The following is a 67,097-nucleotide window of genomic DNA, read 5'->3' on the forward strand; positions in this document are numbered from 1 at the left end:
TTATCATTATATCATTATTTAATAGATATGTAATATTTACTGCATTTTAAGTACCACGAGTGAGCTTGCTCGATAAAATCATCTGTGAGCGTGAAACTCATGCGGGTTACACTTGCAGTAGGCACTGTTGTTTACATACAAGCACTATTATGGCTGGCAAAGCAGTTTCCCCCTATATCGCCATGGCAACATTGGTTCTGTTGCTGCAGTGTTGCGCAATAAACAGTATGACCATCAAAGAGAGCTTTGTTTTCCCTTCCACCTTCTCATGCGCTACACATCAACGCTATAGTCCAATTTTCTGATAACTGCAGAGCACTCTTGTCATATAGAGGATCTTTGTACTGCACTATTGTTTGTGTTATATAGGTTCTTAAAGACAGCCGAGCACCTCTGTTATGACTAGGATCATTTTACTCAGTTTTTTTTTTTTTTTGCAGTAGGTTTATTTAAAACAGTACTCCTGTCACATAGATGATCTTTGACTGTGTAATCAAACGGATTATGTATTAAGCATGGCATTATTTGTGACTATATTAGCATTTGGGGATGAGTCAAACGATAGTGAAGCAATGATGCATCATGAAACACATGGTGTGATACTTCAATGCACGCGTGTCACTTTAAGAACAAAAAACACGTGATATTACACGTGTGTTATTTGCGGAAAACTGTTCGACTCACGAGTGACCGCTCAGACTGAATAATTTCGGAAGAGTGACGCGGCATGTTTGATATTGGTTTTCGTCGCCATCATTGATCTAAATCAGGTGTCCAACTCATTTTTATTGAGGGCCACATTGCAATTATGGCTGCCACATGTAAGAGTGAATATGTTGCATATACAGTATAAAAAAGCCTTTTTACACAATTTGCAAAGGCAACTGTTTTTGATCTTTTTTTTTTACAAATTGATGAATAACTTGCTTCAGAATCGTAAGCCAAGATCTTAAGCAGACATTTAAGTTTAGCAAAAGTGTTTGAGATGATATTAAAGTGTAAAACAGGGGTGTCCAAACTTTTGGCTAAAAAATGTTGTCGAGTGCCGAAAGCCAACTGCATGTATGTGTGTACATGTTATATTAATGTAATGAATATTTAATATAATTGGATATTAAGAGTGTGTGAAAAGTTTGACTCCTATCTTGTTTACTTTCGTGACGACCACCCTAAAGTTTTGTAATCAATCAGAAATATTAAGCGGCCAAAATGTGCCAAACAGGGATAAGTGTGGAGAGAGTGTTTTGCATTTTTCCCATCAGGCATTGTAAGGGATTTAAATTGGTGTAATTGTTTTATTTATTATGTTGCATGGACGTTTTTATAATATCCGCAAAGTTCAGTGAGTAGGTTGTGTTGATGTGTGACCATTTGTGTTGGTTGCATTTTGTCGTTTTTTTTGCGCCATGACTAGGGAAGGTTGTTTGGATTGGGTCATATACGTAAAAGTAAATGCTGTGTTATTTTTCACTCTATTCATGGTCATTGACCTAATTTACTCATGGGGGCAGATAAGCATTCAGATGTTTAAAATTTAAATAAGAAACACCTCGTGGGCCAGGTCCCTGTCTCGCGGGCCAAATTGAAGACGCCGGCAGGCAGCAGTTTGGACACCCCTAGTGTAGAATATAAGCATTTGCTTGTGTAACATTTTTCCGTCAAAATTGAAAGAACAAACACATTTAGCCAGAATTTCGCAGGCCACTTAAATCATGTGGTGGACCATGTATAATGACGTGGTCGGTCGACTAAAGGATGTGGTGGACTACACTAAAATGATGTGGCGGGCCACTGAAATTATGTGGCGGCCCATGTAAAATGTTATGGACGGACACATAAAATGATATGACGGGCCACTTTAAAATGATGTGGCTTGCCACGTAAAAATTATGGGATGGGCCACTTTTAAATAAAGTGATGGTGCACAGTAAAATGATGTGGCGAGACGCAATAAAATGATGTGGCTTAATCATGTAAACAAAGATGTGACTGGTCACATAAATTATGTGGTGACCACATAAATTGATGTGGATGGCCACTTTAAAATGACGTGTCGGGCGACTTGAATAATGTGGTGGATCACATTAAATGATGTGGAAGACCACTTTAAATGATGTGGTTTGTCACTTTAAAATGATGTGGCTTGCCACAATGGAATGATGTAGCTTGCCACATAAAAACTATATGACGGACCACTTTAAAATAATGTGGCAGTCCACAATAAAATTATGTGGCGAGACACAATAAAATGAAGTGGCGGACCACATTAAAAAGATGTGGTTGGTCACATGAATTATGTGGTCGATCACATAAAATTACATGGAGGGCCACTTTAAAATGATGTTGCGTGCTGCATAAATTATGTGGTGGATCACATTAAATGATGTGGAGAATCACTTTAAATTATGTGGCTTGTCAGTTTAAAATAATGTGGCTTGCCACATTAGAATGATGTGGCTTGCCACATAAAAATTGTATGACGGACCACTTTAAAATAAAGTGGCGATCCACAATAAAATGATGTGGCGAGACACAATAAAATTATGTGGCGGACCACATTAAAAAGATATGGCTGGTCACATAAATTATGTTAAAATGATGTGGCAGGCTACTTAAATGATGTGGTCGACCACTTTAAAATGATGTGGAGAGCCACTGAAATGATGTGGCGGGCCATTTAAAATGTTGTGGAGGGCCACTTCAAATGACATGGCGGACCACATAAAATGATATGGCGGGCCACTTTAGAATTATGTGGCTCGCCACATAAAAATTATGGGAAGGGCCACTTTAAAATAAAGTGAGGGTCCACAGTAAAGTGATGTGGCGAGACACAATAAAATGACGTGGCGTATTATGTTAAAAAGATGTGGCTGGTCACATAAATTATGTGGTGACCACATAAAATAACATAGAGGGCCACTTTAAAATGATGTTGCGTGCTGCATAAATGATGTGGCGGATCATATTAAATGATGTGGAGGCTTGCCACATAAAAATTATATGACGGACCATTTTAAAATAAAGTGGTGGTCCACAATAGAATGACGTGGCGAGACACAATAAAATTATGTGGCGGACCACATTAAAAAGATATGGCTGGTCACATAAATTATGTGGTGACCACATAGAATGACGGGGAGGGCCACCTTAAAATGATGTTGCGGGCCACATTCAATTATGTGGATCATCACTTTAAATGATGTGGCTAGTCACATAAATTATGAGGTGGATCACATAGGATGATAGACGGCCACATTAAAATGATGTGGCAGGCCACTTAAATGATGTGGTGGACTACATTAAAATGACGAGGAGAGCCACTGAAATGATGTGGCGGACCACTTTAAAATAAAGTGGCGGTCCGCAATAAAATTATGTGGCGAGACACAATAAAATTATGTGGCGGACCACATTAAAAAGATCTGGCTAGTCACATAAATTACGTGGTCAATCACATAAAATGACAGACAGCCACATTAAAATTAAGTGGCAGGCCACTTAAATTATGTGGTGGACCACATTAAAATGACGTGGAGAGCCACTGAAATGATGTGGCGGACCACTTTAAAATTATGTGGCGAGACACAATAAAATGACGTGGAGGTCCACAATAAAATTATGTGGCAGACCATGTTAAAAATATCTGGCTAGTCACATGAATTATGTGGTCGATCATATAAAATGACTAATGGCCACATTGAAATGATGTGGCAGGCCACTTAAATGATGTGGTGGACCACATAAAAATGATGGGAGGGGTCACTTTAAAACAAAGTGGCGGTCCACAATAAAATCATGTGGTTAGGCCAGATTTGGCCCCCAGGCCTTGAGTTTGACACCTGTGATCTAAATTGAACTAATTCAAAAGACAACTTCTAAAGTGTGGGATTGGTTTCATAGATTTTATGGCGACAAATAATTTAAAAGTTCTTCTTTTCCTGTTTGCTATTTGGCTCATTGCCCGGAGTTGCACTTTCCATATTCCTATATATTTGTGCAGAATATACATGTTTGTGCTACCTATCAATCTTACTTGCTGTTCTCATATAGTGCCTTTTTAATCCAGCAGATGGCCCCATTTTGAAACTCCAACACAGTATCAGCCGGTTCATACAGCCAGTGAGTGTGCCAAACACTCACTACTGTGCCCATCACAACCATTTGGTGGAGGAAGTGGTATGTGAACACGACACGGCCTTCACTGACATTACACAGATAAGAATAATAGTGGGACTAGCAGAGACCCCCGTGACCCCACAGAATGACCCCTGCAGTGCGTGTGATGCCTGTGACAGCCCAGCAGAGAGATAATGAAAGTGGAAGAACATACAGATACAAAGTGATGAATGCATGTTCCGGGAAAGTAAACAAAGACCTTTGAAGGACAGACAGAACATAGACAAAAGGAGGCTGCTGAAGATGTTACGTAACATGCACGTATTGTCTGGTTACACACAATGAGCAGAGCAAACAATGCATAACATGTGCCGGGTAGGAAATGACAATAGGTTCAAATATGTGAACAATGTCCCCGATGATGAGGATCAGCACTATAGAAAAAGGAGGGATGGATGTAGTGTACATGTGCGTTATGGATATGGGAACAGGAAGCAGATTTTGTGTGCAGCAAGTCAGCTGTGAGGCACCATAATCATGGCATGTTGTGTTCTCAGAATCCCCTGTATGGGCTACAACACACTCTCTGACGTCAGAGGTGTGTGTGTGTGTGTGTGTGTGTGTGTGTGTGTGTGTGTGTGTGTGTGTGTGTGTGTGTGTGTGTGTGTGTGTGTGTGCATCTGCCCACGCATGGCTAAAGTGGAGGAGAGGGTGGGTGAGGAGGGCTGGAGGGAAAGCGAGGAGGCGGAAGATGGGTTTTATGCTGTGATGTAATTTCATGGATTTTGTACATATATATATATATTTATATACCCAGTGACGTAGCAATTCAACAGAACCCTGCACAGCATTGCCCCCTGCTGGCTAATGCAGGAACACCAAGTATCAAGTGTTTTCTGCCAGGTATTGTTTACATGAGCAGAGTCGTGTACTATTGTTCAACAAACGAACAAATAACACCCAAAAAATATTTAATATACGTTGAAATGAGCTTTTACTAGTAAATATGACAGCTATAGGGTGTCTTTTTTTTTAAAACAGCACCATCTAGTGGTTTCAAGTGCATATTACGTTCAGCAGCTGCTTGTTTTGAAGAAGATTGAGGTTTTTTTAATGCATGATGAAATAAAATGCTGCTAAATTAAAAACTAATTTAAAATGCAAAACATGTATCAAATAAATCAAAAAAATTATATTATAGTCTATGTACACCAGGGGTGTCAAACGTACGGCGCGCGGGGCTGAACAGGTTTTATCCGGCCCGCGGGATGAGTTTGCTAAATATAAAAATGAGTCGACATTTTTGAATGAAAGAAACAGCTGTTCTAAATGTGTCCACTAGATGTCGCAATAGCAATTATTTGTATCTTTGTAGATTATGCTACATATGTAAAAAAAACCAAAAAAAACCCCACGTTAGTGCACCAGTCGAGGAAAATGAGCAAACTACATAAATAACAGCCTGTAATTTGATTTTTATATAATTTTTTTATCGTCATATATTGAAAATTAACACCAATGAGTTGACTAATGAAAATCATTATCACAGATTGTATTCAGAAAGTATAAATAACGACGAATAAAAATAGAATACTTTTAACCGCAACATGTAAGTGTGAAAAAACAAAACAAAACAACAACATTATGATTTGTACATTTTCAGAATGTGCTTGTTCTATTTTTAAACAAAGAAAACTGAAGTTGTCTTTATTTTTAAGTTATCGTGCCGTGATTTTACCAGTCCGGCCCTCTTGGGAGTAGATCATTCTCCATGTGGCCCCGATCTAGAATGAGTTTGCCACCCCTGATGTACACTATATAAATCATGAATTAAAGTCACAAAATTAACAATATTATTATTTATTTTGTATGGAGAAATATAATTTGTCTCACATCTTACATTTAACTTTATAAACATGTTTCCTTCTCTTTCAAGTTTAAGACTCAACTGTAAACCAACAAAAAAATAAAAAGATTATAAGAAAAGTTGTTACAATATTACTCTGACAATAGTAGATTTTATTCGTTGTACCATTTTACCCTTGCATGTCTTGACCATTTTGTAAATTATAATACACAATATTACCTAAGGAAGAAAGTTATAGAAACGTCAAAATGGTCCCCACTGTTAAAAAAAAAGAACAAGTAATGAGATTTTACGGTAAAATACTGTCAGCTCAGTGTTTTAGTGTAAAAACAAGTGTTTTTTAAAATGTTTCCATTAACTTTAATACAAACAATGACCATACATGTTTCCTATAATAAAAAGCAATTCAGCCACCAAAATGTAACCGTAAAATTCAATTAACAATAATTCTGCATAAAAAACACCTGAATTATTTTTTTTACTGTAGAAGCTACAGTTTTTTTTTCTTACAGTGTATGTATGTATGTATGTGTGTATGTATGGTAGAACGTTTTCTCCCCCACCAATTACTGTACTGTATATCTATACTGTGTCCATAAAGCTGCCTGCCAGTCATTCATGTTGCATATATTGGTGCTTTTAGATCTGTCTGCTGCGTTCGACACCGCCGACCAGGCCACCTTAATTACTCGTCTTGAGAACTGTGTGGGCATTAAGGGCGCCGCCCTCAACTGCTTCCGGTCGTACCTAACTGACAGGAGTTTTTGTGTAAAAATAGACAGTTTTATGTCTATCACATGGGGTCCCCCAGGGCTCAATCCTTGCCCCAATTTTATTTGCGCTTTACCTTCTCCCCCTTGGTTCTGTTTTCAGGAAGTACGGTATTGCATTTCATTTTTATGCCGATGATTGCCAGATCTACTTTCCCATGGCACAAAACAACACGGTTCAACGTCTCATTGACTGCCTGCACGACATCAAAGCCTGGCTTTCAGTCAACTTCCTGAGCCTAAATGAAGACAAAACAGAAGTTATGTTGTTCGGTCCAAGTCGCTCTCCCGCCCCCAACGTTGACCTCGGCACTATGTCCCCGTATCTCAGTGACTGTGTCACAAACCTGGGGGTAAAGTTCGACTCAGATTTTAAGTTCGAAAAACAAATCAGCAGCGTCGTACAAAAAAGTTTTTATCAACTATGCCTAATAGCGAAAGTGAAACCGTTTCTATCAGGACATGATCTCGAGAAATTAATCCACGCCTTTATCTCGACTCGTCTAGACTACTGCAATGCCCTGTATGTAGGCATTAACCAGGCCTCCCTCGCCCGCCTGCAGCTCGTGCAGAACTCTGCTGCTCGTCTGCTAACACAGACCCGCAGGCGTGAGCACATCACCCCTACACTAGCGTCCCTTCACTGGCTCCCTGTGTGTTACCGAATCAATTTTAAACTCCTTCTATTTGTTTTTAAATGTCTAAACAACCTCGCTCCAACATATCTCTCCGACCTCCTTCAGCCTTACTGCCCCACCCGATCCCTAAGATCAGCCGATCAGCTGCTATTGACGGTCCCTGACACAAGGCTGAAGCTTAGAGGTGACAGAGCTTTCGCCGCTGCTGCTCCAAAGCTCTGGATTGACCTACCTCTGAGTGTTAGACAGGCTTCCTCTCTTCCTGTTTTTAAATGTCTCTTAAAAACATACTTTTATTCCATGGCTTTTAACACTGAGTGATCTTTATCCTGCTATGGCGTCCCATAAATGCACCTGCTGTGAACCTGTTTTTTATGTTTTATTTATTTACTTATTTATTTTTTTATCATGCTCTGTTTATGTTGTGTTTGCTCGGTTCTCTTATTATCTTTTAACCTGCCCATTATACAGCACTTTGGCTACCCCTGTGGTAAATTTTAAATGTGCTTTATAAATAAAGTTGATATGATTTGATTTGATATAACAATAAAACACTGCCCAAATGCACACAAAAATATCATGTACAGCGATCCAATGTATATGCATAAACATGCACGTATCTTATTATAAAGAGAAGGACAACACCAAGTTGATTTTGGTGAGTTTAATAGATTGTTAAAAATAAGGCTATGATGTTCATTTCAAAAACACTGACCAGGAGGAAAACTGTTATGGCATCCAGAAATGTTTTTTTTACAGATGGAAACACACAAAGTGCATACACGATAGGAAATAAAAAAATTTAAAAAAATCAGCCACCCACAAACAAACGGGCGGACATATGTGTTTTGCTTTCAAACTCTTCCACATACACACCAACATTGCAGTGTGGTCTTAAAAACATGCATAGCTTTAGAACATCAAACTCTTTAGTTACTCTCAGCAAAATTTGATCCGGTGGCTTGCCAAAAACGATTTATTTTAATGCTTTAAAATGAACAATCATGTAAACTCATTGTTACCAATAAAAAGCCTGGTTTCATAAAAAGTTACATTCTGAACCAAGGTAGGCTCTTATACAAAGCAAATAAATACTGGAATGGTAAGAAGACAAAATGACCAAGTAGTCTCTTGAAATACTTGCAAAATTTAAAAGACGGATTCAGGAAAAAAAAAAAAAAACACAACAAAAAAATCCTCAATAGATAATGTTGACACACTCAAATATTACACATGGCCAAAACGTCCTATTCAAACTTTACTTGATTATAGTAGTCGTTCTACTTCCTTTTCAGGGCCCACGCATTATTGGCACATAAGAGCTGTAGTTTGGGTTATTGTTCTTCTAATCAATCCAAAGATTCTAAAAGTGGGAGGCACAGCAGCTTGAGAAAAATAAAGCAAATCTTATTTTTCAATCCTGTGAAACAAACCTCAGTGGGTGAGCTTAAGAAAACATATTTTTTAGTTCCAATCAGGGTTGTCCCGATACAGCTTTTTTCACTTCCGATGGCACGTTGGTTAATGGCCAATACCTGTTTTGATCCAATACGATATCAGCAGGAAATGTACGTACTTTATTTTGCCGTGGGAAATTGCTACAAAAGGTTAGATCAAGTGAAATTACTCAGAGAACAATGGTATGTATGAAAAACACTAACCAATGTATTCTTAAAATGGACTACCGTATTTTTCGGACTATAAGTCGCACTTTTTTTCATAGTTTGGTGCGACTTATACTCAGGAGCGACTTATGTGTGAAATTATTAACACATTACCGTAAAATATCAAATAATATAATAATACTCTTTTGTAAAGTAAATCTGAACAGCCGATATGGGCATCTACATCTGCTATATGATTTGCCTGAGAAGCTGGGCAGGACATTATAAAAAAAAAAAAAAAAAAAATATCAAATAATATTATTTAGCTCATTCACGTAAGAGACTAGACGTATAAGATTTCATGGGATTTAGCGATTAGGAGTGACAGATTGTTTGGTAAACGTATAGCATGTTCTATATGTTATAGTTATTTGAATGACTCTTACCATAATATGTTTAGTTAACATACCAGGCACGTTCTCAGTTGGTTATTTATGCGTCATATAACGTACACTTATTCAGCCTGTTGTTCACTATTCTTTATTTATTTTAAATTGCCTTTCAAATGTCTATTCTTGGTGTTGGGTTTTATCAAATAAATTTCCCCAAAAAATGCAACTTATACTCCAGTGCGACTTATATATGTTTTTTTCCTTTTTATAGTCCTTCTTTCGACTTATACTCCGAAAAATACGGTAGAATGGACTCATGCTGTCTTTAAATTGAAGAGGAGTGGTAATTGTTTTTTTGGTGACACCTATTGGCCACAATAGTCCATGAAGCTAAGCTCATGAATAAATTGATTGATGCGGACACGTTTGTTACTAGATACTTTGTATGTGTAAGTAATATGCAACTATGACTACTTGATATATTGACAAATGTGGTGTTTTAGACAACATCCATCCATTTTCTACCGCTTGTCCCTTTTTTGGAGTCGCAGGGGGGGTAATATTGTTCAATTAAGGACACATTTTGTACGTCTAACTTAAGTGCTATTGTGTGCTTAGCTGTCGTGTAGCTGCTCCCTCCTAATAGCCTATAACCTAAATGACTTGACTAAAGTACAAGAGCAATCTTGTGTGTTTATTGGAGGACATTTAGATGTTAACTGGCGGTCTAGTTTTGGACAAAAACGTGCTTTAGGACTGCTTGTATCGCAAAGTTCCATATCCAGTAATGATCTTTTTGCTGATATCGAACAGATATCATTATCGTATCGGAACACCCCTTGTTCAGGAAACACCAGAAAATATCATCCAGTAATACAGTTTTTTGGGGGTTTGGAGGAAGCCCCAACTGTATTTTATTTTCTGTGGGTCCGGTTTACTAATGTATGTCACCCATTATCTATGAAAACTCATCTAATCTAACATGATAAAGTGTCGATGAAACAAGAAGAGGAAGCACTGAAATCCTCTCACACAAATGGAAACAACTTAGACTTGCAGAGCAGACTCACACACGCACACACAAACAAAATCCCACGCACACACACGGGAATGTCTTGAACGCTGGTTCACCAATAAAAGTTGACCAGTGAACAAATCTAAAGAATGACGAAATAAAACTCAAAATTAAGTTCACTTCATGTGCACCAAGGCCTGGGCGATTGGGACTAAAAATAAAATCTTACCGATTTACGTTTTTCCCGATTTTTTTCCCCCTACTTTTTAAAGAAACCATCAAATGACAGAGATAATTCAAAACAAGATTTTCTTTTATTTGATCAAAACTAGTAGTTTGAAATGACACTGCATCTTACTCTTAGCAAAATTCTGATTTGTGTAATGTTTTTTTTAGACTAGACATAAATTGTAATTTTTATGGAATTATTTTTTAAAAACTAAATCATGAGCAATACTTTGGTCTTGAATAAAATAGTTATGTTAACAAAAATGTTACATCGCACATTGCATGCAAATAAATAATCTCCAACATTGCGATCAGTGAAGTACAAACTTAAAATTACTGTCTTGAATAAAATACTTCTGTAAATAAAAATATAGTATTATACGATGTATGCAAATAAATAATCAATAAAACATTTAGAAGACTATATAATAGTTTTCGTAATAAAGGCAGGATTTTTCATTCAAACATCTAGGCCAGGGATGTCAAACTCATTTTAGATCGGGGGCCACATGGAGAAAAATCTACTTCCAAGTGGGCCAGACTGGTAAAATCACGGCACAATAACTTAAAAATAAAGACAGCTTCAGATTGTTTTCTTTGTTTAAAAATACAACAAGCACATTCTGGAAATGTACAAATCATAATGTTGTTGGGGTTTTTTTTACACTTACATGTTGCGGTTAATAGTATTCTATCTTTATTTGTCGTTATTTATACTTCCTGAATAAATTATGTGACAATGTTCATCAGTCTACTCATTGGTGTTAATTTTCAATCTATCAAGATAAACAATATCAAAATGAAATTACAGGATGTTATTTATGTAATTTGCTCATTTTCCTCAAGTGTTTTTTGTTTTTTTACATATGTAGCATCATCTACAAAGATACAAATAATTGCTATTGTGACATTGAGTGGACACATTTATAGCAGAAGTTTCTTTCATTAAAAAATTTCGGCTCATTTTTATACTTAGCTAACTCATCCCGCGGGCCGGATAAAGCCTGTTCGTGGCCCACGGGCCCTACGTTTGACACCCCTGATCTAGGCGATGTGCAGAGTCACTGCTTTAGTGATCGCTCTACGCATTGTGCTTCTTCCTCATCATACATACCTGGTGGAAACGTTTCCATCAAAATAAGATGCATTTTTAGCCCGTAGTATGTTTGTTCATGCAGTATTCTTTGCCTTGTAAGGAGTTGTATTTCCCGCACTCGACTGGAGGCTTCGGTTTCAGATGCAAAAATACGTTTGTTTGGATCCTCTCTTTTTGAAACAAACTTTGCAGCGTACAGTCACTTGTTCTACGCCTGTTGCCGCCAAACCAAAGCAGTGACAACGCTTGTCTTTTCTTTGGAACTAAAGTCTCGCGTTAGCATAAGCTATGTTTTGCTAGTGCCGCTAAGGAAGTAAGGGGATGGCGCAAACTACGGAAGGTGCTGAGGGGCAAAAAGTAGGTCGGAGCAAGAAGAGGAAAAAATCTATGTTTGGTTTTTAAATCGTCTGCAATTGTAAAAACCTCGAATATATCGACAAAATCGACTTATCGCCCAGGCCTACGTGCACGACTCACAGTTTGTATACACTCATCTGTGCATCAACTGGGGACACAATTTTGTTGAGCACCTAATTGGAAATATAACTGCTGATTGTTGTATCTTTTATAAATATTTTTAGATTACACACATACTAAATAGCGCCAGTTGCAGATAAGTACTGCACCTGCTCAGTGGCATTGTGATAGAGATGGGTAGGTCGTGAGTTCAAACCCTGGCCGAGTCATACCAAAGACTATAAAAATGGGACCCATTACCTCCCTGCTTGGCACTCAGCATCAAGGGTTGGAATTGGGGGTTAGATCACCAAAAATGATTCCCGGGCGCAGCCGCCGCTGCTGCTCACTGCTCCCTTCACCTCCCAGGGGGTGAACAAGGGGATGGGTCAAATGCAGAGGTTAATTTCACCACACCTAGTGTGTGTGTGACAATCATTGGTACTTTAACTTTAACTTCCCATCCATCCATCCATTTTCTACCGCTTATTCCCTTCGGGGTCGTGGGGGCGCTGGAGCCTATCTCAGCTACAAACGGGCGGAAGGCGGGGTACACCCTGGACAAGTCGCCACCTCATCGCAGGGCCATAACTTTAACTTAGTTTCTTCAAATGTATTAGTATGTCCATCCCTAGTTTTAATGATCTATCTCAGGAAAATAATTTTAATTATTTTCTTGATAGATATATTGTACGGCGGAACTCACAAATTAAGTACATTTTCAGAACGCAGCACACTTTGGTCCTATCGTCAACAGGCGGAGAAGGCGCCAAGATCGCATTACGGTACCAAATTGTACCACTTTAAAATGGGAAGAACACGACATGCCTAAACTCTACGTCCTGCAGTGAACTGAGATGATCGCACACACACACACACACATGCACACGCGCACACCTGAGCTCTGACACTGAGACGTGTGGTATACAAACGTTAAAGTTTTGTCATGTGTAAATATGAAATAATACCTTAGATAATCCCTTTTTTTCTTCCATGTCTGCAAAAAATGCCTCAAGCGTCCTCCAGCGTGAAATGGCGTCGTCCTTTAAAATTGTCCACACTACTCGCCACAGTGTCTCCAAACTCCTGGACGCAAACATCCCTAATTCCTTTAGGAACATACTGTACAAAAACGCTAATTATAAAATAAATGTTTTTTGTTTTTTTTTATAAAGTAGTGAAGGAAATATTTAAAAAACTGAAGTCGCGCATGCCGGGGGCTAAAGTGGTGGTCCATGTGTGGCAGTGGTTCAATCAACAGAGGTCGCCACCTGCCAGACGATAAGGTGGCTCCGCTCAGCCTTGGTTGGCGCCGACTGCTGGCCGGACGTGGGTTCGGACACGCCGTCCAGCTCTCCGCTTTCGTCACCTGAAGAGTCAGATGGCAAAAAGCTAAAAACGTCCATTTGTCGCAGACAAGAGGATGGTGCTGCTGCTAACAAACCGCAGTTGCCATAAATGGGCCCATTAAGCCGGAATATGCTTGGCCTGTCAGGCGGAGATGAGGGGCGCAGACTTGACGCGCCGTCACGCTTTGACGGTCAGAGTGAGAGGTCTGCATGCGTCACTTGCTCCCCACACGCCAATGTTTCAGATTAGCTTTGCTTTTCAGTCGGATGAATGCATTGAAAGGCATTCAGTGCACAGAGAAGCACATAATGTTTGTCACTTACCTTAGCTCTTTCACCAGATGCTTGCTGTGTTTGCACCTTATTAACTTACCTTCTATTTATTTGGAGCCATACAATATATGGTATAGGTTTAGGTCCTAATATTAGAATTCAATTAAACAATGTAGAATACATCTCCCACAATAATATACTATAGTATATATTATAATTTTTTGTGAGTACCTCTCACATTTGAATCAATACGGTACCAATTCCCGGTACCTGGGAATCGATATCGGTACTCAACACTACCAATTTTCTATACTGTTGTATGTGTTAGTAAATGTTAATTGTTAAAGCTTTTTTTTTTTAATTATACAACAATTACTACTAAACTCTGTTGTCCAGCTGTTATTTATTTTCTTACACTTCTGTGAATTATTTGCAAGTACTGCACTGTAATACATGGTAAATTCCAATACATTAAATGGCAGTAGTATATAGACTACAGCAGAGCTGTGTATAGAGAGTGAGGCCAACTTGGTTTCAAAGTTAGCCTCAAAATGGCACCCTGTTGTTACGTGAGGTGCTTTTGACCAATCAGAGAGAGTTTAAACAGAGGATCTCCTAAATCTCTATCTCTATACACAGCTCTGGACTAGTTGCCATAGTCAGGAAGTAGTCTTTGCCATTAAGGTAAATGTGCCAGTATTTTGTTTTGTTGAGCCCTACAAGTGGTTATACTGTAAGTGTTGCACTTATTACACACCAGCTGTTTGATTGTAACATGCATCGTTGTTCTAGTACCAAATTTGAAGGCGTTGAAATCGCCTTGTAAAATCGCTAATGGTAATCAGTAGCATGTGTTTGGTAAATCCCTTATTAATTAGCATCGAGCTACGACATTTAGCCTTGCTGTACTTTTGAGCGTCTTGCTTAGTTTGTATGTAAAATTGTAAAATTACCTAGAGGCAATTTGGCCGAGTGTGCTCTGAGTGCTTGATTGCTTGTTTACCGGCCAAGTGTTTGAGCCAATGAGAGTCTGCAACCGGACATGATATGCAACAAAGGTATCGCAATATGACACCATTTGATTTAATGTGCATCGGACTTCAGTCCGAGCCTATAAACGTACCAAATTCGGGACCCATCAAAAATTATATTACCATATTTTTCGGACTATAATTCACAGTTTTTTTCATAGTTTGGCCGGGGGTGCAACTTATACTCAGGAGCGACTTATGTGTGAAATTATTGGGGCGGTATAGCTCGGTTGGTAGAGCGGCCGTGCCAGCAACTTGAGGGTTCCAGGTTCGATCCCCGCTTCTACCATCCTAGTCACTGCCGTTGTGTCCTTGGGCAAGACACTTTACCCACCTGCTCCCAGTGCCACCCACACTGGTTTAAATGTAACTTAGATATTGGGTTTCACTATGTAAAGCGCTTTGAGTCAATAGAGAAAAGTGCTATGTATATATAATTCACTTTACATTAACACATTACCGTAAAATATCAAATAATATTATTTAGCTCATTCACGTAAGAGACTAGACGTATAAGATTTCATGGGATTTAGCGATTAGGAGTGACAGATTGTTTGGTAAACGTATATCATGTTCTATATGTTATAGTTATTTGAATGACTCTTACCATAATATGTTACGTTAACATACCAGGCATGTTCTCAGTTGGTTATTTATGCGTCATATAACGTACACTTATTCAGCCTGTTGTTCACTATTCTTTATTTATTTCAAATTGCCTTTCGAATGTCTATTCTTGGTGTTGGGTTATATCAAACACATTTCCCCCAAAAATGCGACTTATACTCCAGTGCGACTTATATATGTTTTTTTTCCTTCTTTATTATGCATTTTCGGCCGGTGCGACTTATAGTCCGAAAAATACGGTACTAGTTTCCGTATTGGAAGTATGCAGCCTAACATCTAGCATGGCTTGATTTAGACCGTTTAGAAGTACTTTTAGTAAACCCTACTGGGAACAAGACATGTGTTTTTGTCTGTAGCTTTAATGCAAGCAAGATTTTTTTTTAAATGTGTGGTGAAGCCTGCTGTTTATTTTATTTCACAAAGTTGTCTTCTTTGAAGTGGTGGGCATATTATACATGGGGCAGGATGCATATTACTGTCACTTTCACTTAATAGAGGACTTAACTGCACCAGCTTGAATATAGTTTTGCCACTGTGTTTAGCGTGCTAAAAAAAAATTATTTATGTTACGAATAATAATGAAGTATGGATACAAAACACGTGCATGCAGTCGTCATTGTGCTCACCCATTCTGAAGTCAATGTAGCCTTCTCCTCCACTCATCACCAAGTACGTTTTGGGCTCCGTGGGGTTTGTGTCTGAGGATTCCGACGGAGGGTCATCAGAGCCTGAATCAGCAGTACCTGGAGGTGGCATTGCCTGGCCTGAAAGAAATATGATGCGAGGTGATGACATATTACTAACTTTGTCTAGGCATTTTTCCACAGCTGGCGTGACAGCCACTACAAATTTCAATTGGCTGTCTGAAATTGCAATCTATTTTAGTCTTCTCATCACTTGGCGCTCACCTGGCACAGTGACAAAAAACTTGACGGCATCTCGATGTCCGTGGAAGCAGAGCTGGGCGTGAGCCATGGAACAGTACGGAACAAAGGTAGCTGGCAGGACGCCATCTGCTCCGTCGTCACTGTATACCCGTATGGCACTGCCAGGCCGATTTGGAGCATTTCCAAATGTCTTGTTAGCTGTAGGATGACAGGAAACTTGTAAAACTACACATTTTTAATCGATTGTGGTGCATGCATTAAGTGAAATGAAAGTGGTGGGACAAAAGCAGACCTAAACATTATTGAAGGTCTATTTGAAGCACTCAACAAGCTTGATTCTTTATCAGTCGGGTTTTTCTTCTCTTTAAACAAATGAGATTGTGCTGTTTTGAGATAAACATCCAAAGACACTAAATTTGATGGTTAAGCAGACAGTGGCTGCAAGCTCTTGTATCCATGGCAACCCATCATCTTTTATTCAGGGAGCCTCAGGTGTGACAGTTGTTGCATATAGACTAGTCCTCGACACGATGTATGCTTGATGAGACTTAGAGAAAAGCAGAAATACGGTTTCATTACAGTATATCTTCTCCAATGGACAATTGCACATAAATTAAACTTAGATATACATTAAAGCAGTCAGTGTACAGCAGTATGGATGTACGATCCAATGAAAATCTATTATTGTGTAAATAGCTACAAAAGAATAGTGTGTCTAGTATATAGTCAAACATGGTGGCGGTAGCATCTTGGTCTTGGGCAGGGGTCGGCAACCCGCGGTTCTAGAGCATGCTGGAGCTTTTTCAAAAATGTATGAAAATGGAAAAAGCTGGGGGGAAATGTTTTATTTTTTTGTTTTAATATGGTTTCTGTAGGAGGACAAACATGACACAAACCTCTCTAATTGTTAGAAATCCCACTGTTTATATTAAACATGTTTCAATGATAAGAGTATTTGGAAAGCGCCATTTTGTCCTACTAATTTTGGCGGTCCTTGAACTCACTGTAATTTGTTTGCATGTACGACTTTCTCCGACGCTGCCACAGAAATACATGTTTTATGCCACCACTCCTTTGTCTCATTCTTTCCACCAAACTTTGTATGCTGTGCGTGAATGCACAAAGGTGAGCTTTGTTGATGTTATTGACTTGTTGGAGTTTTAATCAGGCATATTTGGTCAGTGCATGACTGCAAGCTAATCGATGCTAACATGCTATTTAGGCTAGCTTTAAGTACATATTGTATGTATGTTAAAAATAAACTCAAACCAATACCGCATCATTATGCCTTGTTTGAGTATATTTGAGCAAATTTAACTTCCTTTACTTATTTCCTCTGTGTATATAATTTATATTTGCATGTCTCAAAACTAGGGTTGCAAAATTCTGGGAATATTCAAAGTTGGACACTTTCCACGGGAATTAACGGGAATATATGGGAATTAACGGGAATTAATGGGAAATTAATGGGAATGAACATTGAATGCAACATGCTAGATCTTGCAGCATGATTATTAGCTAAAACAACCTGATTTAATGCAAATTCAGTAGAATGGACAGTGCATTCTTCCATCACATGCACAGATAATTATCAGCATGCTACACACTACAGCAGGGCTATTGAGGCCACACTAGTATTTGAGCCCAAGAACTTCATCCCGTCATGTAAGTTTTGATGATATTACTGGGGTAAATATATTTGATGTATGGTATTTAAGTTTAATAGAGGTGTAATTGCTTGTTACTGTATGACTGTTGACTACTCCAGCAGACTTCCACTCAAGCTAGCTAGCTGTTCCTGTACTTGTTAAATGATTTTGGGGCCAATATCTCTAGCTAGCTAGGTTTATGTACCACCACAGTCTCATAATGAACCGAAAATATTTATCCGTTTGCCGTGATGCTAATTTTCTCTATGTTAAATCCCATTAATTTATGCTAACAACGTTAGCGATGCGAATTTACCTTTTTTGTGATCTGTAAAGTTCAACCAGAAAATACTAAATCAAAACGTGTAGTTTCCTCTGCCTTCTGTTCTGCTAGCCATTCTGTTGTCATACAAGAATGTAGGTATAGTTTGATTTAGCATGCTGATTGAGTGTCCATTTATTCATCTAGCCTATTTCTATTCATTTGTCCATCAGTAAAATATTTTTAAAGACTACTCCAATTGTTTAGCTGACTATTTATATCTGTGTGTGGCATGCATTAGTGTTTTACGAGAATAAATAAATACAAACAGAATAATGCCACGTACACCATCCGATGTGTGGAGATATTTTACCCCAACCAATGTAGGCGGAAAGGCTGTGTACATTTGCAAATACTGTGCAAAAAGCTACGTCAAAAATGGCACAAAGATGCAGCAGCATATAGACGAGTGCTCAATAATATATAATTATTGTAATTCCCCATTAATTCCCGTATATTCTCATTAGTTCCCAAGGACGGTGTCCAACTTTGAATAATCAAAAAATGGTCAATATTTCCAAACTTCCCGAGCTTAACTTCCCGCGGTAAATTTCCGGAAACTTTCCACACTTTTGTAACCCTACTCAAGACATAGTATCGGTTTGTAATATTGACTGCATTTCTGATAGTTGTTTGTGTACCATGTTGTTATAGAGCACAGCAAACCTTACCAGCTTGCAACGATTGTAATAAGATCATTATAACAAGACAGCCTGCCGTTTACTTTAACTTGGACACACACACCTATGCCATTCTAAGGAGTTCCAGTAGTTATCTCACCCTCTAAGAAAGCCTCCGTTTTACTAATGTTTTCAGATGTTGTAAAAATATGTAAAATAAATATTAAAAAGTCAACATTTCAGTAAACTGAGATTTGTGTTAGCCTGTGACAATTAGTCATTTTGATAGTAGCTAACATAGACACTTACATCATGTGTTGCCTTCATTAAAAGACCTGTATAAGGCGTTTAATTTTTGCCGCTCCAGACAATTTTTTTAGTATTTTTGGTCCAATATGGTTCTTTTAACATTTTGGGTTGCCGACCCTTGGTCTAGGGCTACATGAGTGCTGCCTGGTTCATTGAGGGAATTCCAACATCTACTGTGACATTATGAAGCAGAACATGATGGTAGTTTTCCAACATTAAAACAAGCCCAAATACACCGTGGCAAGTGCCTTGCTCAGGAAGCTGAAGGTGCAGATACATTGGCCAAGTGTTCTTTTTGGTATGTCAAATTTGGACATATTCATTATGAGGTGTACTCACTTGCCGGATATTTAGACAAAGTCTGAACGTTAAGTTACTTTCAGAGGAAACTATATCTGCACTGCTTTCCAGAATACTCATATCTATGGTATTGTTCCATAGAGAAGACATACTGTAAACAAACATGTTGGTAGAGGTACAAATATGTATTTCGATACTTTTCGAAATAAAAGGAAACACTATACAGGGGAACCTAATTTTTTTAACCAATTATTCAGGTTTACATTTTTTTTATGGGGAACTGTACGAGCTTTTTGATTTCCCAACCGTGTTCAAGAACCAATTAACTTCATAAATGGAGGTTCCACTGTATGTCACTACAGTATTGGCTTTATGTTAACAGAAGATGTTATAATCCAACATTACATTGAATAACACAAAGCTATGGCATTAAACATGCTGGACTTTTCTTACTGCAGTCAGAACAATTTTTGAACACTGAAATAAAAAACATTTCATTGAAAATACAAGAATGTTCTTATTGTACTCAAACAATTTTAGAACAGCATGAATAAGTAAAATTAACTGGCATTCAAATTACTGGACAACCACGCCAAACAGAAACTTCTGAAATTCAGTCTATTCACTAGTATTAGTTTTCAAGGCGGTTTTGACTCACACGCTAATAATTGACCAGAAGCTAAATGCGGCGTCTAAGTATCTACTGTATGTCTATGGGAATAACAGGAGAGCTATTCAACAACGTTTTTACCCCAGTCTTTAAACTCGGATGATTGTCTTTCAACAGTTTCGCCAAGTTGGAAGTACAACCACCTTTGGCGAGAAATGTTTTAAAGAACCGCTTGCAAAGCAGCGCTTAAGTGTGTATAGTTTCACATTTCTTGTTTGTTTCAAAACTAGAATACTTGCATTTTGTGCATCTTCTTTATCAATGAGTAAAGTCTGCAACGTCACAGCGGAGCGGACAGCATTTGCATGAAAAAGAAGGACTGTTTTTTGGAAAGGGTGTGAAATACCTTTTTTAATTTGTTAGTGCCCCGGTACGTTGTTAGTATAGTAGTACCTCAACTTACGATCCTAATTGGTTGTGTGACAGAGCGATTTACTAAAAACATTTGTATCTCACATAAAGATCACCCATTGATATTAATTGACAAAATTTTAATAGGAACCCCCCCCCCAAAAAAAAACAACAGTGCAATTTTGACATGTAACACGCCTTGTAAAAATAAAAACAACTTATAACTTATGTTACTTATTCACTTAAGAAATATTGTATGAAAACAATACAACAAAATGCACTACAAACAACTACAGTAGTTTTATGAAGTCATGAAATAAAAACTAATAATTTACTTTGGCGAGTGGACGGTACCTGCTTCCAGCTGCTTTGCCGTCAAACCATCAGCAGCTTAAACATATTTTTATGGATAAATGTCTGCCGTGTGTATATTATTTCAACATTCTTGCTTCTTTTTCTGATTCAGTATGGTGCAGACTAGCAGTGATATGCTCAAACTGCTTTGCCAAGTTGGCGACACGCTGTGTCATATTTTTGATTTTTTTTTTCTTTAATTCAATGAATATTATCCACTTCTTCCCAGCACTTTCCTTCATGCTCACTTTCTCACTTCCCATGGTTGGAAAACAAAGTTATGTCGATCCGTAGTTATAAGCTAATACTAGCGAGTAAAATTGGATGTTTTGGACGTATCTTAATGGGTTGACTGTCACATTCGCTAAACCAGCTATTGGCGGGGATGCTGGTAACTAAAATTTCAGTGTTTAACTTTAGACATAAACTGTCTGACAGCTAATCTCAAAAACACTCAAATTAGGACACTCTTAGGTAGAGGTAACACTGTACTGGTATACTAACAAGCCTAATATACCGTTATAAAATGGTGAAATGGGAGGGGTGTACACTGTAAATATGCAAACAAAGCAGGATATTTAGGGTTTTTGATCCGTGGAGAGGAAATGTGAGTACAATATTTTACCTTCAGACAACGGAATAGAAATGATGACACCATTTCCAGTTCCCACCCAGAGTCGATTGCAGGACACCACAAGAGCTGTAATTCTCACAAAAGAGAAGCCCAGTTTTCCTGTACCTGCAGGGTACATAAAAAAGTTTTGTTTTTGTTTATAGCAAACTATTGAGTAACGAGGGAAGGTGCGACAACAGCTCATACCGAGCATCTTGCTAACGTAGGGTTCAATGTCCACATCCTGGAGGTGCTGGTAGGTGTGAGCATGAAACAATCTAAGAGTTGAATCCAGTCGGATGGACACCCAAATACCATCTCCGACCCAGGCCAGCTGCCGGACCTGGCTCTCCTTGCGTGGGTGTGCGTCGAACGACTTCTATTTCGGCATTACAAAATAATTATTATACCGCTGACTAGATATGTTGACATGGTATAACAATATACAGTCGTGGTCAAACGTTTACATACACTTGTAAAGAACATCATGTCTTGAGTTTCCAATAATTTCTACAACTCTTATTTTTTTGTGATAGAGCACATACTTGTTGGTCACAAAAACATTCATGAAGTTTGGTTCTTTTATGAATTTATTATGGGTCTACTGAAAATGTGACCAAATCTGCTGGGTCAAAAGTATACATACAGCAATGTTAATATTTGGTTACATGTCCCTTGGAAAGTTTCACTGCAATAAGTCACTTTTGGTAGCCATCCACAGGCTTCTGGCAAGCTTCTGGTTGAATTTTTGACCACTCCTCTTGACAAAATTGGTGCTGTTCAGCTAAATTTGTTGGTTTTCTGACATGGACTTGTTTCTTCAGCATTGTCCACACGTTTAAAGGCCTACTGAAACCCACTACTACCGACCATGCAGTCTGATAGTTTATATATCAATGATGAAATCTTAACATTGCAACACATGCCAATACGGCCGGGTTAACTTATAAAGTGACATTTAAAACTTCCCGGGAAATATCCGGCTGAAACGTCGCGGTATGATGACGTATGCGCGTGACGAAGTCAGAGTAATGGAAGTTATGATACCCGTAGAATCCTATACAAAAAGCTCTGTTTTCATTTCATAATTCCACAGTATTCTGGACATCTTTTGCAATTTGTTTAATGAACAATGAAGGCTGCAAAGAAGACAGTTGTAGGTGGGATCGGTGTAATAGCAGCGGACTACAGCAACACAACCAGAAGGACTTTGTTGGAGCGCTAGCCGCGCTAGCCGCCGACCTCACCATGACTTCCTACGTCTCCGGGCCGCCAAACACATCGGGTGAAGTCCTTCGTCCTTCTGCCGATCGCTGGAACGCAGGTGAGCACGGGTGTTGATGAGTAGATGAGGGCTGGCTGGCGTAGGTGGAGAGCTAATGTTTTTAGCATAGCTCTGTGAGGTCCCGTTGCTAAGTTGCTAAGTTAGCTTCAATGGCGTCATTAGCAACAGCATTGTTAACCTTCGCCAGCCTGGAAAGCATTAACCGTGTATTTACATGTCCACGGTTTAATAGTATTGTTGATTTTCTATCTATCCTTCCAGTCAGGGGTTTATTTTTTTGTTTCTATATGCAGTTAAAGCACGATGCTATCACGTTAGCTCGTAGCTAAAGCATTTCGCCGATGTATTGTCGTGGAGATAAAAGGCACTGAATGTCCATTTCGCGTTCTCGACTCTCATTTTCAAGAGGATATAGTATCCGAGGTGGTTTAAAATACAAATCCGTGATCCACAATAAAAAAAGGAGAGTGTGGAATCCAATGAGCCAGCTTGTACCTAAGTTACGGTCAGAGCGAAAAAAGATACGTCCATCACTGTCTCTCAAGTCCTTCACTGTAACGTTCCTCATCTACGAATCTTTCATCCTCGCTCAAATTAATGGGGTAATCATCACTTTCTCGGTCCGAATCTCTCTCGCTCCATTGTAAACAATGGGGAATTGTGAGGAATACTAGCTCCTGTGACGTCACGCTACTTCCGGTACAGGCAAAGCTTTTTTTTATCAGCGAGCAAAAGTTGCGAACTTTATCGTCGATTTTCTCTACTAAATCCTTTCAGCAAAAATATGGCAATATCGCGAAATGATCAAGTATGACACATAGAATGGACCTGCTATTCCCGTTTAAATAAAAAAAAATAATTTCAGTAGGCCTTTAAGTCAGAACTTTGGGAAGGCCATTTTAAAACCTTAATTTTAGCCTGACTTAGCCATTCCTTTACCACTTTTGATGTGTGTTTGGGGTCATTGTCCTTTTGGAAAACCCAACTGCACCCAAGACCCAACCTCCGGGCTGATGATTTTAGGTTGTCCTGAAGAATTTGGAGGTAATCCTCCTTTTTCATTGTCCCATTTACTCTTTGTAAAGCACCAGTTCCATTGGCAGCAAAACAGGCACAGAGCATAATACTAAAAACAGGCACAGAGCATAATACTACCACCACCATGCTTGACGGTAGGCTTGGTGTTCCTGGGATTAAAGGCCTCACCTTTTCTCCTCCAAACATATTGCTGGGTATTGTGGCCAAACAGCTATATTTTTGGGCATGGACAAAGATAAGACCTTCTGGAGGAAAGTTCTGTCAAAAGTGGTCAAGGAATGGCTAAATCAGGCTACAATTAAGGTTTTAGAATGGCCTTCCCAAAGTCCTGACTTAAACGTGTGGACAATGCTGAAGAAACAAGTCCATGTCAGAAAACCAACAATTTTAGTTGAACTGCACCAATTTTGTCAAGAGGAGTGGTCAAAAATTCCACCATAAGCTTGCCAGAAGCTTGTGGATGGCTACCAAAAGCGCTTTATTGCAGTGAAACTTGCCAAGGGACATATAACCAAATATTAACATTGCTGTATGTATACTTTTGACCCAGCAGATTTGGTCACATTTTCAGTAGACCCATAATAAATTCAAAAAAGAACCAAACTTCATGAATATTTTTTGTGACCAACAAGCATGTGCTCCAATCACTCTATCACAAAAAAATAAGAGTTGCAGAAATTATTGGAAACTCAAGACCGCCATGACAGTATGTTCTTTACAAGTGTATGTAAACTTTTGACCACGGCTGTATGTAGTGCAGCTTTACCTCTATCCTCATTGCTTTGGGCTGGATGATGTAGATCTTGTTCCTGTAGCCGCACCACACCTTGTCGTGGACGACGGTCATGCAGCGGATTGAGTGATGGGGCCGTCCCAGATCCAGCAAGTGGTAATTTGTCAGGTCCCACTGTCCCTCTGAATAAGATAAGCAACATGCAGACTTGAATATATGTGGTCTTTAAGGTCTATAACAACAATTAATTTGTTCTCGAATAAAAACAAATGTCAGACATACCAAGGCCTCTGTGGAAAATTGCCAAAGTTCCATCCGCAAGTGCTACCATGACTCTGCCTTTAACATGCCTGGATCAAGTGAAAACATTTTCTGAGTATGTATTTTACAGTAAGTGTCTATCTTCTTTGCATAAGCAGCTTTGTACTCACACTATGCTGAGGATAGAGTCTTTCAGCTTGATGGCATGAAGACACTTCCTCCATCGCGCCACCGATGAGTGGACATACAGACTTTAGGATGAGAAGACAAAGGCTAAGCTTCTTGTATATTCCTGCGACACCCTCTAGTGGTTGTAATGCGCCACTCACCATCCATTCTGGGCTCCCAGCCACATGGTGGGAAGGGCACTGCTCATCCTCTTGACCTCCAGAACTGAAGGGTCTGAGTCATCAGGCAAGGATGTTGCAGAGCCACTGGATGACAAAATCATTAAATGGTGTTTGCAGTGTAAGCTACCACTTTATATTTGACTTTTATCTACACAGCAAACAACATTTTTTAGAGTAGTGACCTGAAAATGATTGCCCCAGATACAGGATGCTGATGTGTAGGTTTATGTTCTGTACTACAAAGTTTAAAGGAGAGTTCTGCCTCCTTACTGGCACCACAGTTGCAGAGATGATTTACCTTAGGACGTTAGTAGAACAGGACTCAGTGGGCCCTACTCCCAATGGGTCAGTGAAAACGTGCTCTGTGTAGATTCCTGGCTGGCTTTGATCGGCTCCCTGGTCCTCATCTCCCTCTTCACTCACGCCAGCATTTGCCTCTGTTGCTTCGGTCGCCTCTTCTGCGGTGGGAACCTCTGCTGGGCTTGTCTGCCTGGACAACTCAGCTAAATACAATAGAGGCGTTTAGATGGGAACATTTTGAATTTCCCGCCATAGAGAATTACCTGAGCTAGAGATGGCACTGTGCTCTGCTGGCTGGTCAAAAGCACCTATGCTGGCCGTCTGGGGTATGGCGGTGGTCCCCTCAGCCGCCAGGGTGCTGTCACTGCCTGCTGAGCCCACGCTGGCCACGCTGCCAGCCAGAGACACCACATCACCTTGGCTTGCGTCCACATCCTGAGATACTTCCTCGCCTGCGGGGTAATCGGACTCCGACACACCTGCAAATTAAATTCAGTGCTGACTTATAAAAAAATATACATATATAAAAAACAATAGCTGTAGACAACTAAAAATTTACCCCAACAGACATCCTTAATGATATATTACACAGTGGTACTTCAATTTAAGCGTAACACAACTTAAAAGTGAGACAGAATGATTTGATATGTTAAAATAATATCTAAACGACAGAAGTTTATCCATGAAAATATAGAGAAGCTGCTGATCGTGTTTAAAGGAGAAGCAGCTGGAAAGATAAACCATAGATGTCTACTGTACAAAGTAAATACTGTACATTGTTATTACATTACCTCATAAAAAAGACTTTAGTACTACACTCTATAGCAGTGATTGTCAAACTGGGGTACGTGTTCCATCTTGTGATATGCCAAAGAATCGTTTGATTAAAGTACAGTGTTTTATTGTTCTACATTCAAATAGTGTTACTGTTCAAACTGTATGTAATGTTACAGTGGCCAAAATACTAAATACACTCGCTAAATAAAACCTCTGCCTTGTTTTCAATGAATACTTAGGCCTACTTTGCAGTCAAGTTTTTTCAGAGATGGAACTTGGTGAAAAAGATTGAGAACCAATGCTGTATTGTATTGTTTTTCATACAATATTTAATATCTAAAAGTTTTTTTTATCTTTTTAAAAGTCATGTGACATGCTAAAATTCATGACGTCTCGCTGGCTCAATTGAAGACGCGGGCGGGCCGTAGTTGGACACCGCTATCTTAACTTCTACTGTTTTACAATGTGGGAGGAAAGTCATAAAATCTTTATATACTTTATTATTGTTATAAACACACATGAGAGCATTCTAAAAACATCTACCTGGCACACTGGCAATGCAGACGATGTGGGTGTTGCAGGCGTAGAAACTGTCAATAAGGTCCGACGGCTGAGCAGCATCCACAACTAAGACCTTGGTGGAAGAGTGGGTGCTGGTGCACACCCACACACGACTAGACATTTCATCCTGAAGAATCAGCTCCTCCTTCTGTTCAACTTTCTCTTGTTCCTGTGATAAAGCTTGTTTAAGGAATCTATTGCACCTACACAAACACGGTTGCAACCAGCTAATCCCAAAATCCTCACTCTGACCTTGTTTTCTTGCTCCAAATGATCCAGGCTACTGTGAGAGCCCTTCATCTGCTTTGGGAGCTCAGACTGGATTGACGTCCTACACCCGAAAAGGTTGACCCCCGCAGCGCACCATAGCTGGCAAACAGTGAAAGTAACTTAAGCACAATTATCCATACTTTGACTTATATACACACACACACACACACACACACACACACACACACACACACACACACACACACACACACACACACACACACACACACACACACACACATCTACACTACCGTTCAAAAGTTTGGGGTCACCCAAACAATTTTGTGGAATAGTCTTCATTTCTAAGAACAAGAATAGACTGTCGAGTTTCAGATGAAAGTTCTCTTTTTCTGGCCATTTTGAGCGTTTAATTGACCCCACAAATGTGATGCTCCAGAAACTCAATCTGCTCAAAGGAAGGTCAGTTTTGTAGCTTCTGTAAAGAGCTAAACTGTTTTCAGATGTGTGAACATGATTGCACAAGGGTTTTCTAATCATCAATTAGCCTTCTGAGCCAATGAGCAAACACATTGTACCATTAGAACACTGGAGTGATAGTTGCTGGAAATGGGCCTCTATACACCTATGTAGATATTGCACCAAAAACCAGACATTTGCAGCTAGAATAGTCATTTACCACATTAGCAATGTATAGAGTGTATTTCTTTAAAGTTAAGACTAGTTTAAAGTTATCTTCATTGAAAAGCACAGTGCTTTTCCTTCCAAAATAAGGACATTTCAATGTTCATACATATGTATACACATATGTAAACATATACACATATATGTATATACATATATACATATACATATGTATACATATATGTACATACATATATACATATATGTACATACATATATACATATGTATACATACATACATATACATGTATACATATATACATATACACGTATACATATATACACGTATACATATATACATATACACGTATACACATATACATACATACATATACATATGTATACATAAATAAATATATATACATACACACAATATATATACATACACACATTATATATATATATATATATATATATATATATATATATATATATATATATATATATATATAAATACACACACAGTATATTAGTAATGCATTACCTTCAAAGAAGCATCCTTGTGGTCCAAAGGTCTCAAATATACGGGCACGGGTAGGTTCATTTTGTTCTCCGTTTGTCCACCATTAGTCCCCTATCACCATATTTAAAACACTTAATCTCACTCAATTTGTTACAATCAGAATCCACTACACCACTTTTCATTCAGCTCTCTTTCAGCCCTACCTTGTACTTGCTTGGAAGACTCCAGCCATGTGCAGTGATTCTCCCATCATCTTTCTGCATATGAGCTTTGACCTGTCTGTACTGGGCTCGCTTCTGCTCTTTGCGTGATGGTGAACTGCACTGGTCTTTGCTATATGATATAAATATGGTATTATTTTCTTATCATTCACAGACACAGACACACAAATATTGTACAGAACAGATCCTAAAGTACTGCAAAATTGACCCGAATGCTTTCCTTACTCTTCATTGAGGAAGTCGAAGGTTTTGGACTTCTCCGTAGGGAACTGAGAGAATGTGCTGCTTCGTTTCACCAGGCTGCTCGGAGCGTTGTATTTTATATTGGACTGAGGCTCCATCTTCTTTATGGCAGGGGTGTTGGAGGAGGAGCTAAAGAGTCTGCTGAAGCTGCAGGCAGTGAAGTTCCACACAGCCCAGAAGGAAACAGAGCCACCCAAAGTGAAGAGTGTAAGGTGGGAGGAAAACGAGAGGTACAAGGTGTCATCCACCAACCAAGACAACCAAAATCACTTGACATCTACTGTGCAACAACGCAAAGTCATGCTGGGAGTATGAGACAACCTTAACAATACCAGTATCTACTTGTTTTTATAAGGAAATACAGTAATTGCAATATTTTGCCTGCCTATTTCAATCAAGACTGGGAGAAGAGAGGACTTATCAGTTTGCAGTGCATCTTCAAACACGTCAGCTATAACATTCTATTCTTTGGAAGCACATTGCTTAATAAAAGAGGCACCATTAATAATTTATTTAAATGACATTAATAATGAGGTGTATGTTGCCTATATATATATTTTATTCCCTGGCCATAATTTCCAGCTTCAAGATTTTGAAAGTGATAAACATCAAAATGACAAATCCCTTGATATTTTAGTGTGCGGCCCTCAATGGAAAAAGTTTGGACACCCCTGACATAAATGCTCCAATTATTGCCTCTACTCAATTGACCAAAGTGTCTCCATTAGTCGCCGCTGAGTGCATTGTCTACCAAATCAGATAACTGCTGCAGTATATAATTAGTGGCGGGTCAGTTAACATTGGAAATACACCAGATGTAGATTTGATTAACTCCAAAAGATGGTATTAGCTGCATTTTCAATATCATGAGTGGTCAACATTTAGCTTTAGCTCCTTCTGCATGCGCTGTAAAATGAATTTGGTGTGTACTGCTGTACGGTTGCTTTATTCTGCAATCGTAAAATATACATTTTCCTTTGCCTTTTCTCATGCACTGGAAATCATTATTAAAGATTAAAAAAAAGCATTATAAAAATAAATTGCTTTTAATGAACACTGCGTTCTCTTTGTGTTTTATGTAAATAAACGCTGCAGCTGTAATTAGAGCTTTTACAGTATTTTTGTTCAGTGAATATTCATGAGGGATGTAACGATAGTGATAATGTCGGTAGAACTCCAGACAGGTTTGTATTACTGTTTTAAATCAAATTTGTCGAAAAACTATGATTGATAACTACACTTTGATAAATCCACGGACTGACGAGCGCTACTTTGCTTAAATTTTAACATGAAAACAATTAGACATGAATATATTTCTCCATTAAGAAACGACATACCCCAATTCAAACTTGTATAAACACATTGCTGTCTGAGCAACTAAGCTTTTCAAAACGAAAGAAGATGAACATATTTAAGCACTCAAATAATAATATGGCTGTTATGAAGCCAGGAACAAGAAAGTATATTGTGTGTCTATTTATTTATTCTTAAATAAAAGTTGGTCTAAACATTTCAGTGTGTGTACTTTTTGAGCACATTCAACAATACCGCAATAATAATGATAACCGTGATCATTTTAGTCACAATAACTGTGATATGAAATTTCCATTTTGTTCCAACCCTAATACCGGTACTCATAATAACAATATGTTTTAAACAAAAAAACAGTGTAACTCAAAGTATGGCAGGAGAAATACTGATGCTAACAATTAATATGTGCTGTAAAACTTAATATCGGATTGATTTTGCACATACTTTGGGTTTTTAAAGTCCTCTCCTTTGAGCAGACAGTAGGAAAACACCAATTTGGAAAAACAGCAGGCGGGAAATAGGAAAGTACAAGGAAAAAACATTGTTTGAACAGTTTGTGATGACAAAACTGATGCACTTGCATAACGAGACAATATAATGGATGATGACGCATCAATGTCGGATCTCTTTGTAACAGGAGCAGTTGTGTCAGAAGGTAGGCAGGAAATACAGTAGGTTTGGATAGAACATTATTTACGGAGTCACGTTTTACCTAATGCTGCCAGTTCAACAGCACATCCCAAAGAAGATAAGAGAAAAATGCATTCCAGTAATTGCACAAGGAAGACAAAGCCTAACAACTAAAGGCTGCTGTTTAAAAAAATAATCAAAGGACTCACAACTGCCAGATGCTGGATTTTTTTTTCTCTGTGAGAGCTGGATTTTCTCTTGAAGCCCTAAAGAGGACCATATAGAGTATTATGTTATCTTTTAGGATGAAAATAAAAGGCTCAGCACATACATACGGTTATCTCCCTACCGGATCATCTCTGTCCACCGCACTGCTTCCTGTAACTCCATTAGTCTCTCTTTGTACTGGTTCCGTTCCATCAACACTCGGGCCATTTCCACCCTGGTGAAGCGTTTCCTTTGGGCTGTGGGTACATCGCTCTGTGGCAGCAAATACAAAATAGTTTTTAGAGACAACTAAATGTGTAAGGTACAAGTAACGCGTCGACACAGACTCACATCTTCTTCTTCTTTTGTTTTATGTAGCACCTCATCTATCTCAAGTCGCACTCTGGAAAATAGCATTAAGAATGTACATGTAGGAGGAGTAACACCAGATTTAATTGTTGTCAAAAAGTCTAAAAAAAAACATTACAAATATACTTTTTAAGTTCCTCCTCCAACTCTCGGTGTTTGTCATCCAGCTTCATCTTGGCCAGGAGCACAGACTCCAGCTCCCCCTGCAGCATCTCCTTCTCACAGGTCAGCTCATCCACTTGCAATATTAAGTCTTTATTTACCACGTTCAGGGCATTCCTATGGAGGAGTGATTTAGTTGACAACTGCTATCAGCACAGCACAGCTACAAATTGACAGAATTAATAAATTGACATCAAACAATACACTCTGGCTGTCTTCGAGTAGTTAACGACTCAATTCGGAGCAGTCTGATTAAATTATCAACCTTGCAGTGCGACATCTAGTATGAACCCAATTCACCTACCGTGTACTGCAGGTGTGTTTGGAATATAGATCTATTGCGATCATTATGTATTCTTCAAATTGTAGTAAAATACTCTTGTGTGCAGACAAATAGTTTATAGAGTGACATCATTCTTATCTGCATTCAATTTCGGCTGTCACAAGAGAGCGATCACTGCTTCCTGGTGTGACGTCACGTAAACAGCCTGCTGTTTTTTGGCTTTCCACATCTCTTATTATAAAAATGCTATTTGTCTGGAAAAAAAAAATACTTTACTAATAATGTTGGGAGGATGTTTCTACATGCGGGACCTGACTGCGGTTGGTCGGGACGCGCTGCTGTCAGACATGAAGCTCGCCATGCCATCATGCACCTCGCCCTGGAGGTGTAGCGCTCCTTTTGCAAAGGTAATGATCCTTTCATTAGTTCACATACTGTATGGAAACTTCGTTATAACTTTTTCGTCCTCTATTTATCAGGGATGTGAGTACCCTTTGAAGGAAAAAAGTGGAACATTTCTATTGAAGTGCTGCCACGCAAACTCTAAAAGAAAATTTTCAAAATCAAGACTACATTTCCTGCCATTGGGGGCGCTTCTACACTATATATTACCTTTTGATTTATTCTCACCTACTAACCTCTTTTGGATGTATTTTTGACACTTACAGGTCCCATGTAATGTACCACAAAAATGTTTAGTTTGTATAGTAGATAAAAACATAATTTAACAAATTTACACTAAATTATCATCACAAATATAGCAATATAAAATGCATGAATGTATATATCAAAGAATATATGAAGTTAGAGAGATTACATAACGGGCTAAGGTAATAGGCATGTATCACTGAAAGGTGGACAAAATATTTTTAAAATATGCATTTTAATTATATCCTAACTTCCCTAAGTCCCAATTTTTACAGTGAATATTTATTTATGTTTATCTTTTTCATCCCATCCATTTTCTACCACTTGTCTCTTTTGGGGTCACAGGGGTGACTGGAGCCTATCTCAGCTGCATTCAGGTGGAAGGCAGGGTACACCTTGGACATCTCGCCATCTTATCGTTTCATATGCAAAATATTTCAATAGAGGCAAGACATAAACTATCGAACATAAGATACACAAAAAGACTCATTATAAACTGTTTATCTTAATTTAAAGACTAAAGACTACCACCAGGGATTTTAAACTCCCACATATATTTTTGTGACATCAGACTTTCCATTAACTTTTGCCATGTTTGTCCTATGTTTACAATGAGCTCGCAACATTGCTTACTACCATAGCACTTTTAATGATCAGTCATAAAAACAAGAATGGCTGATACCTACCGTGGTCAAGAAAGGTCTCAGTAAATGCAAATGCGACAAGACAATACCTTAAAGCCACAACACAAAAGCTTTTAGCTGCAGCACAATTGCAAAAGCCAAAACAATTATAAACCCCACAGCACATTAATATAAAGCCGCAACACAACTTTAAACCACAAAGGACGCGATGGACACAACGGAAGAAACAGAGGAGCAAGTTTCGCCAACGACCTGATTTCCTGAGACAATAGGTTGAAAACTGTGTAATGAATGTATTTTATTTGCCATGTTCGTCCTATTAGGTTTAGCTTGTAACCTTGCTTACCCCAGCTTATTTGTATCTTAACTCTTTCGGGGCTTTTTAAAATTCGTAGAATAACTAAAATACCAACATTTTCTTTACATCTTATTTTTATTGCTATTTTATTAAAAAGACCTAATTGATATTTTGACGCAAAAATTAATGTTTAAAAACGCAGATTTCTGCGTTTAGGGAAATTTTAAATGCCTGATTTAGCCAAAGCCGAGGACCTCGAAAACTGTGGTTTAGCTTTATTTTTTCAGGTGTAAAAAAATCGCAAATAAAATATTTGGTTTGTTCACTTTATTGTAAGACTGTATTCCTGTTATGAGTACCATTAATTAACTTTGGAATATTCACGTATAGTGCTAGAGCACATCCATGTGACTTTACTGATCCCTAGTGACCAGCCAGTATACACCTTTTTCCTTTAAAAAAAAAAAAAAAACGCCAAAGATTAGACTGATTTTCAACAATAGGCAAAATCTAACAAATCAGATTTGACTATGAAAATTCTTAGATGAAGACAGCCCAATAAAATACACTGCTTCCTCTTTTTAAGAGACATGCAATACATCAAACATGTAATATCATTGAATACTTGCTTAAAAAAACTAAAACGTTCTGGTTAGATGATGAGACAGAGACAACCAAAGAGTGTGTGTAGGTATTTCTCAGCAACAAACATTTTACAACCATAAAGCATCCTTGAAACCTAATAGTTATGATTAGAGTTATGCCTATGCTTTTCTTGAAGCATTTATTAGGAACTTACTTTGTCTCAAGCAGTTGCGAGTTCTCCTGAATGAGATTTTCCACTTCCCGGCCCATACCTGACAAGAATAATAACGGTACATGTTTATATGACATGTTTGTTACGTGATTTGACAGAAAGCTAGAGTACTACTACTTTACTACATAGGAAAGGAAAACACTGTCAGAAAAACGACATAAATAGTAAATAATAGTAATTTGCTTTAAAGGTTTAACAAAACTACAAATGGCAAGCACACAAACTCGCACGCAGCACACGTCACATGACTTGCAGGCACAGGATGGGTAGGGCGGGTGAGGTCTTACCAATCAAACTAAGGTCTGAGAAAACCATGCAATTCCAGCCAGGCGGTAAGAATAAGGAGAGAGAGAGAAAGAGAGAAAAAAAAAGAAATGCAGATATAGTTTGAGACAGCGGAATGATTGAAATGAGGAGCCAGTGATGACGTTTAGCAAACAATTGATTCTCTCTAAGGCTTGCAAAAATATAAAGAATATGACCATCGTTCATCATTTATCATGTTAGAAATTATTTTTTTAAATGTATCCGAACATCATCCTCTATGCATGAAACTGAACGTCAGGTTGGCTTGAATAACGCAATCAAAATTAGCTAAGAACTGCCAAACTTAAACAAGCTGTATACTTCTGAATATTGAGTGAGCTGCTGCTATGGTGCATTATGCAGAACGTGAAATTAAAAAGGAGACATAACAAAAGAATGCTTGGCGATGGAAAGGTCTTGAGGTCATACACACCAGAATACTCCACTGGGATTATGGACATAAGCAGGGTGATGAGACATGGTGGAGGGAAAAGAAAGCTGACGTTAACACAGGCAGATGGTTAACTGCTGGTCCAAAGCCAGTGGTTTGGAACTGCAGCAAACAGCAGGTGTTGCGTATTTAAAATTATTTGCCAAGAACAGAGCCTGTCTTATACCATGTAAAGATGGGACAGTTCTCCTGTAGTGGTTAAAAATCTGCACAATTGAATAAGATCCACCTGTCTAATAGTATCAATCAAATCTAAGCTTTAATTATCTGAATTAGGACTTTGAATGTTTGTATTCAACCACAGGAGAATCTCCAAAGATGAACAACTCCGGAGCTCAACCCCAAAAGTAAAACAAAAAACTTGCCATTCAAAGCATCACCATGTGTGACATCAGCATACATCCTGAACCTTTGATTCAGTTTTAAGACTTTTCTTTGGCTTTTTCTGAGATTTTTGGAGTTCAATGATAGCAGTAATAACCAAGGAACTGGAAATAGAACTTACTGTGACATAAGGAAGGCTTTAACTATGCTGTACAATTAAACATCACAGCAACACTTGTGGTGACAGTACAGCTCTCTAATAACCTTTGTGTTTCTGCTCCATTACATATTTGTCAGGCATCGTCAAAGTAGTAGTAGTAGTAGTTTTACTTTAGTTTTACCATACAGTGGTTACTTTCTCTTTAAACTTGTACAACCTAAAACGTTGCCTGTAAAGTTAATTATGGTGTCACGATGGCGTCGGTTTTAGCCAAATACAGACAAATTCACTTGTCTTTGAAATTAGAACAACTTCGAAGTCAACCGGCACCACACAAATGAAGTGTGTTTGGCTTTGGAGGTTCTACTGTAGACTGTGCAAGTGTACTCGGCAGCAATATTTAAAGTACTGTAATTTCCGCAAGACATTACGCTTGACAAAAAAATGAAGTAAATGTCTGGAGGAGAAGAAAACAACATACCGGTACATTGATGCAGATGCACAACTTAAGAATACCTAAGAAGTCATTTTGTCCGTTGTCATAGCATAATAGCTCCAAACAATCACTAAGATAAATTGAATTTGCAGCATCATAATGTCAAACACTATACTAAATTGCACCATCAAGCGTCAAGCTGGAACTTACCCAGCAGGTCAGCACCTTCATCTACATCCCCAATGACACCTGCCCCTGTAGACGACAGCTCTGCAAACAGAGAGTCTGTGTTGCGGTCAAACGCCATGTTCTCAATGCCTTTAGTCGGGGTGCTGGGACAGACAAGATTTTCACCACTTGGAGAAACATTACTTAAATACAATGTATGAATGGTGTGTGTTTTATAGTACTACCTGCATCCCTTGTAGCCAGTCAGATCCATATCAAGTTCAGGGGTGGACTCAATGATGTCCTTCACATCTGAACTGTCCTCATTTTCAGGTAAACCTAAAGAAAGCAGAATATCAAGGTTGACAAATGTATACTTTGTCACTAAATAAACAGTTGCACCTTTGAGTGTCTTACCGACTGATATCGACCTAGTCCCTGGAGCCGCTTGCACCTCTGTGCTCTTACTGGTACCATCCTCCCTCTCCACATCCGAAGCGGTGGAGGACATTGACTTAGAGCCAGTGAAGTCCGACATCTCCTCCTGTAATAACAGAAACTTTTTTGTACTGTGAAATTCAGAATACATTTCGTAGAGAAGGGTCTAGAAGACACACTTGACACTGCGGTGTACCAAAAATAAAATAAGTTCAGATGGACAGAAACTGTGGTACTGTATTAATGCACAAGACAAATCATGGAAAAGACAGGTTATGAATTGTTTAACAATTTATCAATCTACAGTATTTAAATTAGAACAAACCAAGGGGTTTTATTTTTCACCTGATTGTAAATTACATATGATGCAAACCTTAGCCGCAGGTTTTAATAATCATTAGACAAATGGTCAATGACTTAGGAAATATTATTTGATAAGTCCTGTTTTTCAACTGACCCTGCTCAACTTTTACACACAGGTGCTTGTCAGTCCCATAAAGATGTGTATTAAATTTGGCGGTGTATTCACTAAACACCCTAAAGTTACAGTGAGGTTTCTTAGTAGAGCACATATTTAACTGTGCAAATAATTTTGAGTCAGTTAAAAGTTTGGGGTATTTGTATATTTGTCAGAAAAACAATAGCACAGAACATTGGTGCGCGTTTTGCCAGATGTTCAGCTTTTTGTGTGCAGGGGTTCAAAGTTTACACAAATACATACAGTCAAGTGAAAACATTGTATCTATCTATAGCTATGCCTTTGAGCGGTTCAGTATGGTTTCGTATGAAACAATGTACTAGTTGGTGCTGATTCAAATAGGGATGTTTCAACACTAGGTTAAGAGCACATATTTACCACGTGTGTATGCTGGAGTATATGTTAATTTACTGGTTTTACCAACAAAATAAGTGTAAATCAACATACAGCTAAAGTACTTAGATAGCTAGGTTCACACAGCAGGGTTTGATGCCTAATTTAGATTGTTTTTGTTAAATGTAATTTTTTTTTAACAAAAAAAAACGATTTCTAATGTAAACAGAATGGGTGGATGAAGTGTGTGTATGTACGTGCACATGGCATCATGACATCACGCATGCTGCCAGGAGTGGTGGAGCATTGATGTGAGTTCCACCTGTTTTCTGCTCATTCGTCAACTCGTGTTCTTTAATGTCTCCTTCTTATTTTCATGTGTTTTTACTTTGTGGTTCAAACCTCTTCGGGATTACGCAACAAAGGGTGGCACTTTCTGGACGTTTGCGATACTTTGACAAATACTCTGTTGTGGACCCCATTGTGGGATAAATAGTCTATACCAGTGATTCTCAAACTGTGGTACATGTGGTATGTGGGCTCCATTTAGTGGTACGCCAAAGAATCACTTGATTATCTTATTTATTTATTTACAGATATGATCGTTATATTAGAGTATTGTCCGTTTCGTAAATATTGGAATCCTTTATGTAAAGTGGGAGTCCCTCGAAGTGTAGAGCTCATGGATAGTTAAAATATATATCAACAAATAAAACACAAAATACAGTATAATACGATCACAAATAAATAAAAACATTCTAAATCTACTCACCCAAACCCCATTTACAATTACCTGCCAATCTACCAATAGGATTTTGTTTACAAAGAAGAAAGCCTTAATCCACCCAATCAGTCTCAACATCTTGTTATTCAAATGTGATTAGAAAGTTGCATCTTGAAGATTTGCAATAATCATAACATACATACAAGGGTCTAGACCAAAATATGTGACCAAAGTGAATCGTCAGCCATTTGGTGGGTGCTAAATATACTGAAAAACATAACATAGCAATAAATTTTGCTTAAACGCTTTTTAAATGTGTTCAAATAATGTGATTATTTTGTAGCGCTATCAATCTTATTCAAGATATCCTGTTCTCTACAGGCTATAATAAAGCAAGCACTGTACAGTGTTGTATTTTCATACATTCAAACTGCGTGTAATGTTAAAGTGGCCACAAATACTCAATATACTGTTACGTAAAACCTATACCTTGTTTTTAATGAATACCTAGGTCTACCACGCTTCTTTATTTTAATGTGGGTCATTATGGTGGTACTTGGAGACCCAAGTTTTTCTGAAGTCGAACTTTGTAAAAAAAAAGAAGTTTGAGAACTATCCTATCCCAGCCTATCTGGGCAAAAACAAAATCGGACTTGACATGCAGTGTGAACATAGTCTGAAATAACAACCTAAACAGGAGTAGGGGCTTTTGTTTGTGTATTGAACTTTGGTTGTTGATCTCATTAGATCAGGGAAAAATTCAACAGCATGTTTCCCTTTTTGTGAGAATGGAGCTCAGTAAAATGAGGGAGGAATGTTAACAAAAACCACACAAGGAACACACAAAGAGTAGGTTTACGCACAAGCTTCACAGACGAGGCGCTTAACACATCACCAACACAACAAAACCACAATGAAAAGTGCAACTGTAGCACACATCACAAACAAGACACATACATTTGAACAAACACTGGAATAACAACCCTATGGCTAATACAGCTAATACTACACAACATCCAATTAATACATGAAGATATGTTTTCCAATTAGTGATGTAGTCTGAAAAAGGAAGCAAAATACAAAATCTAACATGCAAAATGAACAGCACCCAGATGCAACCACACTGTTCTTGACTTTGACTGATTGATAATTTGCAAATATCCAAACTCAAATTCCACTCCCATAAACACACACAACATGGTTGCATATGGTGCAATCAAAAGCAGGTCACCTGTGCAGCAATGACATCTAAAACTACCATGAGTGTAGCTAACAGACGAAACTACAAAATCTAACACAAACGTACTTTTTAAACTAAAAAGTGCTGCTCACAGAAGAAGCAGACATGTCTATGATAGCCACCAACCGACATTCATTCATCCAACTACCTTGCAGTCGTCAGCCAGTGAACTCCCCCAAGTAGAGTCTTGCACACTCTTACCCTCCTTTTCCTTTGGGGGGTAGGCAAAGTCCTGCTGCTTTGGGTAGGGGGAGAGTAAGATTGAAGCTCATATAGGCTTTCCGCAGAAATGCAAACACCTCTAAAGCAAGTGTGCATGTCTGTGATGTGAATGGGCAAGTTATTTTCTGCAAAGATTGCTTGGAGTCCAAGGTAGATTTTAACCAAAATGTTTGGCTTTCGCAAATAATAATCCAGCATTATGTAATATACACATCTAAACAGAGGATAACTTCAACAAATCCACAGACAGATAAGGAAAACATTGAGGCTAATATTCAGGGTTTGTATTCAGTTGTATGTGTGATCAAACCAGGTATAAAAATTTGGTATTTCTTACATAACTCATATTCCATCCATCCATCCATTTTCTACCGCTTGTCCCTTTTGGGGTCGCGGGGGGTGCTGGAGCCTATATCATATTGTTGATGTTAATTGCTTCTCAGCTGTCAAATTAAGGCTATATAAAAATTCATTAATACACATTAACATATATGTAATATACAAATGTTTTTGGAATGTTGCCTATATATGCCTATCATATCGTATCATATATCATATGTGAGACAATCTTTCAATTTTCTGCGGATTCTAAATAGTGTAAAAACTGCTAGTACGAAGCAGCGAACAATGCAGGTAACGGGAAGTCATCTATTGCTTGTATTCAGACACATGACTTCTTCCCAGAAGTGAAAAATAGTGGTGGTGAACCAAACCAAGATTGTTGTTGTGCAGCAAGTAGCGCAAAAACTATCCGAGTAAACAAGAGGCCTAGATCATTTCTGCAAAAAGCTGATCAGAGAAAAAAAAAAAAATCAGACTATACAAAGGACTTTGTTGCGTGATATCAAAGGTTATCCGTCGGTCGTGTTCCCAGACATGTCGAACTATTTGGTGCTCCAGACATCACTCTACACGACAGATGAAAACTTGTAAAAGCATGGAGGTCTACAACTATGGCTGGGTCAAGGAAATTACTATTGGTAAGACTCTCCCAGACAAATCATGCATCGTTTTTACTTGAGCAAGGTTGCATTTAATGATTTAACTTTGCATCTACAGCTATGTTTGTTGCCTGCCCTTGCTTTTGTTGTACGCGCCGTTTACGAGTATGCCTGATTTTTTTTGTCTTTATCAAAATATAACTATAGATGTCAACGTTGTGAATGCTCTGAAAGCTTTATTAATGATTTCTGCATTAGGTAAAAGCTTAACTCTCTTGGGTTTTACTCACATATGCTTTCTTTCATTTAAACTTGCCCAGTTGGTGCTTTACAAAACACTCGTAGCAAAAATATGTTTTGAGAAATACACATAATATCAAGATAATAGTTAAATGGAAAACACTAAACGTTAGAAGTATATCAAACAAAACTTTAACGAAGTGATCACTGTAAACTTGTGCATTCTTCGACTCTGCTCCCTTAGACGAGAGCGCATGCTACTTTTTGTCGTTGTCTTTCGTAAAAACATGCATTCTTCGATGCATTGTTTTTGGAGGGCTTTACAGGCGGAATAGATGACTCCCCATCACCTACATTGTTAGCTGCTTCATACTAGCAGTTTTTTCACTATTCAGAATACAAAGAAAAGGGAAAGACCAGTTTGTTAATGTTTTGCTAAAGGATGATGAACAAAAAATTTTTAAAGTGCAGTTTTCCTTAAAGTGCCATAGCCTGTCTGCATATTGTAGCTTACTGGGTTTCAAAAGGCCAAGGCGTAACAATGAGCATACAGCGGCGCATGATTACATAAGGGCCAATTACTTCACAGCTAGCACGCTTCTCCATTAGTGGTTGGCTTTGAGCCACACAGAGGAATGACTCCCATCATGCACTGCAACAGAGTGGATGTCACAGATTTTATGACAAAAAAGAAAGCAGGATGATAAAACAACCTTGCCACCACACCGACTCATCAAAGTTCATGTTAGGGCATCTTACAAACCTGAAAATTACATTTGCACATCACCGTGATTCATTTAATTATCACATGAAACGGGTTTGCATATTCATGAGGTTTAAGAGAGGATGTGATAAAATAGAGAGGGCTTTGTTAGAGCTCAGCTAGAGCACATGTGAGCATGCTCAGATCTTATCAAAGAGTCTCTATTTGTACGTGAATCAAAATCAAAACTCCACAAGATAGAGGATTTTAACATTACTTGGGTATACGTGAATATACAGTACCAGTCTGGAGTTTGGAGACATATTTTCATTCAATGGCATTATGTCTCAAAAACTGTTGATTGCAAGTATATGCAGTAGTATACTAATATGAAGGTTAAATGGCTCTGAACATGTGGGTTATCAATATTAGCAATTGCACCCACCTGGATGCTTGTGTTGGAGCGAGGTTGTGTTTTGTCTGTGAACCTCCAGCCCTCTGTGCTTGGTGTCTCTGCACGCGTCTGTGCCTCTGGAATTAGTAGAGATGCCCCACCGGATGTTGGAAAGACGCCCAATGAAAGAGGACGGTCTCTTCTACAGAGGCAGAGAATATCCTCGTGAGGGAATCTTTGAAAGAAACTGCTAAAATGAAGTACATTTAGTGAATGTAAAAATTACAACTTACCGTACTCGGCCAACACTGCTTGACTCAGACGTCTCACTAGCCTGCTGCATTTTGATCCGCTCTACATGCTCCATATAATTATGGATCATCTACAGGGGTCAGAGCAAACAAGTTTGGAATACCAATTTAAGATCCCTTTCTTCCCATCTTACTTTCCTTTGACGTTTACCTCTGTGTGGCGTTGATGAAGGGAGTTGTATTCCTTCTTGAGGTCGATCTCGCGCTCTTCTAACCTGCTGACTAAACAAAGAACATCATTATTTTTTTAAACATGGATCAAGTCTTATTTACACTATTTTGCCATATGACATCGGATACCACCATGCATCATGGTTTACATCCTTAACACAACACACACTGTTTATACAGTGGACATGGACACACGGACAAATCTGTTAAACATATCAACAAACACAAAAATGCCTTATCAAATAACAGATTTATCTGAACTGTTCCAGAGATGGTCTGCAAAAGGACACATGGTTATTATAACAATGCATGTTTGTGGGACGGCATCAAACGTGGCATTCTGTACAGCTATCATGAATCAAATTGTTTTTAATAAAAATGTTTTCCATCCATCCATCCATTTTTTACCAATTGTTTTTTGTATAGCATCAAATAAAATATTAATATCAGTGTTTCCCACACATTCATTTATTTGTGGCGGCCCACCACGAAAGAATTAAGGCCGCCACAATTTTATTTTTTTATTTTTTATTTTATTTATTTTTTAATTTTTTTAATTTTTTTGTACTGTCCAGCTTCTCAGGCAAATCATATAGTTGATGTAGATGCCCATATCGGCTGTTCAGATTTACTTTACAAAAGAGAAGTGTAGGATCAAGATTTTTGGAGCTCTTTGTTCAGTGGATCAGATGTTTGATGAAGCTTTGTGTCTATCTACCACCACTACTGTTTTCTATTTATTTGTTACTGACTGTGGCAGGACACCTCTGCCTCTGTTTCACTTTATGTTGCTGGTAAATAATATGGTTGTAGTAGTAGGCTAAAGTTAAATTATTTAGTATGCACTAATTAAAGGGGCAGAGCTTTAAACATTTTAGCTTTTATAGTTTTATAAGATATATTTTTGTAAGAACCACAGTTAATAAATATATTTCAGTGAATAACTTATTGTTCAAATCTGTATATAAATATGTACATAAAGTGTTGTAATTATATTGTAAAATTGATGGATGGATGGATGGATGGGCATTTAAAACAAAACTGTTATTATTAATTAGTAAGTATACATTTTTTTAGCCTTTTTAGAGAAAATCATATCATTGTAGTAAATTATGCAAATTACTTGATGATGTCATTGTGACCACGCCCATAGCTACGCCCCCACCGCCACAGGTATCTTGGCAGTTTATGGGAAACACTGAATATTATATATATTATTTCATAATTTTTTATGAATCATAAAATTCAAGGACACCCATCGTGGACTGAAATGATAAGATTAATAACACATCTCAGACGCAGTAGCATTATCAGCCTTGAGCTCAGTGATTTGTCAAGAGAGAGGAAGAGTAATAGGCTGCAAGTGTCAGATATGACAGAATAAATAAAAGTGATACATGTGCATGCATTATAAATCATTAATTTAACCCTTGTCACCTGCAAAAGCGAAATATCTATTTATATCTTATTTTTAAGATCCACTTTAACACTGAGTTACTGTCCATTTATATGGGAGCACAAATGTAGCATTTATTTCAATATAAGGGAATTATTAGCTAGTAGCTAATTAATAAGGATACCCTTGCTTTAAAGTGGTATACATGAACTGTATGTTTAGCATACTTTCCATACTATAAAATATTCCATAATCCAGCAAAAAGAAGGGTGGTGATGCAGTGCCGCATTACAAGGATGGGAATAACACAAATCCTATAATCCAATTACACTCCTTCCCCGAAATGTGCAACAAAGAATGTGTCTGTGTGAAGGAAGTGTAAGAGTGTTGTGTGCATATAATCCAGGCATACGACTGGAACCAAATTTAATTTTAGATATTTGTGATTTTTCAGTCAATAAATGTGGCAGTAATGGCGAAAATGAGGACATCTGTGCATTTGAGTGAAGACGCTTACTCTGGTCAGCGTAGTTCCTGATCTTGAGTTCCAGTTGCCTAGAGTGGGACTCCATTCTGTCCACATGGCTCTGCAGGTCCTTCTTGTCTTGTTCATGAGTGTCCTCGAACTCAATGAACTTCTACTCACGCACAAACACGCACATGCACACAAACACAGCATGATTAGATTTAAAGAGCCATGTTATGAAATTATATCACAGTTCATAGGTGTCCTAATATAATGCTTATGACGGGCTTCAGTAAAAACAGCCCAAAGGATCAGGGATTGCAGCACACTTGAACCACCTCTACACAGCTCTGGTCAGAGTGGCCGGTTATGTGGGGCTGTCCTTTCCCATGCAAATTAGCCGCTGATCACCTGCCCCCTCGACTGCAATAGCAGAAGTGATGTGCGGTTCCTTTTGGGGTCAGCGACTCAAGCTTGTGAGTGGTACGAAGAGGATTTTGAGCAGCTTGGCTCATGTTGAAATAAAAGTTTAACCCAGAAATCTACAGCCTGAATCGTATTTCTACACCAGAGGGAGAGAAGGGGATTAGTCCTGAAGTCACAGACCTCAATCTTGGAGCAGACAGTGCTTCCCTGTGATCAGACCTAAGTCTGGAGCCCCTGTAAATAAAATAAATCCACTTTGTTTTGATGTTCTTGAAGATCTGTGCATCCAAAAACAATGCAGCTTTGCTCAGCTTTTGGCTTTGAAATAATAGTGGTGGACTGGATAGTGATTCTGTGTTGTTAATTGCATGAAAATAATTCAAATTCTCTTTCAGGGAATTTCCAACTCATGGGTGGAGAAATTAGGTATGGGGCTCTTTATTCTTATAATCACAATTTGAACGACTTGCTAAAAGACCACATTGTCTGATGATTGTGTAATTTTACAGTTTAATGGATGGGCAGGCATAGCGCCCAAATATGCACAAGCAAATATGTTTTCCAAAATATGTCTTCTATATAACGCATCTGTTGATGTGGTTTTAATCAACATGAAGTGACTGGGTGACTCATGTACCCACAAAACATAGATTTGGTTGCTAATACCATGCCGGTCTTTCTTTTGTTAAATTTTACACAGATATATCATATGGAAACCAGGGTACTAAAATATGTAGCACACCATGTCATCAATTCTTGTAATTCTGTATAAAATGATATACAATTTTTTTTTTAAATTTTTTTTGTTATCCAAAAAAAAATTTTGTGACAACAGGCTTTTGTGTGTCACATCTCGGGATGTAACGGTTATAGACTTTGACTGTACGATTATAGTCTGAGTAAAAATCACTGTTTAACAAATATTAGGCATTGAAAAGAATATATACAGTCACATAGACATTCATTAGAGATTAACAGTAAAATAATGTTATAATAACAGTATTAAATAATAAATACAAAAAAAAGTATTATTAATAATACATTGATTAATTATTGTATTAATGTAAATGTAAATGGCTTCATCTGGCCAGGATCCTCACCTCTCACTGGATCGGTTCGCAGCCCGAGTGTGAAGCGACTGGGATGGAAACCAGCACCTCCAAGTCGGAGTCCATGGTTCTCGCCCGGAAACGGGTGGAGTGCCACCTCCGAGTTGGGGAGGAGATCTTCCCCCAAGTTTAAGTACCTCTGAGTCTTATTCACGAGTGAGGGAAGAGTGGATCGTGAGATCGACAGGCCGATCGGTGCGGCGTCTTCAGTAATGCGGACGCTGCATCAAGCCGTTGTGGTGAAGAAGGATCTTAGACAGAAGGCAAAGCTCTCAATATGCCGGTCGATCTACATTCCCCTCCTCACCTATGGTCATGCGCTGTGGGTTATGACCAAAAGGACAAGATCACGGGTACAAGCGGACGAAATTAGTTTCCTCCACCGGGTGGCGGGGCTCTCCCTTAGAGATAGGGTGAGAAGCTCTGTCATCCGGGGGAAGCTCAAAGTAAAGCCGCTGCTCCTCCACATCGAGAGAAGCCAGATGAGGTGGTTCGGGCATCTGGTCAGGATGCCAGCCGAACACCTCCCTAGGGTGTAGGGGGCCACGGGGAAGACCCAGGACACATTGGGAAGACTATGTCTCCCGGTTGGCCTGGGAACGCCTCGGGATCCCCCGGGAGGAGCTGGACGAAGTGGCTGGGGAGAGGACTTCCCTACCTAGGCTGCTGCCCCCGCGACCTGACCTCGGATAATCGGAAGAGGATGGCTGGATGGATGGATGTTATTAATGTAAAGCTAAGGTTAACTTTTATTGATCTACCAGGCAAAAATGTTACTCATGAGTAATAAACTAAGTGTTTTTTTATTTCATTTTTAAAAATATAAATTTGTGTTTTACACTTGCTATATTAACTTACAATGTCTATAGTTTATTTAACACAGACAAGAAGCAATATTACGTTAAATGGTCACCGGATGACAGGGGCACCAGTTGCTGTTGGTTGACACTGAACTGACTCAACGATAAGCTACTGACTGTAATTGACAACTTTATATTTAAAGGCCTACTGAAACCCACTACTGCCGACCACGCAGTCTGATAGTTTATATATCAATGATGAAATCTTAACATTGCAACACAAGCCAATACGGCCGGGTTAACTTATAAAGTGCAATTTTAAATTTCCCGGGAAACTTCCGGTTGAAAACGTTTATATATGATGACGTTTATTTATTTATTTATTTATTTACGTATGCGCGTGACGTCAATCGTTGAAACGGAAGTATTGGTACCCCATTGAATCCAATACAAAAAAGCTCTGTTTTCATCTCAAAATTCCACAGTATTCTGGACATCTGTGTTGCTGAATCTTTTGCAATTTGTTTAATGAACAATGAAGACTGCAAAGAAGAAAGTTGTAGGTGGGATCGGTGTATTAGCGGCTGGCTGTAGCAACACAACCAGGAGGACTTTGACTTGGATAGCAGACGCGCTAGCCGACGCTAGCCGCCGACCGCACGGATGATCGGGTGAAGTCCTTCGTCCTTCCGTCGATCGCTGGAACGCAGGTGAGCACGGGTGTTGATGAGCAGATGAGGGCTGGCTGGCGTAACTGGAGCGCTAATGTTTTTATCATAGCTCTGTGAGGTCCCGTTGCTAAGTTAGCTTCAATGGCGTCGTTAGCAACAGCATTGTTAAGCTTCGCCAAGCTGGGAATTATTAACCGTGTATTTACATGTCCATTGTTTAATAGTATTGTTGATCTTCTGTCTATCCTTCCAGTCAGGGATTTATTTATTTAGTTTCTATCTGCATTTGAGCCCGATGCTATCACGTTAGCTCAGTAGCTCAGTAGCTAAAGAGCTATTGTTGTATTGTCGTGGAGATAAAAGTCACTGTGAATGTCCATTTCGCGTTCTCAACTCTCATTTTCAAGAGGATATAGTATCCGAGGTGGTTTAAAGTACAAATCCGTGATCCACAATAGAAAAAGGAGAAAGTGTGGAATCCAATGAGCCAGCTTGTACCTAAGTTACGGTCAGAGCGAAAAAAGATACGTCCTGCACTGAACTGTAGTCCTTCACTCTCCCTTTCCTCATCCACGAATCGTTCATCCTCGCTCAAATTAATGGGGTAATTGTCACTTTCTCGGTCCGAATCTCTCTCGCTGCATTGTAAACAATGGGGAAATGTGAGGAGTCCTTCCTCCGGTGACGTCACGCTACTTCCGGTATAGGCAAGGCTTTTTTTTTATCAGCGACCAAAAGTTGCGACCTTTATCGTCGTTGTTCTCTACTAAATCCTTTCAGCAAAAATATGGCAATATCGCGAAATGATCAAGTATGACACATAGAATGGATCTGCTATCCCCGTTTAAATTTAAAAAAAATCATTTCAGTAGGCCTTTAACTATTTATCAACGCAATTCTGCATTTAGTAACTTGGCACTAACATGATGTAACTCAGTTACTATGTCTTACTTTGACGCGTAAAATTGGGAGGTGATTCCGCAAATGCTGGACACCATATTGGACGTATTAGACCATTTAGCCACAACTTTCTTTTGGCAGGTTTAGCAAATGAGTGGGCCATCATCGTCAATGATTCTTTGGGAGGGAAAGGTTTACTGCTTTGTTGTGCTACTATTTTTGGAGCTTGTGTAGCATCCTAGCTTGTCTCTCGATAGGTATGTATAAGCATGCGCATCGCTGGTGTAACTTCATTTTTATTCTGTGGCTATTGTGCAGGAAATAACATACCAATATAATGTTTGTTTATAGTGAGTGAGGAGGACTGAAACACATGGTATAGGAGCCTTTGCGATTAAATAATTGTGCATTTTTAATCAACAATAATAGTTCAACTGGTTCATTGTTGCATCCATGTAGTACAATACATTTTACAGAGAGCCAGGCCCAATACAGTATAGGACTGTTTCAAAAATGAAACTCTAAGCACAAGTAAAAAAAAAAAATCAGGTGGCAACCTTTGTTCGAAGTGTGATTATCAACTGGCAGATGCATGTAAAAGAGGAACAGAAAATGAACTGACATTTATTTATATTTCTTCCATTTATAAAAAAAAATTAGGAGGAAGACGATTAATATTGCTGCTCTCGACCATGAGTGCCTGCAAACTGGACAGCTAAAATCTATACAGAGTAGCAGGCCATTCAATGGGCACTCCAGGAAGTAGAAGGTTTACATGCGTCAATAGAAAGTGTCAAGTGTTCATGCTTAACTGTCAGCATATGAACACACATTATGGGATTGATTTTATAAAACCTTAAGGCAAAAAAGGGAAATGCAAGCTGCGAGGAGGAGAATGTTCTCCTTTTTTAAAATACCTGACAAAGAATCACTTGACTTGGAAGTAATTTCCTGCCTCTCTGCTCTTCCTTGAGTATCCGTTCTGTTATTGCTGAGCCCATGTATCTAGCTGTCACATTTCTTGAGCGTCACAGTTCCTCCAGTCCAAATGCCCCGAGTCAAGAATAAGCCGTGACAGCAGGTCTAAGTCTCCTTCATCTCATCGCTTGTCATATAAAAGTGAACACGCTAGAACAAAGCCTATTCACACACTGGAGCCATCATCCAAGTCAAAAACTGAAATATGTTATCTTATGTTGTTGCACCTTTTGTCAATCCTCTATGACACATTGAGTCTTGGTATTTTCCAAGAGTTCTTCCTGTTTGGGGAAGAATATAAAGTTACTTCCTGTTTGTTGTCTGGGATGAATGAGACTCTTTTGTATACTGAGTGTGGTCCTCTACACGCTTCATTACAGTATGTAAAGCAGGGGTCCCCAAACTACGGCCCGCGGGCCGGATCCGGCCCCCCAGCATCCAAAATCCGGCCCACGGGAAGTCCCAAGTTAAAAAAAAAAAGCTGTTTTATTTTATTTATTTATTTATTTTTTAAATGTTTTTTTTTTTTTTTAATCTTTCATTTCTAATCCATTTTCTACCGCTTGTTACTCTCGGTGTCTCCTAGCCGCTCAGGCAAATTATATTGTCTAAAAATTAATTTTCCCATCGATAACGTGACAATGTTAAATGTTGATGAACATCAATGTTAATTGATGTTAAATGACAAAACTGATTAACTCGCTGGAATATAAAGACAATGTATATATATATATATATATATATATATATATATATATATATATATATATATATATATATATATATATATATATATATATATACAGCCCCCAATGCGGCCCCCGAGTCAAAAAGTTTGGGGACCCCTGCTGCAAAGTGTCTTGAGAAAAATTGGATGGCGGTCTGTCTAACACCATCATACCTTTGGCATAATTGGCCATGACTTATGTGCATGTTATTTTTCAAAAAGGTAAAAAACAAAACAAATTTAAAAAAAACTTACACATCCTTGCATTATTAGCATCAACAATTCAGCTTTTTCTCATTACAAATGCTAGAGAAGCCACGATATGGACATTTAAATGTGCTCAAAAAGTACTTCTACACGCACTGAAATCTTTTTTTTTTAAATAACTCAAATTAAATAGACACACTGTTCATGTTAAAAAAAAAAAATCCATTATTTTGTACGTTCTGTGTTTCTTAAGCTTCACTGATAGTGTTTTAGTCTACGTATTTTATCTGTTTTAATACTGAAGTTTTTATTGTTTTAAATACCGGTTTGTTTTGTAACACTTTAAGATGTATTTAAATAAAAAGTGCATGACAAATAACATCTATTATTATTATCGTTGCTACATACTTTTTTTGCACTATTTGTTTAATTTATTTTGTACTTACATAGGGCTGAGTGGTATACCGGTATTATAGATAATACCAGTATATTTTAGAAAGAGATATATATTTGAGAAAATCTCGCCATACCGGTATCTTTTGATGTGCCTTTGTAATGGCAGTTTGCTGACGGGCGATACACAGGGCATTCACTTTGGCTCAACCCTGCCCCTTTCGTGTTTACGTAGGCTTTTGTGACGCACAATGATGCAACACAACAAACGTTTTAAAAGAATACGGCGGCTCTTGTGCTGACTTCTTGACTCACGAGTGATGCAATGCTTTAGATCACCGACTGCATTTGGCTATAATTGACTGACTACAGCAAACTAATTTGCTTGAGAACCTATATCACTCCTTGTAGCGACTTTATCCCTAATCTAATTTGTTTATGTTGTTCAATTCGGTTAGCGACTTGAATACGCAGCTCGCGATAGCTCCTCTCTGCTGCTCGCTCAGAGTGTCAAATGTTTAGCTCCTCCTCGGCTTGAAAGTGCCTCTCCCCATAGCCTGTGCAGACTAACCTACTGTAATGTAGCGGCTCGGTGGCTGAAGAGTAGTTTCAAACTGTACAGCCAGCGGCCTTCACCGCAGTGAGCAAGTCGAAACTCCATCTATCCCCGCGCACAAGCGTGAGGCTATAAACCTAACATTAATGAACAAAATTCACCAAAACTGATTCGACATAATAACGGTTAACTAATTACTCTATAAGAATTAACAACACGTTACATTACTACTTACAACAAAAATAATTTGAGTACCCCTAAGACTGGTTATCTAGCCATAAAACACTTAGGCAACCTTAAGCACTTTGCACGTTTTTTTAAGATACCGGAATATACCGTATATCGGCATTCGGACTAAAAACAGCGATTTCAGTTTCGGTCCATATCGCCCAGCCCTATTTATACTGTTTACAGAATGTGCCAGAGGCCCATAAAAAAAATTAGCCGCAGTCCGCAAATATCCCCAGGCTAAATGTTATACACCCATGGTTTACATATTTTAATGGAAAAGTGAAGTGTTACCACACTATGGAATGGATATCTATGCATCTATTGATTATCTTAGTAATCGACCATCGATTACTTTGTTCGATTGTTTTAGTAATCGGATAAAACACACTTTATAGCCTCAATGTGTATTTTAAGGATAATAGTTAATAATATATTTTTTTTAATAAATGCACATCATCACCACCAAAATTTCATGTTTAAATTAATTGTGTTGATAATATAAAAATTAAAAAAATTATATATATATATATATATATATATATATATATATATATATATATATATATATATATATATATATATATATATATATATATATATATATCAGTGGCGTGCCGTCACTAGAGGCAGGGGAGGCACGGCCTCACCTGCCATCGTGGAAAGAAAAAAACAGTAAAAAGAAAAAAATAAGAATTAAATTGTTATATGTATCCAGTGATAATACTAAAGTTATTTTCCATTTAACTTCACCAGTTTTAGATTATTTTTATTTTTATTTTCACATTTGCCGTTCAAATACTGAGAAGAGACGGTGCGGTGATCAGCAGCCAGTTGAGGCACGTCACTGATTTGTGCCTCAACATGGATTGTGCGCAATGACTCGGCTAACTGCTGGCCTGCTGTGCAGTGAGACTGTATTGCTATATGAATTATAATATACATTTCCATAGTTTAGTTAGCTGAGGTATATAATGTACAGTGTATTTTGTCAACATCTGTATGTGTGTAACGTATTTCTTGTGCTGAGCGATCATAAAACTGGAGGCTCGTCTCATAACCCCGCCTCCTGGTGCCAAGCACCTCCGCCGCAGAACACACCCCCGACGGGAGCGCCGCGGCCACACCAACCAAAGCCCACACCCAAACCCTCCACGTGCAAGACCGAATCCACCCAAAAAAAGTCACTTAACAAGAAGCCAAAAAGTGCAAAAACAACAATGCTCGCGCTGCAGGAGCCGCGAACGACCGCAGGGACACAACATTAGGTACACCTGCACTGCAGGTTCATATGTTTGTAAATCTGACTGTGATGATGCAGTCGTGCCTCACCAGACATTAACCTCACCGCACGCCACTGATATATATATATATATATATATATATATATATATATATATATATATATATATATATATATTTGCTGTTCGTTACCACACGGATCACGACACACACTACCACTCTCATGCACAGTATGTTCCACCACAGTGGCCATGTGTATTTCCAGTTCCATGCAGTCCACACGGTCCGGATTTTATCCATTTCTATTAGTTACACTCATTAAACGATTAATAGAAGCCACAGATTATAAATCAAAGCTTTTTTTAATCTAATTATTCGATTTAATCTTTTAAATGTTGCAGACCTTCTCCAGATGTTGTCTAAGCATAAGCACCATTGCTAGTCATGACACCCGCTAGTCGGCACGCTTGTGGAGGACGGAGGTGTTTTGTACGCTTTCACGGGGGTAGTAATGCACACTTGTGGAGGTGCCCTGCATGTCCTTAACTCTGCTCCAGCGGCTAATACTTAACGTTTCACAGGGGGTTCCCCTTAAGGTAACTAAACGTGGCGCACAGCCCCAATTTTTCATGGCGATTTCTACACCTCCACATTTGGTAATAAAAACTACAACCAAGAGGCACGTTACAATCAAACAGCAGTGTATAATAAGTACAATACTTGGGGCCTGATTTAATAATAATAATAATAATAATAATGGATTAGATTTATATAGCGCTTTTCTAGACACTCAAAGCGCTTCACAGAGAAGTGAGAACCCATCATTCATTTTTACAACTCATTCATTCATCATTCATTCACCGGTGTGAGCGGCACCGGGGGCAAGGGTGAAGTGTCCTGTCCAAGGACACAACGGCAGCAGTTTTTTGGATGGTAAGAGGCGGGGAGCGAACCTGCAACCCTCAGGTTTCTGGCACGGCTGCTCTACCCACTACGCCATACCGCCCCGTTTTACTAAGATCCAAATACCTCACGCTAAACCGCGTGTGCAATCGGTAAAATAGCATGTACTTTTAGTGGGCGTGTTGCATGCGATCTACTAAAATTGCGTGTGCTATTGAAAAGTGGTGCAGACTGCCTTATTTAAATGAGGAGTTTGTGTGTACCATACAGGGCATCACCACGGAGACCAATGTTCCCTCTAGTTTTTCATGTGTGTGAGCAAACGCACAAACTCCCTGAGCATTCAGTGGAGCACATGTGAGCACACTGTGGCCACACCAGCGTCACACCTGTCCCAAACCTGACATCATAACAATTTAAATGTTTTATTAAAATAATTTTCTGATATAAGTGATTTTGCCATCTTACAATGACAATAACAAAAAAACATGTTTTTCATGGCGGTCCTGCCTTTGAAAGAAATGTTACCCCTTTCAGAGATTAAATTTAGTTCCTGTAACTTTCTGTCTGTAAAATACATCTTTTTATTAGCACATATGAAATCTAGTGACAATATTTCATGAATAATATCCTTAGATTAACATCCTTAATAAAGGGCAGTAAAATAAGCACACATCTGATTGAGCAGTCAGAGTGTTACAACCTGGCATTTACACATTATGTGGCGTTGGGGTTGTCCAACTTTTTGTGTGGCCATAAACGCAGCACTGGCTAAGTGCCATGAGTGCGTGTGTTGGTGCAGGTGAGACAGAGCGAGCGGCTTCTGTTGAAACGACGGATGACAACGTTGGTTTCAGCCTGGTTTGTATGGCAGAAAATTACCAGTTTTTATAGATAAAAGTTTTTTTTACTCATGTTTTAGGTGTGGTTACAAACAGTTTTGCTCAATAAAGTGATGGATGGAATTCCTGTCCGTAAAGTGTCTTGACAGACGATAATTGAACTGTGTTGACAAAGATTGTTTTATTCATTGGGGCCACTCTTGTTGTCACCTGTCACTCACAGAGTTGCATTGCAAAATCATACAGAATAAACTGTAATGTGTTTATTTTGTTTAAAGTTCAAATGGGATTTTTTTATTTTCTGCGCGGCATTAATTTGCTGTGCGCAGAGGACGCGTGAGCAGTGCGCAATTGCGCAGGCGTGCACCTTAGAGGGAACGTTGACGGAGACACTAATTTACTGCACAGTCATGTTATCATGCTCCCACCTGTGGTGTTGTGCTATATTTTTAAACATGCAGGAGACATGTACCACTTTTTATGGGCATTTTAGAAGCAGTTGTGCAGTGCATCAACATTGACACAATTTTTTTACAGCTGAAAGTGCATGGAGGGAGGCTCCACTACTTCAAAAAGTTCTTATCATATATGATATATGTTAGTAATATATTCTAGGTGAAAAAATGAATGTTACTAAAAAATATTAAATGTCACCAAAACACATCAATTGAATTTGTTTTAATCAGCCCTTTAAGCCATTTAGCAGCTATATGAAATTTTAAAAGGATGTTGCGAAATAGACGATGTGTCTAGTATGTTTTATTTCTGAACGTCCACACATGTTGAAAGGTACACGTGGGACGGAGGATTCTCTGTCCATTGTGTGTCTTTGCAGCGCGAGCATTCCTCTCTCACAGCGGTGTGTGGAACTGTGTCAGTTGGCAGGTCCTTTTCAAAAACTACTTATACTGAAATCCTTTAACCAAATTTTATTTTTTTTAAAACACACACATTCAAAATGTATATATGTACCTCAAGTAGAAAGCTGAATGTGCATATGAAAGCAACACAAGCATTATAAACAAAGTAATACGGCAGAAACAAAATAATACTATAAATAAATAAAAAGAAATGTGAAAAATTTGCAAGATGGCATCTTATATATATATAAGACGTAACTGCACTTTTTGACCATATAGATAAAAATAGTGTTAATATATGAGGTCAAGTCTTATACCTAGGATTATGGACAAAATAATAATTAAGATTATTTTTATCAATATAGAAATCATGATTATTATCATGACTATTCACTATGTTTGGTAAAGCAGTGTTGGTGTGTGAATGCAACGCCATCATGTAATTCATGTAATGTATCTAATAAAAATGCTCTACATTCTGGATCTATATATTTAAAGACAAATAGTTGTGTTTTTGTTCATTAATAGTATCAGCGTGTCAGATTTTTTATCACATGATGCCTTTATCTTTAGTTTTACATTTTCATAGAGAGAGGTATTTTTTAAGTACATTTACATGTACTAATGTGTGTACATGTACATGCTGTATCAGGACAGCTCCATTGACAGTTTGAGTAGAAATATCTCATATAGGAATTAACTATACACCATCTTGTAAGAAATAATATTGAGTTAAGTAAAACTGCAGTTGCGTTATTTTTTTATTTTTTTTCTGTCAAAATTAAAATTAACATTTGAATTCCCGGAGTTTTGGGAAAACTGGGAATTTTTCCAGTTCAAAAAACAACTTCGTTTTTTGTCCTGATTAAGAGGAATGTTTGGACGGTGGAACGGTTGAAATGCGTTGAAAAATGTGGAAGGAGTAGTCGCCAGAAAAAAGGGCTATGGAAAAGCAGGAATTCTGGAAAATCCTGGAATTTTTTTTTAAGTTAGAAAAAACGAAGTTTGAATTCCCAGAATGGTGGAATATGTTAAAGGTGGAATGGTTTGAATAGGTGGAAAAATGTAAGAAATGGTGGAAGTTCGAAAAATGGCCAATTCATTTTGAATGAGAAAAATGCCCCGGGAAACCTGGAATTCTGGGAAATCTGGGATTTTTTGGAATCTGTCAAGGATTCCCGAATAGGCTGAACAGTTTGAAGTTGGAACGTTTTGAATCGAGTGGAAAATGTGAAGGGTAGAGCGCACCAAAATCTGGAGAAGAAGAATTATAAGTTGAAGTTGAATAATAAGAATAAATAGATTAGTTTTGGTCCATTGATTGATTGATTGATTGAAACTATTATTAGTAGATTGCACAGTGCAGTCCATATTCCGTACAATTGAGCACTAAATGGTAACACCCGAATACGTCTTTCAACTTGTTTAAGTCGGGGTCTACTTAAATTGATTCATGATACAGATATATACTATCATCATAGTACAGTCATCACACAAGATAATCATCAGAGTATATACATTGAATTATTTACAATCCGGGGTGTGGGATGTGGAGGGGCGGGGGGGATTAGGTTTGGTTGATATCAACACTTCAGTCATCAACAATTGCATCATCAGAGAAATGGACATTGGAACAGTGTAGGACTGACTTGGTAGGCTATGTACATCAAGTAGTGGACATAGAGATAGAGATCAGAAAGCATAAGAATAAGTATCTACATTTGATTATTTACATTTGATTATTTAGGATGTGGAAGGGAGGGTGTTAGTTTAGGGTTGAAGTTGCCTGGAGGTGTTCTTTTAGTGCGGTTTTGAAGGAGGATAGAGATGCCCTTTCTTTTACACCTGTTGGGAGTGCATTCCATATTGATGTGGCATAGAAAGAGAATGAGTTAAGACCTTTCCAGAAAACCATGTGTGTGAATGCTTTGGACCATTCGCACAATTAGTGCCGTTGAGTTCTGGCATTGATTCCCAGGTACCTGGAAATGGTACCGTCCAGGTTCAAATGTGAAAGGTACCCATCCCTAGTGGTTGGGGGGGGGGAGAGACACCTGACTCAATAATAGCCTAAACTGCTGAGTCACGCCTTTCATTGTCTCACAGGAGTTCCTACGCGGTACGCTCACGGTCTAATGACGTGTTAACAGATGTGCTTGAAGGACAGGTGCGTTCACTGGCACTGGAGATTACAAGAGTCGCAAAGCTATGGTTAGCATACGGTTAGCATGACACTGTTTTGTTTACATCTGCACCGGGATGCTGCCCGCTCATGTGCACGTTAATACGCAGCTAACGGGTGCTAGCATAGTAAAAACACATGACGCCACAGCGCCGTGGAATAAATGCAATTATTTTTAGTTATGTGTTTATTCGAGGGTCCACCGGTCTCACCTCCTCTGCGTGCTTCCTCAGAGCTTTCTCCCGCTCGTACTGGGTGATGAGCTGCTCGTTGTCCTCCTTCAGCAGCTCCAGCTCCACTTCGTGCTCCTGGTTCTCCGCGAACACCGAGTCCAGGTTCTCCAAGACGGCCACCACCAGCGGCATGAGCTCCTTCACCACGTCCTCGTCATACTTACCGATGAGCCGCTCGAACTCGCGGTAAATGGAGTTAGCCAGGCCCGACACCCGCTCAGACATCATCGCTGATGTCCCCGGGTCGTCCTGGTACACTACTCCGTCTTCCAGATCCATTTTTACAGTCCTCTCCGTACGAAAAGCAAGTATTATTCCCGTTTCCTCGCCACTATGGTCACCTTTATCCGCTTCTTGGAATGACTGGACACACTGAGACCATTACTCGACCGGACCGGACCACTAAGATGCGGGAGGCGACGACGTGGATCTCTTCCTCTTTTTTTCCTGTTGTTCCGTGATGCCTTCAAGGACTCCCACATGATCCTCGCGTTCTAACACACTTACGGACAAAAACATCCTTATTATCGCGTAAAATAAATCATAATATCAATACACAAACCCTAAATATATTCTATCATTAAAATTATACAATAAAAAACTTAATTTATTTTGAAAAATAGTCGTTTTAACTTACTTGTTGGAGTAGTTTTAGTTCCACGTCTACACGAGGGTGTTATCTTTACACACAAAATATATATAAGGATATTTTACCGTACGGTTGGATGCAAATGACCGACAGTTGTGGCTTTTCCATTCGCATGGCACGCACCATTTTCCGAGTCTCCGTGAATGCACCATTACAACAGCTGAGTTGGTGACGAGTCACGCCATGACGTCACAACAATGTCAGCAATACATTATAATTCCTTGTGTTGTATTAGATATGTTAGACTTAGACTTAGACTTGGACTTCCTTTTATTGTCATTCAAAGTTGAACTTTACAGTACAGATAAGAACGAAATTTCGTTGCATTAGCTTGTTGTAGTGCATGATAAAAGAGCAATAAGGTGCAGATATAAATAAATAGATCACTGTACAGATAAATACAGAATAATGTTTATTTGTAATTCATTCTTATATATATATATATATATATATATATATATATATATATATATATATATATATATATATATATATATATAAAATTTATTTTTTATTTTTTTTAATTGTCAGTGTTTACTTTTGAACATTGGCGTTGTTAGGCCTATTTTAGGGGGGCTAAAGCCCCCCTAAAATGTTCTTAAGCCCCCCTAATAATTTGGTGTTAAAAAAATTTTTTTAAAAAGAAAAATAATCTTTTTTTTTTTTTTTTTACAAATACATGCCAACATATTCATTATAAAGTGGCCCGAATATGAGTTTAAATAAATAACCATATAACCTGTCATTATTCACTCAGTTTCCCCTCACTTCATAGTGTAAGGTAGAGAGCCCCTTTAGTGCGTCGGTATCCAATCCATTCCACTTGTTCATATAGAAAATGCCCACATCACTCAAAATCCAGTCCGCATATTCTCTGCGACCTTGCTTGCGGTCCTGCAGGTGTACTAAGCACATTAGCACACAGCACTGCAGAACAAGAACCTTGTGTCTGCAATTGTAAATAATTTAGTTTTTAAGTTTTGTGTTTCTTGTAGAATCTATATAAAGTAATATACATTAGCCTATTGATAAAATAATGAAAGCAACATCATTAAATATATTTATTTTATTGTATTGTTACATTAATAGCTGTTGTATTATTACAGGATGGCTTGTTAAACATTACATAGGATTTTCAGAGGGTGGAAAAAACAAGACATGTAATATAAAATGTAAAATGAATAAATACATAAAAAGAAAAAAAATGGTTACAATTTTTAATTTCATCTCGTGCATTTTTTTTACCGTCCCCGGGACGACGGGACTACATTAATCTCAAGCCCTGGAAGTTACATTTTATTGTTTGCATTATTTGTTTCAGCATTGCACTTTGAAGATGGTCCGTCAGTTAATTGACAGCTTTGGCTCTTTTTCAGATCAGCAGACTAAGTCTTTCTTATTTACAGTATATATAAATGTTTCTCATTTCTATTCAGACTTCCATACAGTACATATTTAATTTCCTTAACGGCTTGCCATAATATATATATATATATATATTATATACAAGCCAAATTATCCCGATCCAGATATTACTTTAATTCAAGTAATTAAGTAATATTTCCAGGGCTTGAATTTACAACCATTTTAGTCACATATGTGCCCAAAATGTAATCTGTGCAACTTCAAAATATTTGGGAACAAACAATTATTGTATTGTGAGCGAAAGTGGTGGCATTAGCCTCTATGTTGTGAATGAATAACATAGAGGCTAATGCCATGACTTTCATTGTGTTTCAGTGTATCTTGAAGGATATGCATGTAATTGTTTCTTGTTGATGCTGTAAACAAAATGTCATTGTGCAAACCCATGTTTGTTGTTGTACTGAACACAGATTGAAAATAAATCGACGGAAATAATAATATTAACAATGAATAATTTCTAAGTCTTTGTTAGCCGTTTGTGAAGTTTTGTGCTCGTGCGCTACGTTCGCTCACATCCTGCATCTCCTGGGGGCTAAGCCCCCCCTGTCCTTAAAAGCTAGTGACACCCCTGCTTTTGAATAAGATCTGCTAACGTTGCAGTACACATTCTTTTTTTCTTACCCTGTTATAACATGGTAAAAAAAAAATATATATATATATATATATGTTCAACACAGTTTGTAACCGAATCAGTAATTGCTGAGACTTGGATAAAGGTTTAATTGGCAGTGCTTCTTCGGAACTTGTTTTTAGACATGTTGAACTGTGCGAGTGCAACTCATGTTCTTTATTGTCAATTTTTCGAATACGTTTACAATAAACTAAATCATTACCATTGCGAGCTCTTTATTTTTATTGTGTTTCTGCAACATACACTTTATTACATGTGGAAACAATTTGGTAGTAAGGTTTGCAAGTGACCCCTGACCCTAGTGACTATAAACCGGATACAACATGGATAAATGCAGGGACGTGCACATGATTATAGAGGGGCAGGGGCTCAAAGTCAGAAAAGGGCAGGACATTTTTTGTTGGTCCTTTACACAATATGGAAATTAATGTAAAATTAAATTTGCTAATAGGAAGTTAACTACTTAGCTGTGTGTCCTTTGTAGGTAAAAGTGGTTGCCATTTATTTTGTGTCAACAAATTATTGTCTTAATGAGTTAATTTACATTATCATAGGCTTGGAAGACATGAAAAGCAACAAAACACTGGTTTATTATTAGGCTATTTATTGTTAAAGATAAGCACTTTAATATTGAACATTGAACAGTGCAACATGAACTTTGAAAAAAAATACAAAAATAAATACCCAAATGGAAAAAACTTCAATGTGAAAATCTGTCCTTCTTCCCTTAATTTGGTGAAAACACCATCAAGTTGTAACTTATGGTATTTCTCACTTTCTCATGTGATCCGCCGTAAACACAGTGCATTTTATTTTGAAAATTAACCCGGTGTTTTATTTTGTACACTACTTCCTGTCCCGCACGATCCGCTCTGCTCTGTGTGGAATTGATGTGCCGTGCTCAATTGATGCGCCGTGCTCCGACGTCCGGCAAAAACAGAAGCTGACATATTGAGTAATAGAATAATATAGCGTTTTTCTGAAATATTACCCATATTAGATGCTGAATAAGTGGACGGCGACTAGACCATAACTCACAGGTTCAAGTTGCTCCACTGTCACGTCTCCTCAGGGGCGGAGTTGGCTCTCTCTCCTCTCACTTACTCACTCACTCGCCCTCTCTCTCTCTCTCTCTGGCGGAAGCGGCAGGCTCAAACAACCCGGTATTATAAGAAAACGTGGAGTTTTTGTACCGCTGTTTTTTTTGTTGTTTTTTTTTTTACATCCCTGACAGGAATTTATTAATGTTGTTTAAAGAAAAAGAAAAAAAAACAAACAAAAAAAACCCACACACACAGGCAGAGGGCACTTTTTAAGACGAGGCAAAAAAGGGCAGGGGCTCAAGCACCCATAGGGCCCTATGTGTGCACGTGCCTGGATAAATGGGTTTGCAAATGTGTGTTTTTTGCATGTACATTGTTGCAATCCTAAGAGACGATGCAAACAAAAACATCGTTTGCATTTTCGGCACTGAATTCCCACCACTGACTATCGCGGCCCGATTTATCTGCAACAAAATACCTTAGCATTAGTAACATTTGCTTTATATAAGGAGAGCACAGTAAAATACAGTCACTGCTTCAAACCCTGTAAACAACATCAAATTCCCAAACCAGTTACAATTTTTTATGATCGCTATTAATCGTTGATGATTCTATTGCAGTTTGGACATTGATTATTATCATCACAACAGCCCATCACACAGAATGGTATAAGGGCATAGTGAATAAGCCTGTTAGTATAAGGGAAGATTAAAAAAATATACTTTATGTTCAGTTCTCGATTATCTCTAAAGGTAAATTTAATGTGTTGTCTTTTTTACCCTAAGAACATGAGGGCACCACAGCCGTCAGGTCACCTTTTCATGACAGTGGGTCTTGGGTCTTGTCCCAAGGTATCTTGCGACTATAGGCGCTGTCTCTTCGCGAGTTTCTGAAAGTTGGAAATAATCTAAATACAAACAAAAACATGTCTTTTTGTTTATTTTTTTGTCACAGCGACATGAAAGTAAAATTAACCTAAATAACACTTTAAAAACAAAGTACTTTTAGGGTTTATAATATGCAGTTTTTGCAATTATAACTTTGATATTAAAGCTGCGAGCAGCGTTGAGAGGGCCCTTGCACCACCATGCAACTCGGGGTTCACGTGAGTCGGCGGGCAAGTATGACACATGCAGTCAAGTCCTTCCCAATGGCCCGACACACCATAAAAAAATCAGGACTATTGGTGCATCTGGAAGGAAGTTACCACTGTTATAATTTTCCACCACAAGGGGGCAATGTTGGTGTCGATATCAACAACAAGTCATGATCAGACCCCAACCTAAAAGCCTCATATCAGTTTAGAAGGAAATCCAAAATCTAATGAGAAGTAATGACAGTTTGATGGCGAGGGGCGGTTTTCGCCACCAGGCTCCGCCCACCACAAATGTGTGCCAATATGTACTGACCCACCTTGCACTTTTGGGTGTCATCATCATCATTTGTACCAATTCTGATCAAGATCTGAGTTTGTGGAGCCAAGGTAAAAATTGTGAAAGTTTATGGCGGGCCATCAGATCACAGTTTGGCATCATGCCACGCCCACATCTTAAAGTGAATTCCTTTGCAATTCACCATCACCCATCCGTCTAATATGTTTTATTTTAAACGCAACCAAAGTTCCTCAGAGGAGTCCGTTTAAGTATAACCCCTGTATTTGGCTTAAAAATGGAAACGAAAACCAAGATGGACGACTTTTTGTTTGTTTTCAAATATGGGTTCTTGAGACTTTTACAAACCCTGTTTCCATATGAGTTGGGACATTGTGTTAGATGTAAATATAAACGGAAAACAATGATTTGCAAATAATTTTCAACCCATATTCAGTTGAATGTGCTACAAAGACAACATATTTGATGTTCAAACTGATAAACTTTTTTTTTTGCAAATAATCATTAACTCTAGAATTTGATGCCAGCAACACGTGACAAAGAAGTTGGGAAAGGTGGCAATAAATACTGATAAAGTTGAGGAATGCTCATCAAACACTTATTTGGAACATCCCACAGGTGAACAGGCAAATTGGGAACAGGTGGGTGCCATGATTGGGTATAAACGTAGATTCCATGAAATGCTCAGTCATTCACAAACAAGGATGGGGCGAGGGTCACCACTTTGTCAACAAATTTGTGAGCAAATTGTTGAACAGTTTAAGAAAAATCTTTCTCAAGCAGCTATTGCAAGGAATTTAGGGATTCCACCATCTACGGTCGGTATTATCATCAAAGGGTTCAGAGAATCTGGAAAAATCACTGCACGTACGCAGCTAAGCCCGTGACCTTCGATCCCTCAGGCTGTACTGCATCAACAAGCGACATTAGTGTGTAAAGGATATTACCACATGGGCTCAGGAACACTTCAGAAACCCACTGTCAGTAAATACAGTTGGTCGCTACATGTGTAAGTGAAAGTTAAAACTCTCCTATGCAAGGCAAAAACAGTTTATCAACAACACCCAGAAACGCCATCGGCTTCGTTGGGCCTGAGCTCATCTAAGATGGACTGATACAAAGTTGAAAAGTGTTCTGTGGTCTGACGAGTCCACATTTCAAATTGTTTTTGGAGACTGTGGACATCGTGTCCTCCGGACCAAAGAGGAAAAGTACCATCCGGATTGTTATAGGCGCAAAGTTGAAAAGCCAGCATCTGTGATGGTATGGGGGTGTATTAGTGCACAAGACATGGGTAACTTACACATCTGTGAAGGCACCATTAATGCTGAAAGGTACATACAGGTTGATTGATTGATTGAGACTTTTATTAGTAGGTTGCACAGTGAAGTACATATTCCGTACAATTGACCACTAAATGGTAACACCCGAATAAGTTTTTCAACTTGTTTAAGTCGGGGTCCACTCAAGGTTTTGGAGCAACATACTGTATGTTGCCATCCAAGCAACGTTACCATGGACGCCCCTGTTTATTTCAGCAAGACAATGCCAAGGCACGTGTTACATCAACGTGGCTTCATAGTAAAAGAGTGCGGGTACTAGACTGGCCGGCCTGTAGTCCAGACCTGTCTCCCATTGAAAATGTGTGGCGCATTATTAAGTTAAAGTTAAAGTTAAACTAATTATGAAGCCTAAAATACCACAACGGAGACCCCGGACTGTTGAACAACATAAGCTGTACATCAAGCAAGAATGGGAAAGAATTCCACCTGAGGAGCTTAAAAAATGTGTCTCCTCAGTTACCAAACGTTTACTGAGTGTTGTGAAAAGGAAAGGCCATGTAACACAGTGGTGAACATGCCCTTTCCCAACTACTTTGGCACGTGTTGCAGCAATGAAATTCTAAGTTAATTATTATTTGCAAAAAAATAATAAAGTTTATGAGTTTGAACATCAAATATCTTGTCTTTGTAGTGCATTCAATTGAATATGGGTTGAAAAGGATTTGCAAATCATTGTATTCCGTTTATATTTACATCTAACACAATTTCCCAACTCATATGGAAACGGGGTTTGTACATGCGTCCTGACATTAGGGATGTCAATGGCGATTTTTGTGACGGTACGTAAACCACGAGCGAGGGGCACAATTTTTCAAATATTAAAAGGGGCGCTAGAGAGCCAATTTTTGAAGTTTAGGTTCGAGACTACTAAAATATCAAACTTTCCCCTGGATTGGACATGCTTCCAAAAATTGGTTTGTTTTTGTGCATGTTAAGGCCCTCTAAAATACGATCAAATTAGTAGAATCCCTTGGGGTGATGGACCGGTGGGCAGCGCCTGAAGAGCTTCAGCCTTCCACCATGGCCCCCACTGCCTCCCCTCTGTTGCTAGTCTCGAGATGTTGTAATATGTATATGTCTTTTGCTATGGAGGTTTGTTCCCACTGCAGACTGGGCCCCCTTAGGAGCCCGGTCTAGATTCACCTCGTCAGTTGAGGTTGTAGCGGGTTAAGCTGTGCATGACCAAAGATTGTATATTGAGAGAGGATGATCAACCATGTGGTGATGTACAGCGCACACGATGTCCCACACAAAGTATATTTACAGTCAGTCATATCATCTTTTTCTTGTCACGTAAAAAAAATACCAAGGACATGACCCCGGTGGCCTAATTGGTAGTTACGACCATGGGCAGGAGTTGAGCCTCTTTTGAAATCGGGGTGCCAATACTGGCGGAAGTTGGGCATTTTGTCCCATATGAGCTTTTGAAAACACCAAATTTACTTGGAAGTAGATTTTCGTGGACTTGGGCATGCAGGTTAACAAACGAAGAAGAAAGGAGGGCTGATGGAGTCTAAATAAAGTTGAATTTATGGGATGTTTTTATTTGAACTTAGCCAAACATTGAATATGTAGTATAAATACAAAATGCAAATCGCAGACTATGGATGCTGATGCTTCATCTGTGTTCATCATAACATTCTATTACGTTTGTAGAACGCACCATATCACGTATCGGTATGTCCGACTTAGCTTTTCTGGTTTCACTGAAAGAATGCAGTGTATTCCATAACAACGTGACCTCGGAGTATGTTAAGGTCACTTGCGGAGTTCCACAGGGTTCAGTTCTTGGCCCTGCACTTGTCAGCAAGGACATTATATGCAAATATGGTGTCAGCTTTTACTGTTATGTTGATGACCCCCAACTTTACACACCTTAGAGCTGATCAACATGCCAAATTGTAGTCATTTGGAGGTGTGTCTTAATTAAATTAAACAATTGCTGTCCGGAATATATGTATGTATGTATTAGGGATGTGGGAAAAAATCGATTCGAATTCAAATCGCCATTCTCACGTTGTACGATTCAGTATCGATTCTCATTTTTCAAAAATCGATTTTCTATTTAAAAAAAAAAAAAAAAAAAAAATTTTTTTTATTTTTATTAATCAATCCAACAAAACAATACACAGCAATACCATAACAATGCAATCCAATTCCAAAGCCAAACCCGACCCAGCAACACTCAGAACTGCAATAAACAGAGCAATTGAGAGGAGACACAAACACGACACAGAACAATCCAAAAGTAGTGAAACAAAAATGAATATTATCAACAACAGTATCAATATTAGTAACAATTTCAACATAGCAGTAATTAAAAATCCCTCGTTGACATTATCATTAGACATTTATGAAAAAAATTTAAAAAATAAAATAGAACAATAGTGTCACAGTGGCTTACACTTGCATCGCATCTCATAAGCTTGACAACACACTGTGTCCAATATTTTCACAAAGATAAAATAAGTCATATTTTTGGTTGATTTAATAGTTAAAACAAATTTACATTATTGCAATCAGTTGATAAAACATTGTCCTTTACAATTATAAAAGCTTTTTACAAAAATCTACTACTCTTCTTGCATGTCAGCAGACTGGGGTAGATCCTGCTGAAATCCTATGTATTGAATGAATAGAGAATTGTTTTGAATCGGAAAAATATCGTTTTTGAATCGAGAATCGCGTTGAATCGAAAAAAATCGATTTATAATCGAACCGTGACCCCAAGAATCAATATTGAATCGAATCGTGGGACACCCAAAGATTTGCAGCCCTAGTATGTATGTATGTATATATATATATATATATATATATATATATATATATATATATATATATATATATATATATATATATATATTATATATATATATATATATATATATATATATATATATATATATATATATATATATATATATATATATATATATATATATATATATATATATATATATATATATATATATATATATATATATATATATGTATATTTGTCATTACTTATATTTGCACTTAATTATTACTATACCATCACCAAGTTTTGAGAAAATCAATGACTTTCAGTTCAGTAAAATGTTTAAAAATGTTTGTGGATGACATTCTGACATTACAACTGCTTTGTGTCCAAATACTGGGGCATTTTATTAAGCAAGCAAGTAATAACCTGTGATTAATTATGATCGATCAAAATTCAGGAGTGAAAATAATCTGATTTAAAAAATGTAATGCTTCGACAGCCCTAGTTATCACTATTTTTGATAAAATTGTGAATGCAGGTAACATGTACAGTACATTTCTGGTTAATTTGCCATGAGTTGTCCAGCAGAGGGTGTCCAACGTACAACAGAGGTCACATGATAAGTCATGTCAACAATCAGTGAGTCCTGCTGGACAACAC

The 67,097-nt window shown here is 38.3% G+C and overlaps 1 protein-coding gene across 2 annotated transcripts; it reads right to left on the reverse strand.

The window, feature by feature from the left end:
• Positions 1 to 7,998: 7,998 nt before the first annotated feature.
• spag9a (sperm associated antigen 9a) lies at positions 7,999 to 57,972 on the reverse strand. 2 transcript variants are annotated; one of them, XM_062036623.1, is made up of 32 exons: positions 57,850 to 57,972; positions 57,192 to 57,714; positions 44,007 to 44,127; positions 42,074 to 42,144; positions 41,905 to 41,993; positions 41,663 to 41,813; positions 39,260 to 39,349; positions 36,316 to 36,442; positions 36,144 to 36,237; positions 35,941 to 36,062; positions 34,793 to 34,804; positions 34,036 to 34,093; positions 31,328 to 31,480; positions 31,184 to 31,235; positions 30,975 to 31,105; positions 30,835 to 30,891; positions 28,667 to 28,831; positions 28,424 to 28,553; positions 28,242 to 28,331; positions 27,098 to 27,214; positions 26,828 to 27,014; positions 25,771 to 25,986; positions 25,506 to 25,710; positions 25,187 to 25,291; positions 25,028 to 25,108; positions 24,879 to 24,946; positions 24,630 to 24,778; positions 21,748 to 21,919; positions 21,553 to 21,666; positions 16,374 to 16,550; positions 16,092 to 16,229; positions 7,999 to 13,554 (listed from the first exon to the last, which is right to left on the reverse strand). In XM_062036623.1, exons 2-32 carry the CDS (start codon positions 57,489 to 57,491, stop codon positions 13,436 to 13,438), a joined length of 3,861 nt encoding a protein of 1,286 aa, XP_061892607.1. In that variant the 5' UTR covers positions 57,492 to 57,714; positions 57,850 to 57,972; the 3' UTR covers positions 7,999 to 13,435. The 2 variants fall into 2 exon arrangements, with proteins under 2 accessions (XP_061892607.1, XP_061892608.1); XM_062036624.1 differs by lacking the exon at positions 34,793 to 34,804.
• Between the last annotated feature and the right edge of the window lie 9,125 nt (positions 57,973 to 67,097).

The sequence above is a fragment of the Entelurus aequoreus genome, linkage group LG25 (genome assembly GCF_033978785.1).
Source record: "Entelurus aequoreus isolate RoL-2023_Sb linkage group LG25, RoL_Eaeq_v1.1, whole genome shotgun sequence".
Classification (NCBI taxonomy): Eukaryota; Metazoa; Chordata; class Actinopteri; order Syngnathiformes; family Syngnathidae; genus Entelurus; species Entelurus aequoreus.

Coding starts and splice junctions, on each gene's coding strand:
- spag9a (XM_062036623.1), bottom strand. CDS start 57,491: ATGGATCTGGAAGACGGAGTAGTGTACCAGGACGACCCGGGGACATCA. Junction 31,106..31,183: donor AAACAAAAGAAGAAGAAGAT/GTGAGTCTGTGT, acceptor TTGCTGCCACAG/AGCGATGTACCCACAGCCCA. Junction 28,554..28,666: donor TTCGACTTCCTCAATGAAGA/GTAAGGAAAGCA, acceptor TATATCATATAG/CAAAGACCAGTGCAGTTCAC.